Source organism: Lithobates pipiens, unplaced genomic scaffold (assembly GCF_037356315.1).
Source record: "Lithobates pipiens isolate NorthernLeopardFrog02 unplaced genomic scaffold, aLitPip1_a1.2 Scaffold_1, whole genome shotgun sequence".
Taxonomy (NCBI): domain Eukaryota; kingdom Metazoa; phylum Chordata; class Amphibia; order Anura; family Ranidae; genus Lithobates; species Lithobates pipiens.
In genome coordinates this window covers 75,342,340-75,414,428 of record NW_027507685.1, presented here as the reverse complement: position 1 = coordinate 75,414,428, position 72,089 = coordinate 75,342,340, and the positions used below count along the sequence as shown (strand labels likewise).

The 72,089-nt window shown below is 43.8% G+C and overlaps 1 protein-coding gene across 1 annotated transcript; it reads right to left on the bottom strand.

The window, feature by feature from the left end:
- Nucleotides 1-32,540: 32,540 nt before the first annotated feature.
- LOC143934574 (kunitz-type protease inhibitor 2-like) lies at nt 32,541-69,638 on the bottom strand. The gene is made up of 8 exons (XM_077458349.1): nt 68,988-69,638; nt 48,763-48,933; nt 43,172-43,231; nt 42,839-43,000; nt 40,191-40,244; nt 37,177-37,347; nt 35,229-35,279; nt 32,541-33,053 (listed from the first exon to the last, which is right to left on the bottom strand). The coding sequence occupies exons 1-8, from the start codon at nt 69,334-69,336 to the stop codon at nt 32,884-32,886; spliced, it is 1,188 nt and encodes a 395-aa protein (XP_077314475.1). The 5' UTR covers nt 69,337-69,638; the 3' UTR covers nt 32,541-32,883.
- Nucleotides 69,639-72,089: the final 2,451 nt, after the last annotated feature.

The window sequence follows — 72,089 nt, the reverse complement described above, 5'->3', positions numbered from 1 at the left end:
CCGGGCCACTGGCGGGAAGTCTGGGTTTCTTCCTCAGGATAGATGTTTAAAAGGCCAGAGAAGATTTTTTCCTAAGAAGCAATATCAAGAGCAGGCCAGGGAGGCCCGTAGCTATAGACCTGGTCGGGAATATTCCAGGTCATGGAAGTCAAGGCAGTCCTCCTTTAAGAAATCCGCCAAGAGCAGTGCGACAGGAGAGAGGGAACCAGCTAAATCTTTTTGAGATTGGGCCCGCTCAGATAGGCCAGGTGGGGGCTTGTCTTCTACATTTTCGGCATGTCTGGGCGGCCTCAATCCAGGACTTCTGGACCGTCAGAACGCTCTCTTCAGGCCATTCTTGGACCTTCAACAGGTCCCCAAGACTAAGGTATGTTCTCACCTCCCTTCCGGCCTCAGAAGAAAAAAGGGAGATCCTGTTGGCCTACGTGAAATCTTTATTGGCTCAAGGCGCTGCCGTTCCCATGCCAGACGATCAACGAGGGAGAGGAATTTATTCTCCTCTTTTTATGGTCCAAAAGAAAAACGGATCTTGCAGGCCAGTCATAGACCTTACACATTTGAATCGTTATATCAAAAGGGAAAGGTTCAAGGTGGAAACCTTGTCAACAATACAACAGTCAGTCCAGTCAGGCGATTGGATGATTTCAATAGATCTAAAGGACGCTTATTTTGCGATTTTCGGTGGGGAAACTACATCTTCAGTTCATATGTCTCCCGTTCGGGCTTTCAATGTCCCCCCGAGTTTTCTCAAAGGTGTTGTTAGCCATAGTGGCTCTATTGAGAACCAGAGGAATTCGTCTTCACCACTATTTGGACGATCTTCTGCTGCTAGCCCAGGACAGAGACCGTCTGTTATTACACAAGAATCAGGTTATCTCCACTCTTCAAGAATTCGGTTGGATCCTGAATCTAGAGAAGAGTCAGTTAGTCCCTTCTCAGTCTCTTGTATTCCTAGGAGCACCCTTCAACACAGTAAAGGGTACCATCTCATTACCCGAAGAGAAGGTATCGGTAATTCGGGACAGAATTCGTCCGGCCCTCTCAGCCTCCCATCTCCAGGCTCTTCAGTGTCTGAGGATTATCGGCACTATGGTGGCCATGATTCCAATGGTGAAGTGGGCCCAATGGAAGATGAGACCTTTCCAAAAAGTGTTTCTTCACCAATGGCTAGGCGACAAAACTCAGCTTATCCGGATCACATCCTCAATGAGAAACTCTCTGCCCTGGTGGCTTCAGAAGGAGAATCTGTTCAATTGTCATTCCATTCTCCCCATCTCATGGATAGCAATAACTTCGGATGCCAGCAACAGGGGCTGGGGCGCCCACTGTTTGACGGAAGTAGCGCAAGGCACCTGGGACTTCCCTTCCAACAGGATGGTGTCGAGCATTCTAGAATTAAGGGCAGCCTTCCGGGCGCTCCTAGCTTTTCGTCATCTGATCTCAGGAACCTCGGTTCTACTCAGACTAGACAACACGACGGCAGTGGCATATATAAGGAGACAAGGAGGTACTCGGAGTCTGTCCCTACTTCAGGAGGTAGAGCCAATTATGTCTTGGGCTCAGAAGAACCTGGTCAACATTACAGCAACTTATGCTCCAGGGACGCAGAACGTTCAGGCGGACTTCCTGTCTCGAGTCAGTCTGGACAACAACGAATGGTCCCTTCACGAGGAAGTTTTCAGTTGGATTCTAACGTTGTGGTTCTCCCCAGAGGTTGACCTGTTTGCCTCCCCTTGCAACAAGAAACTGGCAAGGTATTATTCCAGGTTTCGGGATCCTCAGGCTTACGGGGTGGATGCACTGACGGATTGATGGTGGTTCAACAGAGCTTACGCCTTTCCTCCAACTCCTATTATTCTACAGTTTCTGCGGAGACTCAGATCAGAAGCAGTAGAAGTGATAGCTGTAATACCTTATTGGCCCAACAGGCCATGGTTTCCAATACTAATGCTCCTCAGTGTCAGAGACCCGATTCCCTTACCCCTCAGACCCGATCTTCTATCCCAGGGCTCAAAGCTACATCCCTGTCCGGCCCATCTATGTCTGAGGGTCTGGTTTTTGAGAGGGGAAGGTTAGAGGCTCTGGGTTGCCCCAAGGAGGTCATTCCTACTCACATGAGTGCAAGGAGGAAAAGTACCAACCAGGTGTATGAGAGCATTTGGTCTAGATTCACAAGACACATGTCCTCCAGGTCTTGCTCTGACGGTAATCTGACGGTTCAGGATGTTTTGGGTTTCTTACAGTCCGGATTAGACATTTCCCTATCTGTCAGCGCTCTTCGTGTACAAGTCTCAGCAATTTCGGCTTTTTCTGGAGTTTCTTGGGCTAAACATCCCTTGGTTCAGCAATTCTTTAAATGAGCAATTAGACTTAGGCGGCGTACACACGGACGGACTGTCTGGCGAAACTAAGTTTGTCAAACAGTCCGCTCAAACTTTTGAATGAACGAACTTGCCCACACACGGCACTTTTTGAGCGGACAAATACGGCAAACTAAGTTCGTCGTACTAAGTCCGCGCAACTTTTGAAATGAACAGACTCGCCCACACACGAGTGAACAGTCCGCTCATTTCGAGCGCGTCTCCAGGTAGGCGGGGCCCGCGACGGAGACGTCGCGGGCTCCGCCGCCTGGAATGAACTTAAAGGGGAACCCCAACACCGAAAAAATCGGCGTGGGGGTCCCCCCAAAGTCCACAACAGACCCTTGTCCGAGCACGCTACCCGGCCGGCCAGGAAAGGGGGGCGAGCGAGCGCGCCCCCCCTCCTGAGCCGTACCAGGCCTCGTGCCCTCAACATGGGGGGTGCCTTGGGGAAGGGGGGGCCGCGCGGCCCCCCCCACCCCAAAGCACCTTGTCCCCATGTTGATGAGCCGCGCGGCCCCCCCTTCCCCAAGGCACCCCCCATGTTGAGGGCACGCGGCCTGGTACGGCTCAGGAGGGGGGGCGCGCTCGCTCGCCCCCCTTTCCTGGCCGGCCGGGTAGCGTGCTCGGACAAGGGTCTGTTGTGGACTTTGGGGGACCTCCACGCCGATTTTTTTCGGCGCTTGGGTTCCCCTTTAAGTCCATTCCAGGCGGCGGAGCCCGCGACGTCTCCGTCGCGGGCCCCGCCTACCTGGAGACGCGCTCGAAATGAGCAGACTTTTCTCCGGGCGGGAACAGTCCGCTCATTTCGAAAGTACAGCGGACTGGCCCACACACGGGCGGACTGTCCGCTCAAACCAAGTTTCAGCGGACAGTTTTTCGGAATTTACGAAAAACTTTGTTCGTCAAACTGTCCGCTGAAACTGTCTGCTGAAAGCCCACACACGAGCGGACTGTCCGCTGAAACACTGTTCAGCAGACAAAGTTGAGCGAACAGTCCCCGCGTGTGTACGTGGCCTTAGACCACAGAGGAAACCTAGATTCCCCAAGTGGGATTTACCGCTGGTTCTTGACTTCTTCTCACAACTGGACAGACCACTTTCAATCAAAGAATTGTCCCTAATGACATCTTTTTTGGTAGCCATATCTTCGGCAAAGAGAGTCTCTGAGATACAGTCTCTAGGGTCAAAGGAACATTTCCTCACGTTCTTCCCTGACAGAGTGGTCCTAATGCCAATGCTGGGGTTGAATCCTAAGGTCACTTCAGTTTTCCATGAAAATCAGGATATTACTCTTCCTACCTTTAATTCTGCTGGGAGTCAGGATCTTCATCCTCTCGACATGGGAGTTATTCTGAAACAATACTTGGAGGTGACAACTTCTTTTCGGCAATCGGATTATCTTTTTGTTCTTTTCCACGGTAAAAGCAAAGGCCTCAGGGCTTCGGTTAGATCCATCTCCATGTGAGTGGTTCAGGCGATCCAGTGGGCTTATAAAGAGGAGGGCTTAGCTCCTCCTGAGGCGGTTACAGCACATTCCACGAGAAGTCTCTCTACTTCTTGGGCAGCTTCACGTCATGTGGCTCCTGAGGTTATCTGCAAAGCTGCTTCTTGGTCATCCATTCATACATTTATGGCTCATTATTGTGTTGAACCTGCCAGTTTATCTTCCGTTGATTTTGGTGCTGTCGGTTGACAGTGTTAAATAAATTTTTGTTCAGCATTTTTGCCCACCCGAGTGTGTTTGGCGAGTTATTTCCCACACGTTGCTGCCATGGAGTCTGTCAGGAAAATGGAAAATTCCTATCAAAATACTTACCGTAATTTTCCTTTCCTGATGGACTCCATGGCAGTAGGAGTTCCCTCCCAAAATGGCTGGAGTAGGCTAGTTACCGAACACGGCCATGGGCAGGGAGCAAAGATTTATGGGCGTAGTGTCCTATAGGGTAGTGGAGGCGGGACTTAACCCACACGTTGCTGCCATGGAGTCCATCAGGAAAGGAAAAATACGGTAACTATTGTGATAGGAATTTTCCATTTTTTTTGCTACAAATTATTTTAAACACCCCATAAAAGTATATATTTTTTGAAAGTAGTGACCCTGGTGGATAAATCAGTGGTAGTTGCAATTTTTTATGTCAATATTTGTGCAGTTATTTATCTAACACATATTTTCAGGAAAAAATACATTAAAATTAATCTTAGTGCAAACAAATGCCCTAATACACCCATTTTTTTAGTAAAATATAAAAAACGGGGCTGTGTTGAGTACATAGATACCAAACATGTCAAGTCTTGAAGTTATATACCAAACTATAGAATGGCAACATTAATGCAAGTAAAACAATACAAATACATAAATGTGGAAAAAGTGAACTAGTGCAAAAGTCTTCATAAATTGTGCAATCTTGAGTGCCTGATTCCCAGGGTGCCCCTATGGTGAATGTTCCACCTTGTGCTGAATATTACACACCGCACTCACCAGATGTCTGTGACACCCCTTACTTTACAGCTAGGTCATTACAGAGACCTGTCCCGATATTCCTGGTGGTTTTCTGGTACAGATCCTTGCTTCTCCTCAGTATGATCCTGGTATTGCACCAATGAGATTAATGGACAGGCATAGGGTAAAAATAAAAATAGAGAAGGAGCCTCTCATAGTACAAAATCTCTTGGTACGTTTAATAAATTATTTAAAAAGCACCACAACTTTTATCATCCAAAAACGGCCCGCTATTACAGTAAGAAAAGATGGATACCGCCCATAGCCTGACGTGAATTCCACAAGCCGGAAGTGATGCACAGGAACAACCGCTTAATGAGTTTTGTCAGAGACATCTTCAGAATTGAATGCGATCTGAACAGGAATGCGGTGCCATACCTGTCCAAATCATATGTGGTTTCCAGCACTGCATCAGTATAAACCCAGGCAAAATAATTTCAACCTAGGTTCACACTGATGCGGTGCAGGAAACCAATGCCTATGATAAGCCTGGGTTTACACAGGAGTAGTGCAGGAACCCACCTGCGATTGGGACAGGAATCTCACCGCCTTTCTGGTCAAATCTTTGCAGTGCAATTTGAGCCCATTCCTTTTGTATGGGCTCAAATCACACCACAAGGCAATCGGTTTTGGGTATCGGAGCATTTTCATGATGACTCTATCAGCACCAACACCAGTATTGGTATCAGTGCAACCCTAGTACCCAAAATTGTCCATTGATGACACTTTAAACACCTTTTACAGGTCATCAGTTTAGAGTAAACCATGAATATTTCAGTGAAAGGAATATCCCTTTAGAATGATATTAGTCAAACGTGCAGTCCTCCTTCACCAAACCAAAAGTTCTGATCGCCAGTAAAAATGCACACTTACCAAAAGGAAGCGTATAAACGCTCACTAGGTATATAGATGGATCACACGAACCCCACCGATTCTAACCAGAACTTATCAAGGAAATTCTCATGTAGGCAGGTAGCAATTCAGATGGTAACTCATGAAACATAAATAGAGAAGCCTCCCATAGCATAAAACAGGCAGACAACTTTATTTGAATAAAAAACGTAATTATACTCACAAACAGAAATCAAAATACAGCATATATGCCGGCCAGCAAGCAAGCTCCCATTCACTCAGAGGTCACGTGACTGCGTCAGCACGTCTAAGCCACCCAATTGTGGCACAATTTATGTTTACATACACATTCTCGCCCTACACTGCACTTTTTATATGGAATGTGTATAGGGTGACAATGGTGCTTACATTTTTTTTTTGTTATTCCTATTGTTTTTTTACATTCTTTATTTTTTACACTTTTTTTTATTTATTTATGTATTACTTTATTACTATCACAATTAGGCTAACAAGCTCTCTATGTGATAGCATGAGCAGGTGGCAGGTCCTCTTTATGGAAACACTGGGAGCCTATGTCTCCCCTGCCCTCCAATACAGCTATTCCAGTAAAGAACATGCTGGAATAGTTTCATCCCTGGCTACACAAGCCAAGCAATGACAGATGAGACCCCAGAAGTGACACGGCTTTTGGGGTCATTAGTAGCAGGAGGGATCAGGGAACTGATGTAGGAAATATCTGTGGTCATTGTTGCAATGTCCTTTGTGTGCGGCTGGGTATTAAAGACCTTTACCTTTACCAAAAAATTGCCAATGAAAAGAGCTCCCCTACACTGGTGTCAGTTGGATGTAGAATGTCCCCCTTTTTATCGTCAGTGGGATGAAGAATGCCCCCTTCATTGGTGTTAGTGGGCTTAAGATTGCCCGCTCATTGGTGTCAGTGGGATGAAGTTTTCTCCGTTCAAATCCGTTCTCAATCCAACTGATTCTAATGAGAATTGGTATCAGTTGGATTGAGAATGGATTTCCATTGGTGTCGGTGGGATAAAGACCTCCCCCCTTCCTCATTGGTGTCAGTGGATAAAGGATGCAACCTATAGGTGTAAATGGGGTGAAGAATGCCTCCTTAATTTTTGTCATTGGAATGAAGAATGCCAACCCCCTCCTTTTGGTGTCATTGGGATCCACCTTTTTGTCCCTTGCAGATTCCTCTGAAATATCAGGTGTCTGCCATGAGAGTTGACAGCTCCGGGGACAGAATGGGAATGGTGGGGAAGCAGTGCTAAAGGAATATTGTAGCCATCAGAGGGTTAGCAATCAGTGGGAGGTTAGCTCTGGTCTTTAGTCTAAATCAGGGGTCTTCAAACTTTTCAGGAGGGCCACATCCCAAATTTGACATATATTCGCAGGCCAAAAAATCTATTATAAATGAATGAATGTGCCTCCCCACCCATCTATGTTTCCACCAGTCCTTCCTGCACATCTGTGCCCCCATAAGAGCCTCCCACACATCTGTGTTCCCATCAGAGTCTCCCCCATATCTGCAGTATCTGAGTGAGCTGCCGGATGGAGAAAACCTACAAGCAGACCGGCCTTTGGAGACCCCTGGACTAGACCATAGATGTGATAGGAGCCTGGGAAATACAGTGAGTAAAAAATTACTTCATGTTTAGACCAGTGGTTCGCAACCTGGTTTATATTCTAAAAGTACATGCCAAATATGTCTTGAGTTGCTGAAAAGCTCTGGATAGGGTTAGGTGTCCCTGTGAAGGCTGGGTGCAGTTGCTGGATGGGGTTAAGGGACTCCGTATCAAACTTGGTGGCCCTAGGGCAGTGATGGCGAACCTTGGCACCCCAGATGTTTGGGAACTACATTTCCCATGATTCTCAACTACACTGCAGAGTGCATGAGCATCATGGTAAATGTAGTTCCAAAACATCTGGGGTGCCAAGGTTCGCCATCACTGCCCTAGGGGATGAGTTCCTGAAGGGGTCCGTGGCTCTCTCCAGGAGGCTCGGGACTTTGCAGACTACTGTGGGAGACTGCAGGGGCTAGGTGACAATGTGGGAGGTTGAGGATCACTGAGACACTGTTGGAAGTTGGGGGATGTATGGGGGTGTTACCCTCTAAAGTAACGGCGTTAAGTAACGCTGTTTAATTTAAATCTGTTACTTACATCACTGGAAGTCTAATGATATCACAGGTGCCCGCCTCGGCTTGCCTCCGTATACGATCAACACTGAAGAAATGGCTGCACTTTAAGATCCATCAAAATTCTTATTTAATAACAAACATCCCAAGTGTTACAGACAGTTAAAATGGTAGACGCGTTTCACACACTAACAGGTGCACTTATTCATAATGAATATTTGATGGATCTTGGAGTGCAGCCATTTCTTCAGTGTTGAAGAAAAAATGGCATTAGATTTCACACTGTGAAAAGGTGCAACCCAGAACTCTGTTGAGGAGATCTTTTTTTTGTAAATAGTTTTTATTAAGAGATTTCCACAACATAATCACAATATAATCACAATATAATCTCCACATCTCCACAGTAGTTGTACAATACCAGAGATAAAGAGGGGAACAAGGAGTAAAGAGCGACACAAGCAATCTATGCCTAAGAACAGGCTTATGCGTTATACAAGTCAAGGTTGTACATTAGGCTACATATCAATATGCAAGTAAGATAGCGATCACAGTGAACTCCCATCCCCTCCCTTACAACCTCCGAACCCTACCCAACCCACCACACCGAAGAAGTATCGGCGTGGGCTGGGGGCAGGAGGTCAATACTCGAGTATTCCAGGTGTAGGTGTTAACATAACAAGTAGCCTGGGGGAGGAACAAGCAAACAATTGGGAGATGCATAGAATATTTTTAGGTAGAACATATTTTAAGCTAAAACTAAAACCTAACAAGTAACAGATAACTTTCAAGGACTGGTCCATCTTATGTACAAAAAGAACAGGAAAAAAAGAGGAAAAAAAAAAAAAAAGGAATGGGTATGGGTATGAATGAGAATGGTCCTGTGCGATCCCTACTCTCCACTAGGAGTAGATAGGTTCCAAGTCAAGGATTTACGTGACTTGAGTTCTTTTGTGCCATATTTCCCAAATTTGCCAATTGTTATCAAATGTTACTTTTGTTCGAAGCCTAAGAGCTAGGATTGATTCGTACGTGTAGTGTAAATGAGTGGTCGACAGTATCTCCAAGGTGCTTGATTATTTTTCCAAAACCTAGCTATCAGTGTTCTAGCCACCAGGAGAATGTGAGATACTACAACTCTAAAATTAGGTGGGTACTTTTCGATGCCTAGGTTAAGAATTGCCAGCCCCGGATCAGGAGTGGTGAGGAATCAAGTAATACTGGAGATAACACGAAATATGGTGTTCCAGAAGCTTGTTAGATGCTTACAAGACCAAAACATATGGAGAAGATTACCTACTTCCCCACAGTTCCTCCAGCACAGGGGAGAGGAATCGGAGATTCTGTATGGTGTAAGGTACCATCTCAAAGCAAGTTTTTGAGCTATCTCCCAGTGTCCCACACATTTCGAGGCTTTATAATTAGCTTTAAATGCATGGCTCCATTGTGTCTCTGAGCTGGTCCTCCCCAAGTCCCCCTCCCATCGCAGATAAGGACTATAGATTTTGGAAGAGGATGAATGGGGACTTTTGGGACTTTAAAGGCACCAGGTAAACTCAAAAGTGTAAAAAGTAATAGTTTTTTATATAAATTTATTCGAAATTTGAAAAGACATACATAGTTAAAAAATTTAAAACTTGACACAAGGAATGTATCCACACATATATGGATCTACCTCAGCATTCACATCACAGATCAAATAGTACAGTTCAAAATGTATACAGAGTTGTTGCATACATTTGATCAGAAATATAAAAGAGCAATATGCAAAAAGTAGAAAACAAAAATGCTTGTCAGAAAGGGATCACGCAGGTATAGGGCCCATATGTGCCAGTCATATATGGGACACTGTGGGGGCATGCACACTATTATAGGTATTTAATGTTCATTAGAAAATGGTAATGCATTTATATATATATATGTATAAATTATTTAGATGTCCTACCCCAAAACTTTCTGAAGATGGCGTTGGTGGTACAAGAAACAGGTTGTATTTATATGTAGTATAGTAAGATGTTTCATGTATATAATGCTAGGAATAGAAATAACATCAGTATAAATAATAGCATTCCGCAGATGTATGTATCAAGGTTAGAGCTGTATACATGTAGTATATAAGTATTCATATAGACACTCACCACGCTGGGGAGGTACACCCAAAAGAGCCAGAAAGATGGGGAATGCACTGATGTCTTTTTTATGCAGCAGATAAGACTGCACAAACCAGGTCTCTGGAGATTCAATATGTACAACAATATAATTATCTCAAGAGAGAAGAAGGGAGGGGAGAGTAAGGACTAAGGGTAATAGATGTATGGTTAAGGAAAACGCTTACCTTGTATGTGTGGTGGCGTAGATTATACTTCATAGACTAGATTTGTATGTGGCGGGTAAAGACATCTCAGAGAGACGCTGGTATTTCGTCTCTCTAAGTAGGTGCATGCCCCGCCCACCGCCATAGGGTCGGCAATCCGCCAATCAGTAAGATAAGGACTAGATTTAATAAAAGGTAAGCTTTTGCTGGAAGAAGTAAAATAAGGTGATTCTTTTGGGTAGAGTAGGATTGGCATCGTAGAAGCGCCAAAGGGCTTCAGCTATCGGAACATGAGTGACCTTAACATCTTTAAGTAAGTGGGAAATTTGATGGTATTAGTATATGTCTGTAGACTTTAGATGGAAGCGTGGCTGTAAAGAGTGGAATGGGATCAGGGAGGATCCCTGGAATAGGTCCTGCAGCCACAGTATTCCTTTCTCAATCCACTCTTTTATTGTGAAATTAGGAATTAGGAAGTCCAAGGCCTTTAAAGGTATAGGGAGTTCTACCAATTTAGTGGTCTGTGGAGTAGATCTAAGAAGCCCCCTCCAGACCTTCAAAGAGGCCTGGACAGTATCAGGGAGCTGATGTAGGGGCCATGGTCTGATCGCATCTATAAGAAGTAGGAGCTTTAAATTTCGGGTAGGGCAAAGGGCCTTTTCAATACAGCACCATTACGGTTCTTGGGAAGAGTTAAACCAATGTTTTAGTTGGACAAGCCTGGATGCTAGATAGTAATCTTTGAGGTCCACCATGCTCATACCACCCCGCTAATCTGTGTTTTAGCAACAAGGCTTTGAAACATCTAGGTCAGGGGTCTCAAACTGGCGGCCCTCCAGCTGTTGCGAAACTACAAGTCCCATCATGCCTCTGCCTTTGGGAGTCATGCTCTTAACTGTCAGCCTTGCAATGCCTCATGGGACTTGTCGTTTTGCAACAGCTGGAGGGCCGCCAGTTTGAGACTCCTGATCTAGGTCTTCTGGAACACCAAATGAATTTATTCATTAAAAAGTTAAGTCCTGAGAAATGTTTACCAGAAGGGGTGATAGGTAATGCTCTAAAAACATACAAGATTTTGGGGAGCATCAGCATCTTGAAGGATGCAAGACGCCCCGACCACGACAATTCAGACTTGGCCAATCTATTTGCTCCCTTAGTTAATTTATCTTTAAGTGGGGGGAAGTCAGCATCTGCCAGACTCTGAGCATTTTTGGTGAGCTTAAACCCCAGATATGAGATATTGGATTCACTCCAAGTGTATGGAAACGTGGAAGTCAGATGGGTTTGGAGGGAGGGTTCAATGTCTAAGTCTAGAATAACCGATTTTGAGAAGTTCACCTTATAGTAGGAAATCAGGCTAAACTCCTGAAGTACCTTGTGGGCCTGTGGTAATGACGAAGCGGGGAGGGTTAGAGGATAATATCATCCGCAAATAAATTAATTTTGTGGGGGCCATCCTGCATTGAGATACCTGTGATCTGTGGGTGGGATCTTATTTTTTCTGTTAATGGCTCAATCAGAAGGTTGAAGATTGTAGGGGAGAGGGGGCACCCTTGCCTGGTACCATTTGAAATAGAAAAAGGGGATGATAACATATTGGAAGTGAAAACCTGTGCTGAAGGGGCCGAATAGAGAGCAAGAATAGCCGAGAGGATCGGTCCACCGAAACTGAACTTCCGCAGGACCCGATCCTTATATCCCCAGTGAATCCTGTTGAACACCTTCTCCGCATCCAAAGAAAGGAGCAGAGAAGGCATTCGACAGATCCCTGCATATTGAATAACACCGATAACACGTCTGGTGGTGTCTGAGGCCTGCCGACCAGGCGTGAAACCTGCCTGATCTGGCTGGATCAATGTAGGGATAAAGGGAAGCAGCCTCTGAGCAAGGATTTTGGCATAGAGCTTGACGTCGGTATTTAATAGGGAGATTGGTCTGAAATTGGAAGGGGTAGTAGGTTATTTTCCTGGCTTGGGGATCGTGACCACATAGGCTCTAAGCATCTCTGGGGGGGAAGGAAGCTGAGGAGATTGCCTCGGTATAGGTCTCAGATAGTATTGGGGAAAGCAGGTCCGAGAAGGCACGGTAATAGTTGTTGGTCAGGCCATCAGGCCCCGGAGATTTGCCCAGGGGAAGAGATCTAATACACTTCACTATTTCTACTAGTGAAATAGGTGAATTAAGGGACACCAATTGATCCTCAGAGAGGGAGGGAAGATTAATGCTAGACAGAAAGGATTGTATGTTATCGTCTGTGGGTTGAGGAGTATCTACATCTAATTTTAAGTTGTATAATGAGGAATAATAATCAGCAAAGGCATCTGCTATTTCTTTCGGATTAATTTATTTTCTTTTTATCTATGGGGTGGTAAATGAAAGAAATTTTGGCCTTGATCCTGGCCGCCCTCACCCAGTTGGTGAGGTATTTTCCAGCACGATTACTGGAAGAGTAGTGCGATATCCTAAGTGAATGCACATATTTGTCGTACTTTTCAAGCAATAGACACCAGAGGTCAACACAGAGCTGAGTAAGCTTAGGAGCAGTGTTGAGGTAAAACTTAAGCTTGTTGGAGGATTCTAAGGTCCGAATGTCCGCTAAAATGCAGTCTAGTTTCCGGGTTCTAATTTTTTTTTCCCTGGAGCAAATTTGTAGCATAAATTCCCCTTATGAAAGCCTTATGGGCACACCAAAGGGTAGTAGGGCTTTGCACCGAGCGGACATTTAACTCAAAAAATTCTGACAAGTTCTTAGAGATAGCAGCAACATGCGAGGAGTTCTGAAATAACTGGGAGTTTGCTCTCCAAACATAAGCTGAGCACGGAGCGTGTCCCTCCACCACCTTGGTCCGACCAAGATATGTCATGGATGGTGGAGGAAGACACTGCCTGCAACAGCAACCTATCCACCAGAATAAAATCAATCCTGGAGTAAGTGTTGTGTCTAGCAGAGTGGAACGTGTAATCTTTCTCTCTCGCATGTTGGCACCTCCATACATCATAGAGATCCTCAGCAGCCAAAAGGGGTTGGAGTCTCGGTAGGGATCGATTAGTTCTGGATGTAGTGTCCAGTGTGTAATCAACCGTCATGTTGTAGTCTCCACAAACAACCAATGAGCCCTTACAATACTTATTAATCTTCAGAAAGTCTATTCAGAAACCGCAGTTGGTGCACATTGGGAGCGTAAAGATTAACAATTGTATAGGCCTTATTGTTCAGTTCAGCTAGTAAAATTAAGTACCTCCCTTCAGGATCAATCAGCACTTCAGACAGGGAAAAGGCCACTGTATCCTTAATAGCAATGACCACCCCTCTTCTTTTTACAGAAGCGGAGGCCTGAAATATGTGAGGAAAGTTCCTGTGCTGGAATCTAGGAGCGGCTGAGTTTGAAAAAAATGGGTCTCCTGGATACAGAGGACATCCGCCCCAAGATTCAAGGCCTCCTTCCACAAAGAGTTCCTCTTGACCGGGTGATTCAGGCCGTGCACGTTAAAGGAAACAAAATTAAGCGCCATTAAAAAGGGTAATCAAATGAAAATGAAGCAAGAGGAAGCCCCGCTCAAGGTGGGTACCTGGATCTCCTGGTGACTCAGGCTTCCAGGGATGAATGTGGCAGAGGAAAAAGCAGTTTGGACCCAAATAGGATTGAGCAGTTTGGACACTGACAGACCAGAACAGTACTGTAACACAGATGAAAAAAAAAAAAAGTAAAAATAACACATAACAAAAGTTCAAAACAAGGATTAGTAAAAAAAAGAATATCTCCGATGGGATCCGAAGACACTATGGATGCCCATTTATTTGGGGGGGAACTAATGGTGAGCGCTGGAATATATCCAGCGACTGGGAACCAGCAGTCAGTAAAGAGGTTGCAACAAACTGCATCAGGGAACCCTTTTTTTTGTTTTTTTTTCTTCCTTCTCCGAGATACTGTCTGCCAACCCTCCCGTGTATCCAATTTTGTAGGTGGGGATAGGGCCAGTGGTACAGCAGGCTCTTCGGGAAGAATGTCAAGGGTGCAAAGCAGATCAAGCCCTTCTTGGAGGGTAGAAATCACAGAAGATTTTCCTTCCTAGGTGATAAACAATTTCAGGGGGTACCCCCACCGATAGGGGACCCCGTGATTCCGTAGGCTTTAGTAATAGGCAGGAGTGCTTTCCGTCTCTGCATGGTAAATTGGGAGAGGTCTGCATACATTTGCATGTGAGAGAATTTGTCTGGGAGCTGGGTCTCTCTTCTGAACGCTAACAGTAGCTGCTCCTTTACATGAAAGAAATTAATCCGCATCAAGACATCACGCAGAATATTGTCCGGCAGGTGAGGAGGTTTAGGGAGCCAGTGAATGCGATCAATAATCAATTCCTGATCTGACAAGGGGGGCAGCAGGGTTCTCATGAGGTCCTGAACATGTTGGGTAAGCTGTGCAGGCAGAACAGACTCAGAGATCCCCCTTAATTTAACATTATTGCGTTTGGATCTTTCTTCCAGGTCCACCATTGTGGATTTAAGCCACTCAATGTCCTCAGATTGATCGTTATGTGCATCTACTAGTGTGTTGTGGGCAACAGCGAAATCCCCCATTTTCTGTTCCACATGATCCACTCTCCCACTTAGTGCACCTACTTCAGCTTTAAAATTGCTAATACACTGGATAAAGTCTCTGTGTAGTGAGGCACGCAGGGAGACAAGCATATCCTTGAGAGTGGATTCAGAGACAGGTTTGTTGGTGGTGGGGAAATCAGAGATGCAGTCAGTAATTTCTCTGGTAGCAGCAGAGGAGTTCTGCTCAGCACTCACCTGCAGCACTTCCTCCGATAGTCGCGGCCTGGATTTTACAGGGCTGCTGCTCAGCGGAGTTGATGTCCCTGGTGATCTCCTCCCCTGTCTGTCGCTGGGTGCAGGGCTCCCTAAGGAGGACGGGGAAGATCCAGGGGAGGAGTGCGTGCTGCCACCGGCGCCATTTTGGCTGGACTCACGGGCCGCCGGCGCAAAGAAATCCAGCAGTTTTTTAGGCTGCACAGGACCCCTCCTCTTCGGTGACATCTCCGGAGGGTGGCAGACTCCCCATGTTGCTGTAGGCTCCAGGGTCCCCTAACGGTGCAGGATTCCCGTCGCTGGAGCAGAGCTCTGTCCTCAAGTGGCCATCCACCAGCGCATGGTAGCCACGCCCCCCTTGTTGAGGAGATCTTATTGGGACATTTCACAATTGATACAAGAATATAGTTGGATGTTCAATCTACATACATTTACTAACTGAACTACCAGTTTTAACGCTCGCTTCACACTGGTGCGCTGTCCGACATTGAATGTGATTCGCCCCACACTGCACATGCGATGTCTGTGCGATGAAAATACAGGATTGTATGGCTGAATTTGCATCGCATTTGGACCAAACTCACACAGTACCCTTTTTTTGGTCCACACCAGAATCCAATCGCATGGGTATTCACACCCTTGTGATCTGATTCCTGTCCAAATTGACACCGATTTGTCATTAGCTTTCTACTGACACTCCCAGCAGTTCGCATATGGCAGTGGGAACTGTCTGCGAGTTGGGGTGCAATGTGGGAGCCCGCAGTGGATTCACAGGGTTCTCGCATTGCACCAATGTGAACCACGCCTAAGTGGACAAACCCTTGAAAAGGTCCTTATGGTGAGAAGATAAGGATCACACTTCTGCCTCAGAAACCAGGGCTTGACACTCCTTTTCCATCACTCCTCAGAATACGAGGAACTTGTGGTTAAGGCCTGGGTGGCAGTGAAGTCTGTTTTCTTTTCTTACATCAGGGGACACATTGCCACAGTACTTACTATGTGGGATGGCCCATAGCAAAGGCAACTGAACAGGGAGACGCAACAGAAAAAGTAGGGCAAAAAGGAGGCCAGATCACTCATACTGCAGCCTCCAGTATACTGCACCCAAAGGCAATATCCTCGACCTTTAATATCGATTTTATAAAATCGGATAATTGTATGAACCGAAGACCAAGTGGCGGCCTTACAGATCTGAGCCATAGAGGCCTGATGATGCACCACCCAAGAGGCACTAAGTGCCCTGGATGAGTGTGCTCTAACATGAGAAGGAAGAATTTTCTTCTTTAAGTCGGAGCTTGAACAATCACTTGACGAATCCATTTGGAAAATAGTAGATTTTGACGCTGCCTGTCCACATTTTGAACCCTCTGGCAGTACAAACAAAACATGCGTTTTGTGAACCTGAGCAGTCGCTTTTAAATACACTCTGACCGCTCTTACTACATCAAGGGAATGTAGTGCCTTCTTTTCCCTAGACTGAGGCTCTGGGGAGAAAGGAGGAATAATAATATCTTGGTTTAAATGAAAACCTGTTACCACTTTTGGTAGGAATTCAGAATGAGGACATAAAACCACCTCATCCTTATGCATGATCAAACATGGCTCTTTACAAGACAGAGATGCTAGTTCCGATTCTCTTCTAGCAGAAGAAATTGCAACCAGAAAGATTATCTTTCTTGTCAAAAGAACCAAGGGAATTTCTCATAAAGGCTCAAACGGCTGATTCAGCAAAGCTGATAAAACCACATTTAAATCGCAAGGATTTAGGAGGTGCCTTGATAGGGGGAATAATCTGCGTTACCCCCTAAGTTATGCACCAAGATTGGGAAGCAAGAGGCCATTGAAAAAAAACACTGCCAAGGCCAGGCTCTGGCCCTGGATAGAAGTCAAGGCCAGCTTCATTTCAGATCCCATTTGCAGGAAATAAGGGAACCTGCCTATGACATACTTCCTGGGGTGCTAACTCCTGGATCCACACCAAGAAACATATGCCTTCTAGACTGTATACTAAATGATTAGGGAAGCCGGCTTCCTAGCATTAATCAAAGTAGACATTACCGAAGGAGATCACCCACGATGCTTTATAAAAGTGGGATTCAACTGTCAAACCTGGTACATTTTTCGTCCATAAGGTAGGATGGAATACCAGACGTTGTGTGAGAAGGTCTGGCTATAATGGCAGAGTCTGAAGGACTCTTACTGCCATCTTTATGATCTCGTTAATTCAAGATCTTCTGGGCCCCGCTGGGGCCACCAGAATCACCTCCTTTTGTTCCTGTGGAGAAAGCGTGGAAGTAGCAGAACTGGAGGAAACGCAAAGATCAGTATAAAAAACAAAAAACAAAAACAAACTGATCCCATGGGAAGACTAATGCATCTTTTCCGCCTGCTAGCGGATCCCTTGTTCTCGACACAAAGTTGTCAACTTTGTTGTTGTATCTGGACGCGAATAGGTCCATGTACGGAATACCCCCTTTCTGACTTCCAGGAAGATGTCGGGGTGAAGAGACCATTCTCCCGGAAAAAAATTGTTGGCGACTCTAGTCCACCTGCCAATTCTCTATTCCTGGAATGAAAATTGCCGATAGGCAAGGAATGTTGTGTTTTGCCCAAGCTAGAACATGATTCACCTCTTTTTGGGCTGCACGACTTCTCATGCGCCTCTGATGATTGATGTTAGCCACAGCCGTGGCATTGTCAGACTGAATCCTGACAGGTCAGTCCCGTAGTCGAACCATCCAAGATTCTAGGGCCAGACGTACTGCCCGAATCTTCCAAAAAGTTGATAGGCAAGGTCCTCTAACTTGGATCGTCTCTCCTGTACAAAATCTTCTTAAGGGGCTGCTCCCCAGCCTAGCAGGCTGACATCTGTTGTTAACACTTTCCAGGATACAGGTAGAAAAGATTTACCCTTTTGCTGTATAACAACCACCAATTTAGGCTCTGGACTTACGTCAGGAGCCAAGCATATTGGAAAAATCCAAGGCCTGAATTTTTTTTATTCCAGACTGACAGGATGGCGTTTTGAAGCAGTCTCCAGTGAAAACTGTGCTTAAGGGATGGCCTCGAAGGAGGCTACCATTTCCCCTAACAATCTCATGTACAGCCGAATGGAAGGATTTTTCTTTGTTTTGATAAGTTGAATTAGTTCTACAATGGAACCGATTCTTGTCTGGGGTAAGAATACCTTCTTCTGTACGGTATCTATAACCAGCCCCAAGTACTGTAATCTCTTTGATGGTTTTAAGGAGGATTTTTCTAGGTTGAGTATCCAACCCAGAGATTCCAGGTAGTTTACAGCTGTGATCAGACTCTGGTTTAGACCTGAGACTGAATGACCTAATAAAAAGGTAGATCGTCTAAATAGGCTAGGACCGTTATGCCTTGAGCCCTTAATCTGGCTAAAGGAGGTGCCAGAATCTTTCAGAACACCCGTGGTGCTGTGGCTAAACCGAATGGCATGGCCATAACTGAAAATTATGATTTTATATTTCAAATATTGGCACATGGAGATATGCATCTTTGATATCGAAGCCAAAAAACCTCCCTCCTTGCAGGATGGACACACCCGGATTGACTCCATGCGAAAGGATCACATGTTTAAGTGCCGATTCAGATCTTTGGGATCTAGAATAGGTCTTACCTCTCCGTTTGGTTCTGGAACCGTGAAAGATTTAAATCAAAACCTGTGCCCTGTTCCACTAAGGGAACCTCTGATATCACCGACTGGGATAGTAGATGATCCAGAGCCAGAAAGAGACTTCTTTTTCTCTGGATCCTTGGGAACATTTGACCTTAGAAAAATAGAGGAGACGGAAACCCTCAGATCTTTGAGAAATGCAGGAGCCTTCCCCCCCACCCGAGCGAGCAGGGTGCCCCTTCATGAGGCTTTAGTATCCTGCTTTGAGGGCTTTCTGCCCAAAGATCTCCTCTGACCCTGGTCCTGCCCTTGGGGTCTTCCCCTTGAACCTGACGGTTGAGGCCATTGAGACTGTCTAGAGCAGGGGTCTCAAACTGGCGGCCCTCCAGCTGTTGCTAAACTACAAGTCCCATGAGGCATTGCAAGGCTGACAGTTACAAGCATGGCTCCCACAGGCAGAGGCATGATGGGACTTGTAGTTTTGCAACAGCTGGAGGGCCGCCAGTTTGAGACCCCTGGTCTAGAGGCTGATGCCCCTGGCACAGGAGAGGCAGCACACTTAAAAGGAGAAAATATTTATTTTTATTTTCAAATGTTTTTATTGAGATTTTTAGCAGAGTTAGTTACAACAAGGGTTACAAAACAAAAAAAAATAATATATAGTAATAAAAGTAACATAACACAGTATAATGTAGTGACAGGGTTTTCTCAGCACAATATAGCATATAAACAAATAATCCACAATAAAGAATAAAGTAGTATTCCCAAGTATCTAATATTCATAGTCATAAAGGGACTCGAACAAGAGTAAGTCTCTTAGAATTTGTATAATAAAGTCCGTAATATAATTATTGTAAGATTTATAAATAGCGATATGGATAATGGCCACTTCTGGACCCCAAGACATCCCTCACAGGGATCCATCTGTGTCTTGGAGTACCTAGTCCAACATCCTAAAGGAAATTCAAACACAGTAGTTATCTTTTATGAAGGAAAATAAAGATCTATTCTTACTCCGCAGCTCAATTCAGATAAACAAACATGTGATATATTTGTCACTTTGTTATGAAATTATTTTTAAAGCCATCCAAAAGAAAAAAATTAAAACGCACAGGCGTTCTTTCTTCTATATGATTAAAGAATCAGCATTATCTAAATTGTGGAAGTATAATTTTTGTACCATGTACTCCAAGGTTCCCATAGTTGTTGTTCCTTAATATATAGGGATTTGTCATTAGGAAATAACAATTCGTAGGTGTGGTGGAGTTGGGTTAATTCTATAACTTCTGTCATAGTAGGAAGAGAGTCAGTTTTCCATTTTCTAGTTATGGATAGTCTCGCAGCTAAAAGTATATGTGTTACTACGGTACTTTACGATATTGTTTGGGAATCGTATGTAAATTCATATTCAGAATGGCTAGTTCTGGTGAAAGTTGAAGGACAATACCTGTTACGGAAGTGAGTAAATGGGAGATTGCCTGCCAGTAGTTATGTAAGCTTGGGCAGTCCCACATAATATGAAATAGGGTCCCCAATTGGGTACAATTTCTCCAGCAATTAGGTGACGAGTTCCCCTTGAATTTTGCTAGGATATGTGGAGTCAGGTATTGTCTTTGAACAATTTTTTGTGCCAGTTCCCATAGTGTAACACATGCAGTGGCCTTATATATGCTTCGTAGGGAAGCCATCCATTGTTTAATTGAAAAGTCTTGCCCCAAATCTTGTTCCCATTTAAGAAAGGAAGGTAGTTTGCTGGGTATGTTTTTTTCCCCTAGAATTGGGTATAGTGTAGCTACTCCTTTCTGTGAGGTGGCATGGTTATTGAGGAAAGACCATATTTTAACCGGGATTGAAGCTCTGAGTTGTGGATTGTGTAGCAGACACTTTTCTATTTGAATATATGTAGATCGCTCAGAATTCGGAAGCTGTAATTCATTACTTAACTGAGAAAAATACTTTAATGAGCCCTGCTGGAAGAAGGAACCAAGTTTGATATCCCGACCCAAATTCCAGTCGTGTATTTGTACGCCAGGAATTAATGTTGGTATAATTGTTAGAGGAGGGTTTAACACCGTTATTGGAGTTTTATCCCATTTGTATGTGATGATTCTCTGCCAAGAGTGTAGCGTCGCTTTCACCGTTGGTGGGTATTGAGCTGTAATTGTGGACTTAATTTTCCTACTAAGTAACCAGAATTGCATATTAGGCTGTCGTGCGATGTCTTTCTCAATTTGTCCCCATAAAGTTTTAGGAGTAGGCAAGAACCATTCTTGCAATTGGGTCAAAAGAGTTGCGTCATAATAATCCTGTAGATCAGGTACGGTCGCACCACCTATATTTCTATGTTTAATTAGTATATGGTATGCGCAACGGGATTTTTTGCCATTCCATAGATATTTTCCCAAACTGCTTTGTAAGGATTTAAAGTAGTATTTAGGGATACATATTGGAAGGGACCTGAGTTGATATAATAATTTTGGTAAGGTCATCATTTTGAAAGCTGCCAGGCGACCAGCCCATGTAAATTCGAATTTACTAAGTGTTGTCAGATCTGTTTCAAAATGTTTCTTAAATGGTAAAAAGTTTGTTTTAAATAACTGTTTTGTTAGTGAGAGTGATTCCTAAGTAAGAAATCCCCTCGCCTTTCCAGTGGTAGGGGTATTTATTAGACAATAACTGCCTGGTTGTGTTATCTAATCTTAGGTCTAAAATATTGGACTTAGTTTCATTGATTTTATAATATGATGCTGCTCCAAATGTCGTTGGTATATTTTGGAGATTCGGGAGAGATGAAATAGGATCAGACACTATAAGCACTATGTCATCTGCGAACAGACTTATTTTATTATCTATTTGCCCAATTTTTATACCAGATAGTTTTGTGTCAGATCGTATACGTTCTGCTAGAGGTTCGATGGCTAAATTAAATATTAAAGGAGATAAGGGGCAACCTTGTCGTGTTCCATTCGAGATGCCAAAGGGCCTAGACATCATATCATTTGTGTATACTCTCGCTGAGGGGCCCTTATACAGTGCAAAAATTGCCGATAAAATATTTCCATGAAAGCAGAATTTTAAAAGCACTGACTGTAAATAGCCCCAATGGACCCTATCAAACGCCTTCTCTGCATCCAAAGAAAGGAGCAGAGAAGGCGTTTGATGTCTCTCAGTGAAGTGTATAATATCAATCAGACGTCTTGTTGCATCTGAAGATTGTCGACCTTTAGTAAAGCCAGATTGATCTTTGTGAATGAGGTCTGGTATGTAGTTCATCAGTCGATTCGCTATTGCTTTGGCGTATATTTTGATGTCAATGTTCAATAATGAAATCTGTCTGAAATTTTGGGGAGCATTGGGATCTTTGCCTGGTTTCGGCAGTGTTATGATCAAGGCCTGAAGCATCTAAGCCGGAAATTCTGATTTGATCCGCTTCGTTAAAAAGTGAGCATAAGTGGGGAGCCAGTATATCTTGAAGTAATTTATAGTATTCTCCTATCATTCCGTCTGGGCCCGGAGATTTATTGTTGGGCAGGGAGTCTATAGTTCTAGCAATTTCTTCCACTGAAAATGGGACGTTAAGATCAGAGATTTGATCAGTAGTTAATGATGGGAGACTAATAGTATCTAAGAAATCACTTATTATCTTTGGGGTAGGTGTGGAAGTTTGAGAATCATCTTTAAGATTGTAAAGGGAGCTATAATAACAGCTAAATGCATTCGCTATGTCTTGGGGGGTCTTGCAATTTTTCTCTAGTAATAGGGTGGTATAGATATGGAATCTTTGATTTGGAATATCTGCCTTTGATCCGTAGTGCCATGTTTTTTCCTGCTTTGTTGCTAGTATGGTAATATTTAGCTTTAAGTTTTCTAGTATGTTTTTCAAATGTATCCAATAAAGTCGTTCTGAGTTCCTGTTGTAATATTTGTAGTTTAGTTTTCAGTTGTTGTGATGGGTGAGATTGGTTTTGGGAATCTAATGTTTTAATGTCAGCAGTAAGTTTCTCAATGAGTTTAGTTTTATTTTTCCTGAATTGAGCATTCAGTTGCATTAGGATTCCCCTACTAAATGCTTTATGAGCACCCCATAGGGTGGCGGAGTCTGACACCGATCCCACATTATATTTAAAGAATTCAGTTATCTAGTTTTGTATAGCTGTAGCATAGGTATGCATTTGTTCTCCATAGAAAATGGGTCGTTTGAGAGTGTTTAGGTAGAATAGTCATACTAATTGGGGCATGATCAGTCCAAGTGATGGGTGCAATGTCAGACTCTCTCACCCGCTGCAATAACCACTTATCCGTAAAAATATAATCGATACGAGTATAGGTATTATGTACCAGGGAATGATATGTGTATTCACGATCTCCAGGATGATGGCATCTCCATACATCATAGAGATCGCTTTTATTCCAAAAAAATTTAAGTGCACAGTTGGTTCTGGTTTTGGGATTAGAAGTGTCTAGTTCTTGTTCATGTATTGTGTTGAAGTCTCCACAAATTATTAAGGCACCTTTTCGGCATTTACCTATTTTTCTCATCAGGCCATTCAGAAAATGGGATTGCCTTTTATTAGGCGCATACACATTTACCAATGTAGTAAGTGTATTATCAATGGTACATATTAATATGAGGTATCGTCCATTGGTATCTACAATAGATTCATGCAATTGAAAATTAACTGAATGATGTATGGCAGGGGTGGCCAACCCGCGGCTCTCGAGCCGCATATGGCTCTTTGGTCGGTTTCCTGCGGCTCTTCGGGCTGTGTCGATCGGTTTCCTTTCGGCTCTTTGGGCTGTGTCGATCGGTTTCCTTCGGCTCTTCGGGCTGTGTCGATCGGTTTCCTTCGGCTCTTCGGGCTGGTTCGGGCTGTTTCATTGCGGTGACAGGCAGCCCGAGTCTCTGCACTCCTCCGCTCCTCCCACACATCAACAGCTTCGGCTCTTCGTGCTGGTTCGGGCTGTTTCATTGCGGTGACAGGCAGCCCGAGTCTCTGCACTCCTCCGCTCCTCCCACACATCAACAGCCAATCAGCGTGTAGTGTCCCCCAGCCCGCCACATTTGAATACATAGGCGCTGGAGTGAGGCTGAAGGGGGGCAGAGGAAGGAGAAACACGCTGTATCTGAAGCCGATGAGATACAAAAAGGTATGGCCACAAGTGTGCAGGTTACTGATCTGTCCTCCCTTCTCCCTCTGTCTTGCTCTGTACTTTTTTTTATTTTTTTTATAACGTTTCACCTGAACACTGATAAGATCTGCTCAGCACATTCTCGGTCTGTTGATAGTGTGACACACTGCTGGCTGTTAACCATTTCAGCTTCTTTTCACTTATTTATCCAGCATGCGTATGATGTGGCTCTTTGCGGTAACTCGGTAAAAAAATGTGGCTCTTGGTCTTCGTCTGGTTGGCCACCCCTGATGTATGGCAATAAGTACTCCTCTTTTTTTTCTGTTGGCCTGATGCTGTAAATATGTGAGGAAAGTTCTTATGGGTGCAAGTGGGAATAGCGCCTGTTTTGAAATGGGTTTCTTGTATACACAATATTTGACATCGCTGGGTGTTAGCCATTTGCCACATCAACGCTCTTTTTGCTGGATGGTTAAGACCATTAGTATTTAAAGATATTAACTTTATACTCATAAAAGGATATTAATAATATGGAAAAAGTAAGTACATACTAGCCTGATAATAGCTTTGAATTCTACTTCCATGTGAACAATCTGTAGTCTGAAATGACTATGAATGTCCAAAAATTTAGTGACTGAAAAGTTTTGATTAAAATTTTGTAGGTTCACAACATACCTGTCCCTTTGAATGCTATGAGTTGTGTATAGGATACTGTGAAGAAAAAAATAAAAGTAAAAGCACAAACAAAAATATAACCAAACATTAAACTTAACTTGCAGTGGTAAACATTTCAATGTATACTGCAACATTAGAATGGGGAATTAGTTCAAAGGTCAGCTGTTCCAAAGATTTAGTATCGCACGGCACGGCGGGCAAGCTGATAGATCGGTTTCCTATAGATAGGATTGTATTTTGACCGGATCTAGTCAATGAAAGCTAATGCCATTGTGGCGTAAGTTTCTCCGGATTCTTCTTAGCTCCGATAGGTGGAGTTGGTTCGGGGATAATACCCCATGCGTGAAGTAACTTAATGCCTTGTTCCACAGAAGTGATTGTATGGTAGGTGTCGTTCTTCTGTATCAGTAGTTTAGATGGTTGTTTCCAACGGTATTCAATTTTATGATTACGCAGAGCTTTTGTAATCGTGGAAAGTTGTCTTCTCATATCTAGAGTATGTTTAGACAAGTCAGCATAAATCTGGATTGTATTATATGGTTGTGGAAGTTGTCCTAGATGTCGCACTTTATATAGGATTTGTTCTTTGTTTCGGAATCCGATGGATACGATCAATTGTGAGCTCTAAGGCTGTTATAGCTGGCAGCAAGTTGGAGAATAAGTCAGTGGCATATTTTTTAAGATCAGACTGCTGTATATTTTCAGGAATACCCCTGATTTTGAGATTGTTCTTCCTTGAGCGGTCTTCTAAATCTGCGATTTTAAATTTAAGCCACTCTTTTTCAGCTTTATTTTCTTCATGAGCATCTATTAAATCATTAATAGTATTGGTCATGTCTCCCATAGAGTTCTCAATAGTGTGTACTCTTTCACCTAAGGAGTTCACTGCTTTGGAGAATTGATTTGTGAGTTGTAAAATATCCGTATGAAGCGAAGTATGTAAAGTTAATAGCATTTCTTTTAATTGGGTGTCCAGAATAGGCTGGTTATTAGTGGGGAATGCGGCTATAGGTGAAGCTATAGGAGTTATGACTGTTATCTTGACTAATGAGGTATTTTATAGCTTACCTCCTGGCCTGTGAAATCCAGTTTGATACGAGTTTTAGCCGGGCTGCGACATGTAGGGCTGAGGTAATCTTCCTCATGAGGAGATTCCAGATGTGTTTTCTGAGGTGATTCTTCTAGAGCAGCATCAGGCCTGTCAGTGTATTGCGCTCTCCCTGAGGAGGCTGTTGCTGGTACAGCAGCTGTGAGGATCTGTGCCATCTTTTTTTTTCTCCCTCCCGCTGACTGAGAGGAGAATGTCGTTAGTTTTTTCAATTTTCCGTTCGTCTTTCCGCTTTTTTGACATCACCTTCGGATTCAGGAACTCTTCCGCCGTCTGTTCGTATCTTTTTTTTTACCAATATTCGCTGTGAATTGTCGCTAATATGCCCGTTCGTGTCACGGAGCTCTCTCACAGAGCTTCCATTCAGCTCATGCGCTCAAGGAGAAAATATTTAAACTTCTTCTTTACTGGTAAAAGAGAGCTTTTCCCATTAGAGATCCTTTGGATGTATTTTATCCAGATCGTCTCCAAATAGCCATTCACCATGAAAAGGTGAAACTGGTTAGGAGCTTTTTTTTACAGGGTGCTTCAGCTGACCAATTTTTTCAGCCATAGAACTCTGAGAATGCACTAGTCCAAGCATAAGCTGTGAGGCTTCAATGATAGAATCTTTCATAGCATCTACTGTGAAACATAGTGTGTCTAATACATCAGCTCATTGCTGGGCCTGATGATCAGGCAGAATTTTAAGCATCTCAAACTGTTCCTTAATGGACTGGGATACCCCAAGTGCAGCAAGAACCAGCTGCACCACTGAACTTGCTAAAGACATATTGCTTTTAGAAAGAAGTTCCAACTTTTTATCTGTGGGATCTCTTGTTCACTGAGGCAATTACAGAATCAATTGCTGGAACCCGCCAGTTTTTTTTTTTTTTTTATAGAAATCCTCATCCGTAGGATAAAGTGTGGAGAATTGCTTAGGAGAATATGGTTTATCCGGATGTTCCCATTCAGAATACATAAGCTTTTTTAACCCTGCATGAATAGGAAAAACATCGCCAGATGGGGGAGGTTCTAATGAACCCAAATTCGATGTGGGCTCCTCAAAAGCCTGCGCTTTTGGAGCAGACAGCAAAAAGGTTGAATGAGTCAATTTAGTAAGGGAGTGCACAAGCAACTGGTCTTGTGATGCTACTCCTATATTAGGAGCCTCGGAAGAGGATAAATAAGTATCTTCCAAATCTTTGGGAAGACCTACCTGATCCATAGCCTCCTGCAACTCAATAAGAGGGTCCTGAGCACTAGATGTGAATCTACTATGTTTGGCCCCACTATGGAGAGATATAGCATCAATCTTCTTTCCAAATGGTAGAAGACAAAAAAAACCTCTTGTGTGATATATACAGGGACTGAAGTGTCTAGTGCAGCTGCAACAACAGTTTTCCCTGATGGCTCAATCTGACCAGCCACATCACTCTCAGAGGAAGATGACATTCTTTTGGAAACGGACTTAGCTTATTGTGAAACCATTGACCCTTTAGAATCCTTAGAGGAGTTCCTGGTCCCATTACCACTCATAGCCTGAAGCACAAAGCAGAGGCACTAACAGCAAAAGAATGTACAGTGCTAGGTTATAGTCCAGCACTAATAGCGGCTATTAAAGAGGAAGTAAACTCTCCCACTCTGATGCTTCTTTTCATTTAGTCCCTTATAATAAGTAATTATCAAACTATAGCCACTGTAATCCAGCCCAAATCACATTTTACTTACGGTTTAAAGACACTTTAAAAAAAAAAAAAAAAAAAACTTGTTTCCAGGGGTAAGGCAGCACCATCTTAAGTATTGTTTTCTGAGTCCACAGTGGAGTTTATTTCCGCCCTTACATTGAGTAATTCCTGTACTGTTATCCAAGCCTCCTTCTCAATCCAACGTTTCTATGGCAACCCCGATTCCCTGTTCATAGCCGTTTTATTTGATAGTATTTACTTGTGCTGATTTCCTATAAAAAAAAAAAAAAGGGGGAAAGAAACTGCTTTTGGCATATCAAACCCCCCCCCCCCCCGAAGGGGAAAAACCATCAGGGGCACAGGAGGAGAAGCGGACCCCCCCCTTTCTTACCAGAAGATCTGCTTGTGGCCAGAGGAGAGGAGACATGAAGGCTTCTGCGCTGTTTTCCAGCATCAGGCAGTGAGTGCTCAATACAGCCCCCAGTGGTGACACATAGGAATTTCTCCTGTGTATAATGCTGTCATGCCTAAGAAAATCTCTTACCTTTCCTCGCCGCAGGGTTATCCGAGATGAACCCAATCTTCATCCTTCATGGTGGGCTTCAAACAGGGGAACCTCAGGTTACCCACAATCCTGGACCTGCAACAGCACCCTGCCAGTAAAAACTTTATGGCCTTGCTACCAAAAAGTACTGGAGTCCAGCTCTCTAAAAAGACAAGTGTTCGCAAGCAAAACCTTGTTTCTTCAGGACACAAGGCCAGGGTACCATTCCTTTAGCCCATGAAAGGACATCAGAACAGATACGGTCAGCATGGCTGGCCCCAGCAGGGAAGCTTCTAGTGGAGCTCAGCACAGCATATCTTTACTTGTGACCAACACCTTAGACACTGGCAAAAAAAAAAACCTGAGGACTCCCAGTAGTGGGAGGGGTTATATAGGAAGTACACGTCTTGCCTTAGGGCGTGCCAGTGTCCATCACCTATCAGTGGCCCTATAGCCCACATAGTAAGTACTATGGCTCCGTGTGCCCTGATGTAAGAAAAATAAATATTAAATCAGTGCCAGGGCTGTGGGAGCCATCCACTGGTGAAGTGTAGGTTTACTAGCAGCCCACAGATAGACCCATAGTGCTGTGGTCTCATTCAAGATAGTAAATGATCAGTCAGCGCTCTAGGGTTGTGTGAGCTGTAAAGCCTACAGAATGTTTCAGAACAGGACAAAGTGCTACATGCACTTGTTTCCTTTCATAAAGCTTTCAAAGATCTGGTGATATCTCAAGGTAAGACTCCAGCCAAAATAGTGTTTTCAAGCTTTGGATAGAGTAAGGAAGTATTAGTACCTTTGTCAAATTGTTGCTGCTTGAGTCATCATTGGGGAGATTTCCCCCTCACACTGATGATTCAGAGCAGTAGACACTTTATCCAGGAAAAAAAGGGTCAGAGCATCTGTCAGATTTTTACTGATCTATGTACGAGTTGAGTCAGGAAGCAGGGAAGTCTTCCCAAGTAATAAAGTACTACTTGTTCATATCCTGTTGGGAGACCAAAACACAGACTGTATACCAATTTAAAAACAGCAGAAAGCATGTTTAGTATCCAATTTTTTTTAATTTAAGGCTCATTACAAAGACTCAGTAAGACAACTGATTTTTATTGCAAATAAAATAGCATACATATGGCGACATCTGAAGAATCTCATGAAAATATGCTCCAGGGTTTTGCTCCAGCGGTGACTTGTCACAACTGCCAATGGCAGGACTATAATAGATGTTTGTTGAGTGATGGTTTAAAAAAAAAAAAAAAAAAAGTGGCAGCCAGGATATACAATTAAAAAAAAAAAAAAAAAAAAATATGGGGACCGCTACACATACACAATAGTAAGGCATGTACCTTACTATCATGTATGTGTAGTAGTCTTATTTTTTATTTATCCTGGCTGCCACCTTTAACATCACTCTGTAGTGGTAGCAGCAATTAGATTGTTCTGACCATCACAGGTTACATAACCCATGTAGCAACAGACAACTGTTATAGTTCACATGAACTTGTTACGGAATACTTTGCCTTCCGCTGCAGTGGAGGAATCCAACTTCAATTTAAAAAGGAAGTAGCTGTGAAGTATTTAATGTTGAATTAAACTGCATTGTACACTACCTGGTTGAATTATATTCACTCACTCACTCACCAGAAGCCAGGTCGTTAAGACTGGCTTCTGTTGAACCATCATCACAGAGCAAAATTAGTCTGCTTCCCGCTGAACCAGACTATTTTCAGTGCGTATATACCCTGCTTTAGCCCACGTTCACACTAGTGTGAACAGACATCGCATGTGATTCGCACCCGCGCTGCCAATCGCATGCCATGTCTGTGCAATGCAAGTTCAGCTACACATTTGCATGGCTGAACTTGCATTGGATGCGAACAAAAATAGTGCAGGGACCTTGTCCTGTACTGGAATTAGATCACTGTGCAAACTGAACTGATCTGGGGATGCCATTAACAATGTATTGACACCCGCAGCGGTTCGCTGAGGGCTATGTGACCTGCCTGTGGGAGAGATGCGATGCGGGAAACTGCTGGTTCCCACATCGCACATATGTGAACCTAGGGCTCAGTGTGTCTTCCACCCCACCCCTCATGCACCTCTGCCACAATTCAATATCAGGCAATTTACAGTCTTCATTCTGCTAGCTTCACTGTGTACAAATGTCCAGCTAGTATTCTTAATTGCACAAAAAGGTCAGCAAATAAGTCACCGCTATAGCAAAGCCCTAAAGCCATCAAGACTGGCTACAAAACAGATAGACATCAGATAGACAATGGAGTGTGATAGTCTCTATAGCACTTCAAGTTAAATGAATAGGGACTCAAGAAAAAGGTGAAAACGTAACTGACCAACAAGTATATTTAAAGAACAGATATACAGAAACATTAGATCAGAAACAAATGCTTTATAACCCTATATTACCAGTGTAATTTCTATACAGATTATTCCTAATTCTGAAGCTATGTACACCCTTTTCCAAAATGTATAATATACAGTTAAAGATAGATTTTCTACTAAAATTTTAATTTTAAAAACAAAATCAGCGACGATAAGAGACCAGATACAGACAGAGTGCCCATTGACTAATAATGAAAACATCCAGCAACAACTTCTGCACTCCTGTGATTCTTTTTCAGCCATCAGCAAGCTAAAGTATGCTGTCGGCTGACGTAATTCAGCCGGTCCAGACTCTGGGCAGATCCCAACATTAAAGTCGGGATCTCTCCAGATTCCTGACTGGCACCTGGCTCAGCCTCTTAAGTGCACTGCTGAGAGCCTGAGTCAGCGCCTTCCACCCCCTCCACAGCCCAGCCCTCCAGTGCATGCTGAAGGGACAAAGCAGAGAGCCAATGTTTTACAGTCATCAGATCTCAGAACACTGAGAACCAAGCAATCAGTGGTCTTTGAGGCAGCAGGGGACAGATGCAGCATCCACCTTGGAGAGTATGTGCTTTTGTTGTTTTTACCCATGCTTCTTTGAATATTGGTTTTAGCACCAGCATGGCTGCCTACTCCATTTAGAAAATGCAGTAAGCCTAATAGTGAACTTGGTTCTAATTAATGCAGTTCATCCTTACGGTAAAAAAGGAGATCTGGAAGCTTAGCATTAAAGTGGAAGTCTGGTCAAAACCCAAGCTTAAACCTACTCCTACTCTAACCACCCTGTAGAGGAAAGGTGTGTATATCTAAACTAGATGTCCTCTGGTCATGCGATTGACTCCCAGGACCAGCTTCAGGAGAGAAGGACAGTGTATGCCCCATAGTAAGTCTATGGGTGACGTCACCACCAAGGCTCTGCAGCCATTGTAGTTGCCCTCTACTTTCCTGAAGCCAGCCTCTGGAATATCACATGACTGGATTTGAGTGCCCTCAGATTAGGCAAGTGTACATGTCTTTTCTTTACAGGAGTTGTAGTTAGTATAGGGCTTAGAATGGGGATGGGAGTTGGTTTACACTTAGTTAGGTTTTGATCAGACTTCCATCTTAAGTCCAGGGAAATGCTTTTATACAGATAGAATCCTTAAAGCGGTTGTATACCCATTATGATAATTTTTCAATAAATTAAACAGGCTATAGTATCATTTGCCATTTTTTTATTCTTCTCTTACCTGCTTCCTTACCGAGTAATCACCGGTTTTCTTTTAAATGACATCTGTGCAAGCACCGCAAGAACAGATTTTCTGGTAAGCAACAGGCCCTGCCAGAAAAATGCTGGGTCTATGCCGGGTGCGTCACTTTCTACTGTTGGCATCAGCCCCGAAATCCCGCGAGACTCCTTCCCCTTCAGGAAAAAGGCAGAAACAGGGTCGGCTCCTATTCACTACAGGTTTCCGTAGCGACCGGAAACAAAAACGAGGCGTGGATTCGGCGAATAATGCGCATGCGCGGAATTATGCCCAGGGAAACCTACTGAGGGCAGAAATAAAACACCGCACAAATACGGAAGGACCATAGTTGTGATGGCAGTGGCTAGACACATACAAGTCTCCATTTCTAAAAGAAAGAACACTTTTGGAGCATATCATTAGTAGCATTGTAATGGAAAATAACAAAATTGACTGATATATTGCTTAAAATGGGGTATCATTGTCAGAGTTTACTACCGCTTTAAGATTCAATTGTCAGGAAACCAAAAATATGCAAATTATGATCCCACATGCACACACTTGTGCCAATCCCATGAATGCAATAGGCTAACTGGCACATAATTGGAGTCCATTTGAATTCTCATCGCCCAGCAGTATAAGATGGCAGCCATCTGGACCTGGTGGATGAGCATTGTCATATTCATCAATTGGATTGGCCACAAGCAGCATAAGGAATCAGTCTGCTGCAGCTCATCCATTACAAAACCAAATCACTTAATTGCTGGCACATTGGTAACTTCTAGGCAATGTCAGCTAGGCTTACGCAGTAGAAAACCGATTCCAACATGACAATCGTGCCACAGAAGTGGACAAAATGTGCCACATGAATGAGTCTCGCTACAGATGTGAACAAAATGCAGATATAAAATGTCTACGCGCTAAGGGGCAGGCACATTGGATTTCAGCTGGCCAGTCTAACATTACCCTCACCATAAGAAAAGGTTTGCCAATAGACAACACAAATAGTATCTTAAGCAACATACCTAGGTGGTGCAATAAAACGTATTTCTGCAGTTTTTTCACCTGTGGCTTACTGTTATGAAAGGCCATCCCACCACTGATTAGACCCAGGTACAGCATTCAAAAGCCATGATTAGAAGCTGGATGATCTTTTATCAAAAAAAAAAAAAAAACACACACCATCAGAAAGTACTTTTAATAGGCCACACAATCTGATTTAAAACAGTTTAATACAGTTGCAAAATTGAAACATAAAAAAAACTTTCTGGAATAAAAGTACCCACAGGAAAACGCCCTGTTTGATAAAATAAAAGCCGTTTACAAATGGCAAAAACAACCCACAGAAGGGAGACCTCTTTCTAGTAATATTTATTTTCTGACTAAATGACAGTGTCCTCTCATCTATTGTAGAATGTTAGAAACACGTCTTTGGAGTGACACACAAATGTTAAGATACAATAACCTTGTGCTAAAATCTGTGTTTGAGGCACGGAGTGTTACAGCCCTTTGGAATGGCTTCATCTACAGAGTGTAGGCATTGTTCATCAGACATTCTTTGTCATCAATGGGGTTCCACATTGCTCGCATGTCAGCGTTGTGCTGATTCTTTTTGGACATCTTCACAAAGAATGTGATCATAACGCCCAACAGGGTGGCGGCCATTACTGCAAGGAGGATTGGCAATACCACAGCTGTAGAAGAAATGTACAGTGTTAGTAAATGAACCAGTAGCGAATACATGCTTTGACTGAGTTAAAGAGGACCTGACATTTTAACAGAAAAAAATAAATAAAATAAAATCACAGCGCTTTGTATTCTGGTGAAGTCATGCAGTTCTCGTCATTCCATTTATATTTTTATCCTTCTCTGGCCTTGTCAGTTTTTAAATGTACGCATAAAAACCACAAAGTACAGATGACAAGAATTAAAAAAGCTGAAATGCATTACTTTCTTCATACCAATAAATACACACACACTCTAATTTAAGATAAAACGCTTTGCTCCTGAATGGTATTCCAAGATATTGTATATCAGTACCAAGTAGCCACATATTCTGAAGTGGATTTAGTACATAAACAAGGGTGCTTAAACATAGTGGTATGTTTACCGCCAAGCATATCTAGCGTCTTGAATCCATAGACAGTCATGTGTATAATATATATATATATATATATATATATATATATATATATATATATATATATATATATATATGTATATATGTATATATGTGTGTGTGTGTGTGTGTGTGTGTGTGTGTGTGTGTGTGTGTGTGTGTGTGTGTGTGTGTGTGTGTGTGTGTGTGTGTGTGTGTGTGTGTGTGTGTGTATATACACACATATACATACACACACACATATATACATACATACATACATACACACACTATGAAGCAGGGAAATCAGGTCTGGAATTACTCCTGGCCTACTGTATGTTAGATGCTAAATAAAATGTGCATACAATATCCAAACATGCACAGAGGCTGTATTATGACATTGAAAGATTATATCCTATAATATAAATTCAGTGAAAATTCATATTTGAGCCATGGAAAACTATAAATGCAAAAAGTCCAAGGACATGTATAAAGACATAGAAAATAATCCAATCCCGTGTCTTCAGGAAGCTTGAAGCATTATTGGATGCGAAAACACTAAGAGGCTTCTGGGTAATGCCGACGCCATGTCCCGGACCTGCACGAGGCTTGCAACGCACGCTGGTTTCCATAGACGGAATGGTGAGATACAAGCCCTAAAAACAGATCACTGGAGGGACTCAGTGCTGGTCTAAAGGCACCATCTCATGTGAGTGCAATACTTTTTAAACATTTTTACTGAATAAGAGTACAAGAATGTTGCGCAATGATGGCCGTTTGTTTCCCAAGATTCTCTTAAAGTCGAAACGCCAAAGAGTGATCACTGACTTACCGGCTGGGAAACCCCAGGCATACGCCAATATACTGTGATGAGGAGTGGCTTATCCAAGCTTAAACAAGGCTTTTTTGATATTGATCTCTAGCGAGTGTCCATTTTGAAAGGTGGTGGTGTAGCACGGATTAGTGGAAGTTACACAGTATCGTAGTTTACCGGAAGGCTCTGATCACCCTAATCTTTGATAAAAGCACAGGAACTTTTATTTCTTTATACATGTCCTTGGGACTTCTTGCATTTATAGTTCCCATGGCTTAAATATATGAATTTTCACTGAATTTATTATAGCATGTAACCTTTCACCGACACAGGAATATATTTTTTGGTAGTAATTTGGTTAAAGGTTGGCACAGTCATCCACTAAAACACATTGTACATCCCTTACCGTTGGTGGGGAATTTGAGATTGCAGCAGACCCAATATTTAACATAACACATTTAGTTAAATCAATGAAATATATTTATTTTGCGCCGTTGACACAATTTCACATATATTAAGACATTTACTAGTGAACTCATGCATACACACCCTTAGCATCTGACTCTGGGAATGAACTTGGAGAAACTTATTTTTTTTATTTTTATTTTTTTTTAAATAAAGAGTCAGAAATATGATAGCAAGTCCTCAGCCTCAAACTTGCACACTGGTCAAAAAGAAAAACCCCACAATAACGGCAATGGCTGTATACCTGTGCTAGATCAGTAACCACCAAGCGGTAGAGCATGGATAGTAAAAAACTAGAGGCCACCGCTTTCAAAACCAAATCCACAATGAGATTTCCAACAATTCTATCCTGACAGGTTTCCCTTAATGAGGGTTCAATGGTTTTTAAAAGGTCAAGGCAAACCACAGATCAGCAGAAGCCTGGTGTGCATCAACTGTACATGTCTGAGTTGGTTAATAATCAAAAAAAAAAAAAAAACCCCACACACTTACAGGTTAATGGGCGATGGAAGAAATGATGATCTACGGCGCTGTCATCTTCTTCTGCAATACACAAGACAAGCAGTTGTATTACTCTCAGCTATAGACATGAAGTGTCTATACACACACACACACACACATATTTGGAAATGTTCCTTCTTCCCAGAAGGCTACGGAACCACCTAGGTGGCTCGAATGGAAGTTCTACTCTCCCCCTCCCTCCTTGCAATCTTCTGGTATACGTCACAGAATATTGCCTGACTAATGAGGAGGTGCTGCGCAACTCATGCATGTGCACCCTGCTGTGAAGCCATAAGCTGTCACAGCCTGGTGCCCACACTCACAATGCTGGCTCTTTGGAGAGGCGAGGGAGAGAAGTGAGGGCTCAGACAGCCGCATCTCTGAACTGTGGGACAGGTGAGTGTGTTTATTAAAAGTCAACAGCTACACATTGTAGCTGCTGACTTTTAATAAACACAAACATTATTGGAACGCCACTTTAACTCAGCATACTACTTGAAGATACATTAGTAAGGCTGAGAAAGCCATAATTTCCAGGTCATTGGACCTAGAAAAGCCTCATAGTTAGTCTAATAGAGAGAAAAAGTCATGCTTGGTTCCTTTAAATTATGTGGATGCGTAGTTTACGAGGGGCGTCCAAGTCAAACTTTTTGAAAATGCGAATGTTCATGAATGATTGCATTTACTGTTCCCACAGAAAGATTTGACTCGTGTGCCGCTGATCAGCAATAGGACACACTTGCCACTTACTACTACATGTAGTATTTCCACACTAGCATTTTTTCTTATACCTGTAAAATTAAAAAGTCCCGGTTTGACTTGAATAACCCACGTATAAACAATGGTATATTAGTGGTCCTGGGCCTCAAGGAGGTCAAGCTGCTGGTCTTCTGTTAAAAATGTAAGTCACATTATAATGTATAAAATTTTTAACACATTTGCATTACAGGATGCAGCTTTGACAAGAAAAATTTAGCACTGCGAGTATGGTTGATGGCAGGATGTTACTAATGAGAATTATTCCCATTTTTTTTTTGTAGAACAAAAAGGGAGGAGAAGTGGGAGCAACAATTCTATTAGTTCATTTAGTTGTCTATTTTTGGCCCTGCATATGTAAGAATCTTCAGAACACAGAGCTTGCCACCTTTGAAATAAGCATTAAACATATGGTAATCAGGGGCGGACTGACCATTCGGGCACTGCCCGAGGGCCCCATAGGGGTTGGCAGCCTCAATAAAACCAGGGACAGCATGTAAAAATCAGTTTTTTTTTAAATCCAAAGATTATAGCTACCCTGCCTCTCCAGTACCTTTTCAGTGCATTTATGTATGCATGTATTGTGGGGCCCCATAAGCTATTGCCCGGGGGCCCCATGAGTTGTCAGTCCGCCCCTGACGGTAATAAAAATATCTTTAACATTCCCTTGCATCGCTTATGCTATTACAGCCTCTAAGGCTCTATGTACACTGAAGCTCAAAAAAGATTTTTCTGGACGCCAGATTGCTGGCAGAAAATGCTGGTTGAAAAACGTGCTTTTAACAGCGTTTTGTACTAGCGTTTATGGGCGTTTTCAATAAAAATACACAGAGGACACTCCAAAAATCCCACAGTGCATTCCAAACTCCCACAATGCATTGAAAAAATAGAATGCTGAACACTAATTAACGCGTGTTTATAAGTGTTTATCGGTGAAAAATGGCACTTTGAACGCAAATTTCTGGCGTTCAGAAAAAAGCCCATAAACTCCACTGCTCATTAAAGCTAAAAAACGTCCATGTGTGCATGGACACATAGGATAACAGAGTGGAGTTTATGGGCTTTAAAACACGCCCAAACTCCAATAAACTGCAGTTTATGAGCTCCAGTGTGCATGGAGCCTTATGGGTAGCAGGCGATCCTACAGAGGGCCCAGCCAAGCTGACACAACTGATAAATTTACCTGATCGTCCACCACACATCTTCATGCAATCAGCCTCTGTGAGGTAGTTATTCTCTTTGGGTTTGCAGCCTCCATAGATAAATGTTTTACAAGCCATATGTTCGGGGTCATAGTAGTATCTCGTGAAGGAAGCACGACAATTGCCAGTTGAAGGAGGTGCAGCACAGTAATCTGTGGGTAGGTAAAAAGTTTATTAGGGTCAGGACAAGGGCAATTTCTTCCTCCAATATCATTGATTAAAAGGGGGTTGTGACCTGACACACACACACACACACACACTAGAATTTTGGATGGGACTTTAAATGAGGCATATCAAGGAGATGATAGTAATTGTTTATTAGGACATAAATTGGATTTATTTTGATATGGAATAAAAATATCAAATCAGTGGTCCATAGTATTAAAAATATCAATATGCAATAATATAGACTGAATAGTGTAATCACAAAGGATTTACATAATATTCATATAAAAATATTTAATATGATTAAAGTGGGGTGCCCCCTAATTTAAAAAAGTCAGCAGCTACAAATACTGCAGCTGCTGACTTTTAATAAATCGGACACTTACCTGTGCCTGGGTCCAGCGATGTGGGGGAACGAAGCTCCCCTTCTTTCCCCCCCTCCGCTCGCGGCACCGTCATTCCTACTGTGGGCACCCAGCTATGGCTTCACAGCCGGGCACCCACTGCACATGCACGATGGGGTGCAGGGCACAGTGATACGCCGCACAGTCATCTGGGACACGTGACAGGTCCCAGATGACTGTGCGGCGTGAGGGGAAGTGATGTCACCAGCCCGGGCAATGAAGAAGGCAGACTACGAGGGACCCCCTAGCAACAGGCATTTAGAGGCGAGTAAAACTTCCCCCATCCCCCGCCCCCCCAATTTTTTTTTATTTTAAGAATTTTAAACTATTTCTTATTTTTTGGTGGCAACACCACTTTAAACATTGGACATGTACAGTTTGTATCAACTGTACCAATCATGTTTATCTGATTTATTCTGTACAAAGGTCAGCATATAGACAAATTAATGTATACAGATTAATTGAGGCATCCATTAGTTGGAAACTCAACACGTTTCCTGGGTTTCAACCAATCAGAAGTCAGATGCATATATACCGTAACTAAAAAAAAAAAAAAAAAAAAAAAAAAAAAATACCTTGATAGATGTTCCATTATCACATGTGGCCCTCTGTATAGGTAAGAGGTAAGTAAACAACAAACACCTGTTTAAATACTACTTACGGCACACCGCAGATATAACCTGCCCTGGGAGTGGTGATCAGTGGACTGGGTTACACCTTTTTGGGGGGGGGGGGGGATGTTCTCTGCCTCAACCCTGGAAAAGACTGTGTAACCCAGTCCACCGATATAATCAACTAATGGATGCCCGAACAAATCTGTACTATACTATGGACCACTGATGATATTTTTATTCTATATTAAAATTAATTCAATTTATGTCCCAATAAACAATTGCCATCATCTCCTTGAGATGCCTCATTTAAAGTCCCATCCAAAAATTATATTCCTCTTTTTTTATACCTCCAATAGTTTTAGCCCAACACAGAAATTATGCACAATGCCTGATGAGAATGGGAAAACAAACAAACAAACACACGAACAAACAAACAACACACCTCTTTAATAAATCCTTCCATCGGTGCTGCAGTCCCCGTTTTATTCAAAAAGGTGGCTCCATACTTTTATTCCAAATTGAGTGCACAGTTGTTCATAGCAAACAGACTTTGTTATGAATGTGTAGCAGCACTGGGCCCAGCAAGCACTATTCCGGAGAAAAGCTGTGCACACCATGAATGGGATAGATTGTAGTTTTCACGGAAAGGTAACTTCTGCTTTTAAAAAGGACAGGTTGAAGTAAACCTTTGCTTTGCTTGTCCAGTTGCATGTACTCTCCTACCTTTTCTTTCCCCAACCACTTTGGTCAATGTGTGCCAAGAGAGAAAGCACCATGTTATCTATAAATTGAGACTTGGACCTAGTCCTGTATACAATACAGCTAAAACATTAAATAAGTCTCCTCAGAGCCGCTATCATGCACAAGTCTGATTTTGATCAAGCAATGAAAGTGGGTGGGACTCCTTGGTGAAAAGGCATCTTTAAAGTGGTTCTCCACCCTAAAGTGGAAGTTCCGCTCATGTGATCCCTCCCCCCCCCTCCGGTGCAACAATTGGCACCTTTCAGGGGGGAGTGCATAATCCAGGTATCTGCACCCACTTCCGGGACAGACCGCCACAGATGCTCCGCCCCCCCCGTTGTGTTCTGGGGAATACACAGTTCCCAGGACACAGCGGGAACCAGCAGAGACACGCAGCGCAACTCGCGAATGCGCAGTAGGGAACGGGGCAGTGAAGCCGCAACGCTTCACTTCCCGATTCCCTGACAGGATGGCGGCGGGGACAGCAGAGAGACGAGCGATCGCTCGTCATCTGCCGCCGACATCGCTGGACCCTAGACAGGTAAGTGTGAATTTATTAAAAGTCAGCAGCTGCAATATTTGTAGCTGCTGGCTTTTAATATTTTTTATTTATTTTTTTTAAAGGTGCAGAACCGCTTTAAGTATTCATGTTACATTTTCTAATATTACATTTGTTATTTAATTAAAATGTTACACCGACAAAGTGTTTGTGTGATCTCTCAGAGCACATCTTGAATAAAACCCCACAGAAACGTAAACCATCTTGTGACCATAATGCATGTTCAAAATACAGTTTCACTTTATACAGACAAACTGGTAAAAAAAAAAAAAACACACAAGATAATATAGAAGAAGAAAAAAAAAAAAATAAAAATAAATAAAAAAAGGGAGAGAAGGAGTAACACTGAATAACCTTAAAATGTAAAGCCAACCACAAGATGTTGGGCACCACAAGTACTTTCAATTATACCAACAACTTATTTCCTGCATTTCCATAAATCCTGCCCAAAATACACCAAGTATAATATCCCTGTCAGTGCAACATGCCCTCAAGCAGCAGAAATAACAAACCTTTGAAGTTTCCAACTTTGGGGGCCTTTGCTGCAGCAGGTTCTGGCTTTTTACCTGCAAATAGGAAGAATGGGTATTAAGTGGGTGGGCAATGGTTAATAGCACAGACCAGTAGAAGCACTATGGTGCCTTGTGAAAGTATTAACCCCTTTGGTGTTTTGTTACATTATAACCTGAAATCTTTTTTTCCTCGTTCAAATGTTATTAGAAGATGCAGATTACAGTACAAATTCAATATAATTTGCAATAAAGAGATGGTTACAAAAAAAATAAAAAGTCTACAATCTTCCTTGTATGTAAAACTAGCATAGTACAACCTTCAGGATTGCATAGTAATACAAAATATCTTAAGAGGCAAGCCTTAGGCAGAGAAGGTTGTAATCTATGAAAATGTAAGGTAAACAGTATAGTACAACTTCATATAAACTGTACAAAAGGAACAGTCTGAGTCACAAAAGGTTTGGGATATTAGTGTATTATACAAGCTTTTCCCCAGTGCCAAGCTAAAATAATGCATCATGGAAATATCCCAAGTGATGATCATAGGACCATTCTGTCACAGGGTTCCCACAAGAAAGTGAAATAAGAAGCAGGGGGTTCATGGTCCTGGTGTTCTCAAGCTAAGCAAGTCAGGGGACCAATTAGGACACAGAGAAGGCAAGAAACAAAAGTGAAGAGTGAGCAAGGTGGGTTAAAAGAGGAGCAAAAGAGGGTGGATAGTAAGGGAAAGTCAGAGGGGAAGGGAGTCACTAGAGAGGACTTTAGGCAGGAGAACCAGTACTGACAGGTTATTTAGGATTGAGGGTGTAGTTACACCCTTAAAAAAAAAAAAAAAAAAAAAAGGTAGTAAAAATATTATCGAGGCCTGGAGGTAGGCAATGACTGATCCATGGTGCAGGCTGTGAGGCACTCCCACCAAAATGTGTACATGTGCCTGGTGTGTTACAGCTTCGGAAGCAGTGTGAGGGGTATTGGGGGAAGAATTTAGAGATCCTGGCGGGGACCCAGGTACCACCTGGGGAGCGCCTTATGGTTTCAAGGGCCATGATGTTTGAGGAGGTGGCTTATGTTGCCTGCCAGATTTGTGCTTAACCAGCTGGGTTGGAGATAAGTCTGCGTCTGAGGATCAGATTTACATGCAAGTTCAAAGGTAGAAAAACCTGGGTTTGCAGAGTCAGGTGCCATGTTTTGGGCCAGGAAATGTTTGATCTGAAGATATCTAGAAGGTTTTTGTTGCTGGAAGATTATGTGATTCGCGAAGTGTGAGTATGGAAAGGATATGGAGGTGAAGTAGTGATGGGCACATAAGAATCCTGCATTTGACCAAAGCAGAGAAGGCGGTCAAAGAGGACCAGGCTCAGTAAAAAGAGGAACTGCAGAGGAAGGAGAGCAGGGTATTGGAGGCCAAAGCACATTTTAAGCCTGTCCTATTTGGATAGGCCATGTTTAGCGAGGGGATTGGTGACCAGCTGACACTGCAGGTGCTAGCCATTGGAGATTTGCTGTGGAGAGAGGGTCACAGTCGATTTATTCTAGCGCTACCCATAGTGATGCAATACTTGGGCAGATGCACGACATAGTAATATTTTGTAAATTTGGATACACTAAGCCCGCCACGGTTGCAAGGCGTGTATAAGGTGGGTTTAGGCAGACAGGCTTTGAGTTTGCCGCAAATGAATTGTGAGGCCCTGGTTGTAGAACACGCAAGTAGTAGGATGGAACCTGTATTGGGAGAACCCTAAAGAGATATAGAAAGGGCAGACATTTTGATCACCAATTCTGCCCATCCATGCCAAAGGTAGAGAAGACCAGTTTGTCATGAGGTTGGTAAGCTGTGTTAGCATTTGTGGGCACCGTTTTTTTTTTTTTTTTTTTTACTATTGAAATCAGGGCACTGATGATCAGTGCCCTGATTACATTTCTAAATGTTCCCGTGAGGAGATGCTGCTGATCGGCTCTCCTCGCCACACACTGTCAGTGTGAGGCTAGGAGCGCAGATTACCAGCACTTCCTTGTTTACATGTGACCGGCTGTGATTGGACACAGCCGATTACATATTTAAAGAGCCCAGGAATATGCTCTTTCCACAGATCGGGGTTGCGCCGTGTCCAAGCAACACAGAGAGGCCACAATCGCCGCACTACACGCCCCCGCAGGGTGGCCGTTCTGGGCTGCACCGCTCCGCCATCATGACGGTGGGCGAGCGGAAAGCAGTAGAGACATCCCCAAGACAGTGGTTCTCAACCATGTCCTCAATACCCCCAATAGTCCATGTTTGCAGGTCTTCCTTTATCTTGCACAAGTGCTTTAAATCTGACAATCGCTTGGTATTTTAAACAGCCATTTTATCTAAGAGAAATTACCAAAACATAGCCTGTTGAGGGTACTTGAGGACAGGGTTGAAAACCACTGCTCTAAGAGACTTGCAGCAAATAGTAGCTCTAAAAAGGGTTAATTTTGGAAGGGGGAGGAAGGAATACTTATGCACATTCAGGATTTCTGTATTTTGGTCTTAAATTTTGAGTTACAATAAAAAATATTTAGCATTTTAAATTCAGGCTGTAATGGCACAAAAAGGAAGAAACTAAGGGGTGAATACCTTCACAAGGTACTGTATTCTCATTTTAGAAAACTATAACTTGACTCACCAGCACATTTGTCAGCACATTCCTTTTCAGACCTGTAGTTGTTCTTACTGCCTCCACAACCACCGTAGATAAATTTGCGACAAGACTGCAAGTCAGAGTCAAAGTACCATCGGGGAAAGGCAGCTCGACAGTTGCCAGTTACAGAGGGGCCTGAACACATTTCTACAGGGAAAGAAAAACTACATTCATAAGGGGTCTCAAAAATGAGAAATGAATGAAAAAATTAAATATGAAAATACCACCCAATTGACATTATTATGTATAACGAAAGTATTGTGTGACTTATCAGAACAGCATGACTGAACAAATGTGAGGAGACCGCATTGGACTAACCTGAAAAAGGAGCGTCGGCCACCAAGCGTTCAGGAGTGGGATTGATCTCAGCCTTGGTTGCTAAACAGAAGGGAAAAAAAAAAATATATACATTTTTCAATATTACAAAACATGATTAAGATTAAAAATTGATTTCAAGGATAGGTCTAAATATGAAGCTGAAATTCCCATATGGGAGTAGATTTACCGTCAAAGTATCTTAACAGTAGTAGAGTATTGTAAGGTGGCAGCCATCAAGCAATGCAGTATTTCAGGGGTTAAAGCAAGCTTACAGCTATGAGCCCATTGTGGATTTTTAGAGCCTTCAGGTGATCACATTCACGGCGCTCTGTAGACAAAAGTTAAAGCAGAGCTCCACCCAAAAGAGGAAATTCCACTGGTTTGCACCCTTCTCCCTTCATATTTTGCTTTTTGGCGGGGCGGGTTACCAGGTTTTGACAGGTACCTGCCCCCACTTCCGGCTCAGATCACCACGGGCCCCCTTTCCCCGCAGTCTTCTGGGACACATCACAGGCCCCAGAAGACTACAGGACCATTCACAAGTTGCAGTACAATTTGTGCAGTCGCAGTAGGAAACCAGCTGAAAATCTGCAAGGCTTCAAGTGGTTGTAAAGACAAGTTTTTTTTTTTCTAAATAAACACACATGTTGTACTTACCTCCACTGTGCAGCTCATTTTGCACAAAGTGGCCCGAACCTGGTCTACTGGGGTCCCTTGGCGGCTGTTTCAGCTCCTCCCGCAAGAACTAACCACCTTCATGCGAGCTCTCTCGCATGGAGGTTAGTTCTTGCAGGTGCGCTTCCGTGATATGGCCGGCGGCTATAGCTGCTCACTGTATCACTCAGTCCTGCCCCCGGAGCACCGCATCATTGGATGTGATTGACAGCAGCGCAAGTCAATGGCTGCGCTGCTTTCAAGCCATTCACTCTATCCAATCGATGACCAGGCTGGGCGGCAAAGAGGGCATCGGGGGCGAGCGCAGCAGGTGAACGGGCTCTGGTAAGTAAAACGGGGGGGGGGGGGGGTCGTTATTGTCGGATGTCATTTTTACCTTAATGCATTAAGGTGAAAAACGCAAACCTTTACAACCCCTTTCACTTCCCGTTTGTTTCCCTTAGACCCCTCTTACACTGAGGGAGTTTTGCAGGCGCTAGAGCGTTAAAAATAGCACCTGCAATCTGCCCTCAAACAGCTGCTCCATTCACTCCAGTGTGAAAGCCAAAGGGCTTTCACACTGGAGTGGTTGCGCTGGCAGGGCATCAGGAAAAGTCCTGCCAGCAGCTTCTTTGAAGCATTGTGTTTACCGCTCCTCCCCATTGAACTCAATGGGGCAGCGTGGCTATAGCGCCGGCAAAACACCAATATTGCGGCGCGTTGCGGGTGGTTTTAACCCCCGCTAGCAGCTGAAATGCGCTGCAAATCCGAAAACAGCGGCCGACACTATGAGCCAACTATAGGCAAATTATATAACCCTTGTCACTTTTCCATATGTGTCCCACTGGGGAAATGTCCCTTCATTCCCTGTCCCACAGCCCAAACAGGAAGAAATCTCTGCAAATTAAGCCCCCCCCCCCCCATATCACCAGAACTTGTGTCCCCATTGGACCATGTCCTCTATTATGGTTCTGTGGACAAACCAAAAATTTGTTTGTTTTTTAGGAAAACAAACCCCACAGATGAAGTACATCTCTAAAATAAACACAAAATTCCACGTTTAGTCTATTTAAAAGCCATTACAGGAAAAAAGGATTTTTATAATGGCTTACCTGTAAAAATCCTATTTTCTTTAATTGTACATCACCGGACACAGAGCCATAGTAATTACTGTGTGGGATGTCCTAGAGCAATGCCAACTGAGGGAAGGGAGACACAACCAATGAGATCAGAGGATTTATACTGCTGCCTGCAGTACACTGCGCCCAAAGGAGACATCCTCATGTATTTTTACATCCACCAGATAGAATCTGGTAAATGTATGGATTGAAGATGAAGATGCAGCCTTGCAGAATTAAGCCATGGAGGCTTGGTGATGCACTGCCCACGAAGCACTAACAACCCTAGAGGAGTGCGCTTTGATTTCAGAGGGTAGAACTACCTCTTTAAACCAAGAGCTTGAACGATTACTTGTCAAATCCATTTAGAAAAATAGTAGATTTTGATGCGGCCTGTCCTCTTTTGGAACCTTCAGACAACACAAACTAAACATCCGTTTTCCGAATCTGAGCATTGGCCTTTAAGTAGACTGCTCTCACCACATCATGAGAATGTAGTGCTGATTTTTTCCCCCATAAAACAGGGTTCTGGAAAAATGCAAGGTAGAACATCCTAGTTTAGATAAAAACCTAATATTACCTTCGGCAAAAAGTCAGGATGAGGATGCAATACTACTATATACTTGTGAACAACAATATGGCTCTTTAAAAAGAAAGGTTATCATAATTGGCTGCTGTTTGCAGAATGCTAGCAGAGCCTTTGTTCTTGACAAAAAGTTGTCCATTTCTTTGTTGAACCTGAATGCAAACAGATCTATGTCTGGGATCCCCCATTTTTGACATGGATAGGAAGATATCAGGGTGAAGGAACCATTCTCATGGGAACAACTACTGGCAACTCAAGTAGTCCACCTGTCAATTTTCAATTCCTAGAATGAAGGCTGCAGATAGGCAAAGTACAAAAAAAAAAAAAAAAAAAAAAAAAGGTGAAGAAGAGGTTTGAATCCTAACCCAACCTCTGTTCTTACATGGGGACCCCCATGATCACTTAAATTTTTCTCTGGATCTTTAGAAATGTTTGATCTCAGAAAAAGAGGAGACAGGAACTCTTGGAAATCCAGTTTGTACCCGGGACCTATTGAAGAAGTCCCCCATTTGTCTCAACACTCTTCCTGCCAGATTCTTGAGAACTGCAGAAGAATTCACCCTATTAGATTGAACCTGACGGTGGAAGCCATCGTGACAGCTTGGAGGCTGATGCTTCTGGCACAGGAGAAGGAGCTTTAAAACAAAAATACATTTACTCCTTTTCTTAAATGGCAAAAGGGGTGCTTTCCACTAGAATTTCTTTGGAGGCATTATCCAAAACATCCCCAAATAGCCGTTTCGCTGTAAAAAGGAAGACTAGCCAGGAGCTTCTTACAAGGCGCAAGGCCTGAAGGATAGAACCTCTCATAGCAACAATTGCAAACAAAGCTACCTCCTGGGCCTGCTGAGCAGGATAACCTTGGACACCCGTTTAAACTGGTCTCTCAATGATTAAGCAGTTACTGTCAGCGCAGACACTCAATCTGCCAGAGGAAAAAAAAAAAAAAAAAAAGTTCAATAGGAATTCAACCTTTTTATTCATTGGATCCCTAAGCATTTGAGCATTGTCTATCTGGACAAGTCAAACTTATTCACAGAGGATAGAGCAGCATTAGTTGCTGGTATACCCTACATTGAATTTCCTCCACCATAGGATAAAAAGTGTGAAATCTTTTTACGAGGGAAGAGAAAAAAAAATAAAAAAAAAAAGCCCATCTGGGTGGTCTTCTCGGATACAAAAAAAATAAAAAAGCTTTTCCAGCAATGAATGGACAGGAAAAGTCATGCACAGCTTGAGGAGGCTTTAGTGAACCCAAACAAGGGTACATAAATGTGGAGCGATTATTCAGCAAGAAATTGCACCATAAAGACAGTTGCAGACATTTCATGGCCCCGGTGCTCACTCTGACCAGCCACCCCCTCTCAGGGGAGGATGGCATTTTGTAGAGATGAGTAGGCTTTCCAGAGCTTGAGGGAGACCCTTTGCTATTAATGCTCAGCCTGATGCAAATAGTAAATGCCTGCGTCACCAAACCTCTTTCATGCTCTTATGTGTCTGACAATTTCGCAGCCAGCATAAAGGGAGGTGTTTAAAAAAAAAAAAAAAAAAAAAAAAAAAACACTCCCACACCAAGCCCCACCATTGCATCACTGCCCCCCCCCCCTCCTTCAAAAACAGCTTTCCCACTCAAGCATGGGCCTCGGATCCAACGGGATCGGCTGAGGGAAGGAGGGATGGCATGGAGGAGACCTGGAAGCCACCGCCGTGTAGGGGCAGTGAAAGAAAACAGCATTGCCGATAGTTTTTAGCTCTCCCTTATAATCAGTCTCTTGAAGAGGGGAAGAGTTCAGCTCAGGTGAGGGTGTCCGGAGGAAGCAAACCCCCCCCCCCCCCCCCCCCAAACTTACCAGAGGTCTGCCTGCTAGCTGGGGGAGGAAAAAAAAAAAAGTCTGCTGCTTCTGTGACAGCGTGATCTGAGGAAAGAATGAGAAGGTACGTGCTCTATACAGCCCCCAGTGGTGACACTTAGACATGACAACATAGACAACAAGAAAAACGCCACTTGCCTTTCCCGCCACAGGGTTTTCTGTGGTAAAACCAACAGACCCAATCTTCACCCTTCACAGTGGGTTCCGTTAAACATTCAGGAACAGGGGACCCTTGGGGAACCCACAATCCTGGACCTGTAAAAATCACCCCGCCAGTAAAACTTTATGGCCTTAATACCAAAAGTACTGTATCCCGGGGTCCAGCTCTATTTAAAAAATAAATAAATAAATAAATAAAAAAAAAGTTAATCTGCTAGAAATGCACTCCTGTTACTAAAGCAAAATCCACTTTGCACTGAAAGTGCACTTGAAAGTGCAGTCGCTCTAAATCTAAAACGAGGGGAAGTTCTGCTGATTTTATCATCCAATCATGTGCAAGCTAAAGTGCTGTTTTTTTATTTTCCTTGCATGTCCCCCTCAGATCTACAGTGACTGCACTTCCAGGTTCACTTTCAGTGCAAAGTGGATTTTCGTTTAGTAAATAATCCCCAGTGTCTGTTGAATGACATCCCATAACAGTGTGAGCTGCGGCACAGTGGTGTGGTGGTTAGCACTCTCACCTAGCAGTAAGAAGGGTCACTGGTTCGAATCCCAACCATGACACTACCTGCCTTGAGTTTGCATGTTCTCCATGTGCCCGTGTGGGTTTCCTCTGGGTACTCCGGTTTCCCCCCACAATCCAACGACATGCAGGTAGGTTAATTGGCTTCTGTCCAAAATTGGCCCTAGTATATGAATGGGGACCTTAGATTGTGGGCTCCTTGAGGGTAGGGACCAAATGTGAGTGTGCAATGTACAGGGACAATTGTAGACACTCATTCACTCATGAACTGGATGGACTGGCATCTTTATTCAACCTTAGAAACTATGAGAGCTGTGCAGTGCTGTGAGCAAACAAGAGGTTAGGAGCTCATTAGATTTCTGGCAGGATCAGCAGGTACTTGCAATTTTAGTGAAAGAATACATGAGGAAATGTGAATATTTTTTTTGCCCATGAGTGCACTTTAAAACAGATAAACAGGTTCTAAATGCCTCTGAAACCACCTTATAGTCAACAGTAAAACCAGAACGGTTTATAGTATAGATAAAATCAAAAGTTTCAGATGCCTTTATTCTAACTTGCATACAGCCTTCGTTTGCACCAGTGTACGATACAGTTCTGGCACATAAGTATTACCGGTACTTCAACTACATTACAAGCACATGAATGGTTCACAGGCGGACTAAAAACACAATCCTCACCTTTTACACCTTTGCATTTTTCCATACACTCCTCCTCTCCTACATGGTTGTTCAGGTTTACTGGGCAGCCTCCATAAGTAAAGCTTGTACAGGTCTCAGTCTCTGCGTCATACCACCATCTTTTAAAATATGCCCGACATGGTCCGGTTTCACCTTTTGCAAGGCAGAAATCTGTAGTGTAGAATAAAAAAAAAAAAAAAAAAGTATATCATAAGATGCAATGCCAACCATTACAGGTGTACATCATGAGTGCACAAAACCAGCATTTCACTTCACTTGGTAGGCGTTTGCTCGAGGGCTGCATTACACACTGGCTTCATATAAATGGCATTAACCCTGGTTCACAATGATGCGGTGCAGGAGTCGCAGCAATTCCTGTGAGTTTCCTGTGCCGCATCATAATCGCTCTGTTCATGTGAACCACTGGGGGGGGTGTCATATTAACAAAATGCAGTGAGATTAGCAGAATTGAATCGCGTTGATGTGAACGCCAATGCAGTCTGAATCCAGTGCAGCAAGAAAGAAAAAAAAAAAAAAAAAATGCACCCTTTTTCCTTCTCCCCTGCCCATCCCCCCCCCCCCCCCCCCCATTACGGACCCGGACTGGCCACCCCCTTCCAGGTTTGAACTGGCCCATGTCAATGTTATGGATACTAAGACAATTGCATGCCTGCCTCACACTATGTTATTGCAGCGGGCTCGGACCCAACATGGCACCCCGGGTGGATACAGGACCTCCATTTGACTATCTGTTGCTGTACCCGGGGGCCGCTCTCCTTACGTTTGTTTGTTTCTCAGAGATTAATCGTCACACTAGTTTTGTTCCACAATGGGATCTTAGCTTGGTCCCGCAAGCCGTGTAGCTTTTGTTTTATTATTCAAGCTTGGTTTCCCTGGGCCGGTCGGCGTTGGTTCACCTACTCAGCTGCTTGGCTGGGGCGGGACCGCAACGGACGGCCTGGTGTATGTTCTACAGCATGCTTTTTAGTTCACAGTTGGACTATTGTTTTAAAAACACTGGGGTTTGTTGTGTCAGACAATGAGAGACGTATGGTGGCTTATTCACATGTGCAGAAGAGGGATGGGTTTTAGATTAATGTTTTCTATGCTGTGGGAGGTGGGAGGGGGCATTGGTTATCCAAATTATGTAGATCTTTGTTTATCTTGCAATGGGTAGTTTGAAATGCCTTACCTGGAATGTCAGGGGGATTAGGGCAAAACAGAAACACAGCGCAGTCCTGACTTATCTTAAAGCTCAGAGAGATATAGTAGTGCTGGTAGAGACACATCTTACTGGTCAACTTATGCTAATGCTTAAGAAACCCTGGGTGGACTGGGTGTATCAGGCCCCATTTTCTGCCAATTCCAGGGGGGTGGCGCTTCTGGTGTCCAAATCAGTACAGTTTTTACTCCTGTTGCTCAAATCGGACCCCCAGGGGGGGTATCTCTTCCTACATTCCAAGATCAATAGCCAAGACATCCTTCTCCTGGCTATACATGTACCCCCCCCCCCTTCCAGTTTTCTGTCCTGAATGAGGGCCTGGCATTTATGTCCCAATTCCCCACTGTTCCGGCAGTGTGGATGGGGGACTTTAATAACGTCGCACATAGGGACCTAGACAGACTTACATGAACCCATCCACCCACACAGAACCCTGGGCTCACGAGGTTTGGCAGATTCTTCCTGGAGCTTGCTCTAGTGGACTCCTGGAGGCATAGATTTCCCACAGACAGGCAATACTCCTGTTTTTCGGCATCGCATCCCACTATGTCTCGGATCGACTTTATATTCATTTCCCGCTCCCTCCTCTCTAATTTAGGTGAGGACTTGATTTCTGACCCCGACGCGGTGGCTGAGGAGTTTAGGACATTTTATGCCTCTCTGTATTCCTCAATGGCCACCGATGCCGGGGACGGAGTCGACAAACTTCTTCGAAATCTAGAGACTTACCCACGCTTGCACCGACCCAGGTAGCGCTACTGGAGGCCCCCCATTACAACTGACCACATTGCAGAGGCTATGTCCCAGCTAAATCCGTCCAAGGCCCCCGGTTCAGATGGGCTCCCTCTAGAATTTTATGCCAAATATGCTGACACCCTGACACCTAGGCTACAAGAGCTTTTCCACCATATATTTGAATCGGAAACCCTGCCCCCCTCAATGTGTGAAGTAGGGCTGCAACTAACGATTCTTTTCATAATCGATTAATTGGCCGATTATTTTTTCGATTAAATCGGATAAAAAAAAAAAAAAAAGGGGGGGGGGGGGGATATATATACGCGCGCGCGCACACACACGCACACACACACACACACACACACACACGTCCCCCCCCCCCCCAGTATAGATGACACATTCCTCCCCTCTCACATGGTGTCACTGCCCCACCTCCTCTCAGTGCTCCGCTCCCCCCTCCGGTGTCTCGGGTTTTCTCACCCCTTTATGGTGACAGCGGCTCCTCCTCGGTGTGCCGGGGTGGTGTGAGGCGGAGTCTCAGTCCGGACCCGCCACACGTGACTCGGCCGACTCCTCCAAATGGAGCGAAGGGCACCCCGAAGCCGGGAGATGGATGCACGCATGTGCAGAGCCCAACCTCCAATCACAGCAGCGCTGGAAAGCGGGGACAGAAGAAGAGGACGGGGGGGGGGGGGGGGGGGGGATGTGCGGGGACAGAAGAAGTCAGGACTTTTTAGGAAAGTTGGAGGGAAGGTGTGAAGTCTCTGAGGGCTGAACTTTATTCAATCTGCTACTTGACAAGGCAGGCTGTATGGAAAGGGTTAATGTTAGAGTAATCCCCCTCCCCCCATACACAGACCCCAGCAATGTGAGGACTGAGGAACTCATCCTGCACTATACAATAACGCTGACAGACAGCAGGGAGAACCTACCGGTAGTCCAGCCACGGGGGATGTGCTGGGACAGAAGAACTCCGTGACTCCTCCAGAATTCATTCACTTGGGCTGACAGGCTGAACGCCGCGCTGGGGGTGACGTCAGCGCGCAGCTCGCCGCCAGCTCCGAAGCTAGGCCGAAGCCGCGGTCTTTCCTAAGGCCACGGCCCGCGGATCACATGGTGCGGACCAACTAATCGATAATGAAAATCGTTGACACCGATTTTCATTATCGATAAATCGTTTCAGCCCTAGTGTGAAGTATGTATGTATATATATATATATATATATATATATATATATATATATATATATATATATATATATATATATATATATATATATATATATATATATTCCTTATCCCCAAACCTGGGAAGAATTTGGAACTCCCTGAGTCTTACAGACCAATTTCCCTACTCCAGACATCAAGATCCTGGCCAAGGTCCTGGCTATCCGCTTAAACACGGTTATTCTTGACCTCATCCACCCCGACCAGACGGGGTTCATGCCTTCCAAAAACACAGCCTACAACGAGGAGGCTCCACATGAATCTGCCGGCACAACACAATCTGATGGGATCTAGAGCGGTGGTATCTCTGGATGCGGCCAAAGCGTTTGATTCGGTGGAATGGCAAGATTTATGGAGCTGCCTACAACGCTTTGGCTTCGGGCCCCACTTTATTAAGTGGATCCGTCTTCTGTATAGCAGCCCCTGTGCCAGGATGTTGGTTAATGGGCGGGCTTCAACCCCTTTCCCTCTCTCATGGGGCACCAGGCAGGGCTGCCCCTGTCACCATTGTTGTATGCCATAGCTGTAGAACCACTCGCTGCGGCTCTCAGGGGACATCCGGGTATCAATGGACTGAAATGTGGCAACCTGGAGGAGAGGATCAGCCTGTATGCGGCGGATACAGGCCCCTCCCTCTGGGCAGCTCTTGAGACGATCCAGACATTTGGAGAGTACTCTGGGCTTAAAATTAACTGGGAGAAATCCCAGATACTGCCCATTGATATAGGTGCTCCCTCGGAAAGCGAGGCCTCTACTTCCCTTCTAAGGGTTAGCGCGATAAAGTACTTAGGCATCACAGTCACTCGTTCCCCGGAGGACTACGTCAAACTGAATATAGATCCCCAGTAACAACTATGAAAGCCAGGATTAGGACATGGGCTAAACTTCCATTGGGTGTCATGGGCCGTATAAATTTGGTAAAAATGATTATTCTCCCCGGCTTCTTGTATGTATTCTGGCATGCCCTTGTATACCTACCCCTGCGGCTGTTCAAGTCTATCGAGGCCCTGCTCAATTTCTTTGTTTGGGGCTCACATCGCCACAAAATTTCGTGGCAGGCATTAAAGGGCCCTGTCGGATTTTGCCCTGTACTATCTGGCAGCCCAAGTATCTCACCTTTACCATTTAGACAAACATGACAAGGACAGGTACCTGACACTTCTTTGCTCCCGGCGAGGCCATACGCTCACCCATCCATTTCAATTAATATTTAGGGACCATGCCTCGACGGGGTTCCAGGGCAATCGCAAGGGGCTGATTTACACTCACTGTAGAATTTGGGAGGTACTTAGGAAAAAGCTGAAACTTCCTGAGACCCATTCACATACCCCACTCTGGGATAACCCCGGTCTACGCGAATTGCGGCTACTCCCTGACTATTCAGTATGGTCCCCACACGGGATTGTATATCTTTCTGATATATACCGAGGACAGGTGCTAAAATAGTTTCAGGAGCTTAAGGAAGAGTTTGCCCTCCCGAACACAATGCACTATCGATACCTCCAGCTTCCACATGCTCTCCAGGCACAATTTACGCAGTCCCCACCTAGTGTACAGAATCTTGCCGTAGTGGATATACTACTGGGACAGGATCCACATAAACTGATTTCCAGCCTCTATACCCTCTTTAATCAGACCCCCAGCGATAGCTTTGACGGCGGATCTCAGGGGGCGTTGGGTTGGGGACGTGGGGGAGCTGGAGGACGCTCTAGAAACTGGTAAAAAGGCCTCACCTAAAAACTCTCAGACCAGTTTACACAACTGAATATTCTGCACAGAACCTACTTGACTCCAAAAACGCATAGCCAAATACAAACCCGACTACATCCCCCTTTGTCCCAGGTGTGGTAGCTCACAAAGCACCTTTTTCCATATCCTGTGGTCCTGTCCGATGATCCAACTCTACTGGTCTCACATAATACGATTCATCCATGATGAAATGGGATCACCCCTGACGTTGTGCCCTAAAAAAGGTCTATTGGGAATTTTTCCTGATCCGGACTCGGACAAGTACCATAAGATATTTTTGCACGAATCTCTTTTCATAGCTAGGCTGTTGGTAGCAAGAAAGTGGTTGCAGGCCCAGCCCCCCACACTCCAGGAGTGGATAGCTGCGATCAACAATGTGCTCCCATATAAAAAAATAACTTTATGCCCACAGGGGCTGTCAGCCCAAATATAATAAGATCTGGGATGCATGGTTGAACAATGCCGCCACGTGCAATGAGATCCCCACATAGAGGCTGAGGGGCCCCGTATATATGGCCCGGAGACTGTCAGGACCACGCTGCGAAACAATACCAAGGCAGTTTGTATTTATTCTGTATATTTAGACTTCCCCCGTTAATATGATGTCTAAAGCTTGGGAATGTAGGTTTACCCTAAAAGTTCTTAACATTAATAACTTAATAACTAATGGCTTGTTATGTTGGTAACATCTGTTCCCCCTGCCATGTACCATCTATTACCCCTGTAATACTGAATGTTACAATACTGTCTGCTGAATATTGTTTGTACGTATTGTTTTGCACCTTTTTCATGTGTGTGCAGTGCGATTTGAGCCCTACAAAATAAATGGGCTCAAATCGCATTGGCAAAGGATTGCATGTGATTTAAATAGGAATGCAGTGAGATTCCTGACCGAATCACACCAACGGGAACCTAGGGAATTTTCCCAATGAGGCCTTATATAGCATATAAGCTGCCGATTAGATACACAGTGAGGACAATGAAGTGTAGCATGTAGTAGCCGATAATTGCAATGTGCGCCAAGTTTGTTAAATCCTCAAAGCTACATGCAGTGGTCACTATTTTTTTTTTTTTTTTTTTTTTAAGAAGAGTTACACATCTTGCAAGTTAAACAGAGTGAGGTCAGAGAGGGGAGACAATCGTGATCGTCTAACCGGTCTACTGTAGCCACTCATTTTCCTCCAAAACTGGCCAACAGCATTGGCATGCACATAATCTGGCAGAAAATGGATGAAAACGAGCACCTGTCATCCTACGTCTAGGAGTACTTAAGGCAGAAGTTTTTTTTTTTTTAATCTTAATGCATTCTATGCACCAAGATATAAAAAAAAATAAAAAATAAAAAAAAATAAAACACACGCGTGTAGCAGCCCCCCCCCCCCAAAATTACTTACCTGGGTCTCTCTTCAGAAGGGTCACGAGTGTCTTAGGAGTGTCCTGGACTGCTGACAGACACCAGCAGCGTCATTGGCTCCCACGGCTGTCAGTTAGCCAATCAGGGAAGAGGGACGGGGCAAGGGCTCTGTGTCTAAATGGAGCTGTGACTCATTGGGGGCATTCAACAAGAGGGAAGAGGGACACGAAGAGGAGGATCCAGGCTGCTCTGTGCAAAACCATCTGCACAGAGGTGGTAAGTATAAGTGGTTAAAGTGTGACTAAACCCTGGGATTCACTATAACTGGCCTCCCACAGAACATGGAAATACAATTTTAGCAAATATAAAATGCTAAATACCTTTTCTCATCAACAGTATATAGCAGTCCTGTGACGAGGAAAGGGGGGGGGAGAGAAAGGAGGGGACCACACACACCAAACTTAGAACATCTGGGGGCACTCAGCACATGCCATCAGATGGATTGGGGACAGTGGAAGGGGAGCATCAGAGAAGACAGGATATTTTTTTTACACAATACGGAGGATTAACCCTGTGGGAAGTTTAAAGTGGTTGTAAACCCTTGTTTACAACTTTATGTTACAGGTGAGCCTATATTAAGGCTGATCTGTAGCCAACAAGGATATCTCCTAAACCTGCACGGTTTAGGAGATATCCCTGTATTTGCATGTGCCGATGTCATGCGGCACATGCGCACTTAAGAAAACTGAATCAATGGCGCTATATGCCGTTTGCTTCAGTTGCACTGTGCCGTTCCCGCGCACATGCGCGGAGTGACGTCATTGTGGCTCCGGCTAATCACAGCACCGGAGCCAGGATACCCGGAAGTCACTCTGGAACAGCATGTCAGTGGTCAGAGTGGGAGACGTGGACCGATGCAGGGGCTTCGATCTGAGGGAACCAATACATAATTAGCTAGTATGCTATGCATACTAGCCAATTATGCCTTTGTTTTGCAGGGTTTTTTGTTTTCATGCCGAGTGTTTTCTGTAAAGCATGCTTGTTAAAGAGGAAGTATTTTACTGTTGTGGGTTTAGAAACACTTTAAAACCTCAAAATTATCGGACAAAGGTTTTAGAGACTGTTCTTTAGGGTAAAGTATGGCACGGCAAAAACTTAGATGGGAAATTGTGTCATACTTTCAAATATACATTATGAACCTAAAATAAGCACCAGACAATACATGACAGTTTTCATCTAAAATGCCAAAGAAAAAAGGACCTTGGTATTTATGATGCAAATAAATGTTCTGCTTCACTAGAGCCTGGAATGTATACAGTACGTCGTTTAGTGTAATCAAATAAGGAACTAACTATAAAGTGGCTACAAGTAACAGCAACACCACAGCAACTGTAGATTACTGTAAATTGCACACAAACAGGCCTGACAGGTTTACACTCTTGTCCTAAAGAGATCATTACACTCATGCTGGGAAAAGCCAAGAAATTAATGCATTTGGGTCAGGAGGAGGTTAAACTTTTATCCCCAGCACTTTCTGCTCCAGAAACGCTTTAAGATGGGGTTCCATTTATGCGCTACAACTTTCCAAACAAAAGTTTTGGTTGCCATTTTGTTTTAATGGCACAAGGTTAGCTCACTTCTGACTAATTAATGAAGAAGGTAAAACTGTATGTACGGCTGGCAAGAGAACAGCAGATGATACCTCTGAGGCTTTGAGAAGGGATGGAAAGACAGTGACACCTGCTCATCCTTGAACAATGCAGTGCAATTAACAGACTAGCAACCACTTCCTTGTCTTCTCTAGAAATGTAGATCGGACGTGTAAAGCCGACTTTCCAGTTTGTCATATAGTCTTCGTGATAAACAGTAGATTGGTCCCAAGGCTGGGCTCACACTGGCACAACATACGCTCAGACACTGGGAGCACATGTCACATGACGTGTGCAAATCAATGTTTACCTATGAGAGCTGTCTTACCTGGTCCGACACAAGTCAGACGGACTTTGGAACCTACTTAAGCCCAAAGTAGGATCCTTGTCCTAACCATCAGACATGATTACAGCAGCAGCAAAAGGAATTTATGTCACACTGGAATGGTTTTGATTTGTCATTTGATCAGTCGTACTATCTCAAAGTCAGAGCAAAATCTTATGTTGTTCATTCAAGTCGGATGAAAGGAGGATCGATGTAGGACTGATGTCACAGGGCAAAGTAGGATGACAGTCATACAACAGTCATGTCGTACCAGTGTGAACCCAGCCTAAATGACTTATGCCGGCTCACCCATGATTCCTGCTGAACCGATGGAAATTTGATTCACCTGTGGCCCTGTTGGGACAATCAGAGTTGACTTCAAACCTACAAGGCCCCTTTCACACATGCAGACACTATGTCCGTATTTCATCCATCCGTTTGCAGATGACATACGGACATACATGCATTCCTATGGGATAGCGGGTGTCTGCGGATAAACATCCGCTATCGTCCGCCTCCGCTATTGTCCGATTCTGCAGACGGAGGAAAATCCTATTTTTCCATCCGTCTGCAGAGCAGATCAGATGAACATCCGATCCCCCATAGAGGAGAGCAGAGAGCTGACAGGGCGGTCCCTGCACAGTGTGCAGAGACCGCCCTGTCCACCGCTGGCTCAGCGGGTACAACGGAGCGATGCCCGCTGAGCAAGCGGATCATTACTGATCCGTCCCGTGTGAAAGGGGCCTAACTCAGGAGCTGGATGAAAAAAAAAACAAAAAAAAAAAACAGTCAGCTGAACAGTGACTGCAGCCAATCAGATGTAGTCATTGTTCAGGCATTCTGGCAGCTGTGGGAGCAGCAGCTGTCCAACTACAATAGCCAGCAAGAGAGATTCCTCCATCTATAAAGTTATTGATCCTAAGGTGTATGGACGGTATTTCCTCATCCATGCATTTGAAGGCTGAATAGTAAAAGAATCAGACTGCTTGCAGCACCCTGTGGATGAGTTGTACAACCTAGAGAAAGAGAGCAGAACTATGGCTGTTGCCCGCTGCAAACAGAACTTTTCATTCACACACCAAAACTAAACAGTTTCTTTGGAGACAATCCCAGTTTTGAAAGTTAAGACTTACGTTAAAGTGACTGTCAAGAATAGGGTTGCACCGATACCACTTCAAAACCAAGTATTTTTTTCCATAAGTACTTGCCAATACCAATACTTTTGTTTTTAATGTCATGCAACAGTGGCACAAATGACTTGTGGACAGGGACTAAGGACAGATTCCCCAGTCCCTTTCTCAGAAGCCTTAGCTGCAGTGAAGATGAACTGAGAAATTGAGAGGAGCCGCTGTCTCAGTTAACAATGCTCAGTTATGAATGGACAGAGACAGTGCTCACCGACTGTCAATGAAAAAAAAGGAAGGAGCCAGTAAATTACAGATTTACCAGCTCCATCCTGAAAGATGAAAGATGGGGGGGGGGGGGGGGGAGATAAAATAAATAAAAATGGGTGCAGCGGATGGGGGCAGGGGTGTTAAAAATCCCTGATCTCCCTTTATAGATTTCAATAAAGCAGCTGAAAGAAACAAAGAAAGAAAGGGGGGGGGGGGGGGTGTAGAGTAGAGGTTGACCGATATGGGTTTTTCTCTGGCCGATACCGATATTTAGAAATCATGGCGGCCGATGGCCGATATATGATGCCGATTTTTTTGGGCCGATATGCAAGGCCGATTTTTTATTTTATTTTTTATTTTTTTTATCCCCCTTCATCTCATAAAACCTAACAGACACCTTTCCCACTGGGGCGTTTTTTTTAAGGCGCTTTTGGGCTAAAAATAGCGCCTGTAAAGTGCCTGCAAAACGGCTCCCCTGCAGTCTGTGTGAAAGACAGAGTGCTTTCACACTGAGGCGATGCAAGCAGCACATTTGGAGTGGTGTATACCGCTTCTCCACCACTCCTGCCCATTGATATTAATGGGCAACACTGCCCAAGCGCATGCAATGCGATTTGGCAGCGGTGCTTCACGGGCGCATTTAACCTCTTCAGCCGCTAGCTAGGATTATATGCGCCCCACTAGCAGCCGAATAGCACCGCTAAAATGATGGTAAAGCACTGCTAAAACTAGCAACATTTTACCATCAACGTCTGCCCGCTCCAGTGTGCAAGCAGCCTATAAAATAAAAACAAGTACTCAAAACTTTTGGACGGGAAAAAAAATGGACTAACTTTACTGTTTTTTTTTTTTTTTTTTAATCATTTAGTGTATTTTTTCTCCCCCCCCCCCCCCCCAAAAATGCATTTGAAAGACCTCTGCGCAAATGCCGTGTGACATAAAATGTTGCAACAACCGCTATTTTATTCCCTAGGATCTCTGCTAAAAAATATATATACTTTTTGGGGGGTCTAAGTGATTTTCTGGCAGAAAATACTGGATTTTTACTTGTAAGCAACAAGTGTCAGAAAAGATTTAGTCTTTAAATGGTTAAACTGAGAACTTCTACACACAGAGATGACTTCATTCATTCAAGTGTAAACATTGTATCTTTCTGTTCTTTTCTTGGCAGGCTGCCCAGAGAGGAGGAAAGACGTTTCTATGACGACTCAGGCAACTTACACTGTCATTTCCAAGTCCCGCTGTTCTAAATCAGCCTTTTTATCAGCTCAATCGGCCGATGCCGATTAATTAAAAAATGGCAAATATCGGTCGACCTCTAGTGTAGAGAAAGAAGCAGTCAGCTGCTTTACTGAAATCTATAGGAGGAAGATTGGTGCTTGTAACCCCCCCACCACCACACAGATCATCCCTGATCTTCCAGGCATCAGATCAGATTAGGCATCGGAGCATGTAAATACAAATGCTTGGTATCAGTACAACCCTAGTCGAGAATAAATGAATGCTAGTAAAGACATAATACCACCCATTAGTGCTATTCACATTCCCAAATGAAATCGGTGGAATTAAAGAGATCTAGGATCGCTGTGTCCTGACAGCTGATCACAGATTAGGGTAAAAAGCCAATCACAGTGGCTCTTTACCATGTGATCAGCTGTGCCTAAATCGAACAGGATCAGTGTAAACAGGATTTACCTGTGAGGAGAGCTGGTAAGTGGCAATCCAAACAGGGCACATCTACACCGATTATCGGGACACTGATCAGTGCTGCCTCATTACTACATTGGTGGACCTTTGTTTAGCAAAAAACAAAACCCAGTCATGATTAAATACCACCAAAAGAAAGCTCTGTCTATGATAAAAATATTGTTGCATGACCGCGCAGTTGCCAAAGTGTGACACTACTGAAAGCTGAAAATTGGCCTGAGTGGGAACTAGGAAGGGGGTGAAAGTGGCCAGTAGGTAAACCAAACACTTCATATTTCTGATGTGGCTTCTGTACCATGTACTTTTATAGAAAAGTATCCTGTTCTTTGTATTGCTTCCTTTGTAAACCGGCCAGTCCCTCTGCTTTCCCATTAAAAACTGACCACGCGAAACAGATCACACCATGGTCAATTCTCTGGCTATGCTTGGAGCTCAACCTGCTCTCCTCCAATGATCAGACTTGTCCTGACACCCTTTCCTGCAAAGCCATTCACTGGGAAGATCAGTGTACTGCTGCTTCTTCCCCCAGCTTTTATGCAGAGGGGAAAAAAATAAAATATAAAAAAACAAAAAAAAAACACATTCTAAAATACATTATATCTATACACAATTGTTTTGCCTTTCATTTCTATTTAAAAGAAAATGGGTTGTTTTAGGCTCCATTTACACCTAGGCAATTTGAATTGCAGGCAAAATCATTGAGATGCTGCCACAATTCCAAATCACGGGACGCGTTTACGATGTCATTACCAATGTGATTTTGGCACTATGAAACTCACTGCAATCATGGAAAAATCACTACACTGTCGCCCAAAAGAAGCTCCTGTTCCTTTTTGAGCAACAAGCTTTGCGTATGTCCATTTATCACGGCAAAAATAAAACAAATGCACTACGATTGGGGTGCTATTAAGAAGTAACGGCATCGCAAACGTGTTCTGCAATTTGGAATCGTGGGCAGAAAGACGATTCCACCTATGAGTGAATAAAGCCTTACAGGATGATGGTTTACAATTACTTTAATCCTGACCCCACATACATACTGCATTATATAATAAAGTGTTGTGTCTTTTCCTGACTTTATTGGTCCACTTAACTCTTATGGTTGACTCTTCTAGCCTTATGACATTTCCATGTTTGTTTTTTCACCTGTGCAGGCGTTTTGTTTAGTTCAGTTTGTTGCCCTGCCTACGGTACATAATAACCCATTATACACCAACACACCCAGCACCTTTTCTACTGAAAGAATTTATACACCTGAGTTTTATGGATTTATAGACCTTGGGTATTCACCATTTACACATGCCCACACCAGTACCTGAACATATCAGCTAAAGTTCGAATCGCAAAAAACAAACACACACACACACACACACACACACACACACACCTTACAGAAAAATATAAAAGTTGTAGGACAGGCCTATACGGATCTTCCTAAAATCTAGTATGGACAAGGCCTGCAGGAAAGTGCAAGTAAAATGTTGAAGCTGATGTTTAACCATTAAAAAACTCCCTTTTGCACATCTTATCAAGTGATAAATTACAAGCCTTACTCTGCCCAGGGCCTCACAGTGTTTAAAAGGGATTGTAAAGTCTTGTTTTAAGAAAAAAAAAAAAAAAAAAAAAAAAAAAAAACACGGGAAACAAACATGTTATACTTACCTTCTCTGTGTAGTTGGTTTTGCACAGAGCAGCCCAGAGCCACCTCTTCTCGGGTCCCTCCTTCCTGTCGGGTACCCCCACAGCAAGCAGCTTGCTATAGGGGCACTAGAGCAGAGTCACAGCTCTGTGTGTTCATTCAGACATGGAGCTGCAGCACGACCCCGCCCCCTCTCTTCCAAATAGTTGATAGCAGCAGGAGCAAATGGCGGCGTTACCGTGTCTCAGCCAATCAGGGAGGAGAGTCCCGGACAGCTAACACACTTGTGTGAACATCGCTGGAGAGAGATGGGGCTGTCCACACCAAGCAGGAGAACACATGGTATAGTCAGTTCTCTAGCCATTTGTTTACAAACTCTATTTGGTACAAAGAAATAAAGATTTGTGTTTAACATTCCCAAACTGGAGCTGAAAAATACTTTAACGAACCAGCTCCAAGGTTGGCTGTATACACTGCTCTATTTATAGAAGCGCACAAGGTGCATTGTTCCGTTAAGCAAACGCATGGAATTCAGTAATGGAAAATAAACCAATACATAGTATAAAGCCTAATTAGGCTACCCAAAACCTTTGGCATCCGTAAGCCCCATACACACTATCAGATTTTCTGATGAGTTTTTCCTTCAGATTTACCAAAACCATATAATATGGGAGGTCAAACCTTAGGAGTTTCAATATGTATGTAATCAGGCAGGCCCTTGCACTACATGGTTTTGGTAAATCTGAAGGAAAAACTCAACAGAAAAACTGATAGTGTGTATGGGGCATAAGAAGCACACGGCTCCCTAAACCACTGTGATCTCAGACTTGGTAAATCAGTGGTTATGCTCTATAGCAAACATCCAAAAATACCCACACAGCCATTTTTTCACTGTTCCAGGAGCTGCCACACCATTCCATCAATGACCAAAATTGTCCTGCCTTTCTCATCTCTCCATTGGTCAGTGAGGCTGCCCATCACACTTGGCAGTCAATCAGCAGACACCAAGGTGAGACCAAACATGAAATCTCTGGTTGAACATACAAGCTCGCACTTGGATGTGCCCACTATGCAGTCTGCTGGCTAATTTCATAAAACATGTATTCAATCTATTGAATAAGTATTGGTTTTGGTAAAAGGTCATCAAAGTCTGCTTGTCCTCAGTCTAAAACAAAGGGAACAGAAACTGACAATTCCTGCTAGGATTATCTACATCACAATCTCAGGTGAGGAAGAAGCAGCACATGGATTTCACCAAAACTCAGTTCCAGCTGAAATAAAATTCTGATCCCATGGTACAGATAAATAAATTCACAGTGTAGGACACATCTACAAAGCATGGAGGAATATTATACTATAGGGATTCATAAAAAATAATGGGAAATACTACTGTAAATCGAGTGTAGCATTTTACACTGCATACATTCCATTTCCCATATCTCTCAATGCAACACAGATTGCAAAAAGGGGAGTTATAACCCCTCTTTACTCCATCCAAAAAGAAAGGAGAAATAAAAAGAAAAACAAAATCTGCCTTTGGCTAACAGCATGGCATGTCCCTGTTCACCGAACCAGGTCCGAATTTTTACCCGAATTGGAACCAAATACGTACCAGACCCTTTACAAATGTGGACCACGGTCGCTCCCGAGCTGTGTGAATCAGCTCCATTGAGAGACGGGGGCACACACTCCTGTCATGCGAATTGGATGCGGGAAAATCCACATCCAATTCACATATATTGGAACCCAGCCTTAGTTCATAGGCTCCTTCAGATGTAGGAGGATTAGAAAACAGCAGCAAGCAAAATCTCTCTTCATAACCACTTGACCTCCGGAAGATTTACGGTCATGAAAGGCTGTACCCAAATAAAAAATTATGTCATTTTCTCAGGGTGGATTTTATTTAAATCAAGTAGATTTAAATCACTAGTAAAAAGGCTTGATTTAAATTAAGGTTGCACAGATTTTTTTATTTTTTATTTCTCCCCCCCCCAAATGAAAAGGGTGGAGGTTTGAGATATGAGGAACATCAAAACGGACCAGACAACTCTGGGTACTATTACAGCAGTCTGCCAACAATGGCATGTGTATTTGTGGTTGGACATTGTCTTCCCCAATTATGGTATATAGAAAATATCATTCCATCGATTCCAGTTACATTCTTCACATACAGGTTTTTGTAAGTTGCGGCTGGAATTGCCTTGTGTAATATAAAGCTTGCTATACATTTCTAATTATCAGATGAATTATTGTCAGATACATACAACACAACATTACAGCCTATAAATGCATAGCAAACTTTTTTAGCCAATCAGCATCCGCTTAATATATCTACACGAAAGCAAAGGATGCACAGTTGCAGTAAGTGTGTGGTCATTGTGCAACCATGTCTATTGTTCCCACATGATTCAGAGGTTCGGCAGGGACATGGAATATCTGCACCAAATATCTAGTTATTGGAAATGGAGCTGTTGGTAGCCAGGCTCAACCCATAGGTATTCTGTCATGTTGGAATAACTTTGCTATTACGGTACTTCTAAATACACAACAGGAGTCATGCTGTAAACCTGCAGTTATCACACTTCCTCCTCCGGGGTCACCACATTTCCTGGATCTGGCTTAAAGCAAATATGTCAATATCCAACACAGTTCCTCTCATCCTTAGTACTGGTGTTATATTCCTCAATGCTTCCCACTGCATTCATGTAGCCCTCTGATCTTGGCCTTCCACTATGACCCTCCAAGAAAACTTCAAACCAAGTAGGGTGCATTAAAACTGTATCCAAAAGTCCTTTTTTGGTTTTGGATAGTGTGGTGAGGAGTTGACATGCAAACGTTTTTTTTTATTGCATTACATCCATGCCGGGTGGATTCACCCACATTGTTCTGGAAACCACTGTCATCAGGACTGAAGAAAGAGGGAAGAGAGAAAGCGGAGTATGCTTGTTCAGGGACAAGCATATTAAACTCACTGGGGAGATTTTCATTCATTTCCTGTTGTGCCTACAGAACGGGAAGTGAAGGGAGATCCCTTACAATGGCATACAGATGGCAAAAAAATAAAAATAAATAAAAAGGCAGCACAGTTGTGTAGTGGTTAGCGCACTCACCTAGCAGTAAGAAGGTCGCTGGTTCAAATCCCAACCACGACACTACCTGCCTGGAGTTTGCATGTTCTCCCTGTGCAGGTTTCCTCTGGGTACTCCGGTTTCCTCCCACACGCCAAAGACATGCAGGTAGATTAATTGGCTTCTGTCCAAAAATAGGCCCTAGTATATGAATGGGGACCTTGGATTGTGGGCTCCTTGAGGGTAGGGACTGATGTGAGTGTGCAATGTACAGGGATAGGGACAATTGTAGACACTCAGGTTGAATAGACACCAGTCCATCCAGTTCAACCTAACTATGAAACACACACACAAAAAACAGACATGGGTTTCTAACCATTCCCTATTCCTATATTTTTTAAATAAACATGGGGGGGGGGGGGAATTGTGCAATTAGTGACCTCCTAAAAAATGCTAGTCATCTGGCTGTGCCCCCCCAATGACTTCATTACTCTGGCTTTCCTAATCCGTTGCTTGCTCTGGGTCAGGGACTCCGTAGTACTGAAGCAAAAGTAAATGCATGACAGACAGAAAAGAAGCATTTTCAGAAAAAGCAGCCAGCATCATCAGTCTTCATTTTCACTTTTAGGAATGATTTCAACGAATGGCTAACAATAGAACTCTCCCCAGCTTGTAGGCAGTGTGGATCCAAAGCTCTCCAACACACAGAAATCAAGATCTGTAGGATCAGGCTCTACCCTGACAAAACTGGAAGGATCTGGCCAGTAACAATTGTGATTGTGCTAAGGTTTTATTGAATTAGAATGGAAATCTTACAACTGGGGACACTGGAAGGTGATATTGCCTCCTCACTTCCTGTTTTAACCCTAAAAGCACAGCATTGCTGCATTTGGCAGCGTTTCTGCCCACTGAACGCAACAGGGGGTATAATTTTTGCTGCCACCACAAAGTATTTAATCTGTGGCACGTGTAAAGTCCCTCTCTAGCCACTGTGTTATTAGGTTAAGAGGATGGTAACACCTTACCTGCCAGTATGAATGTGTTTTTTCTTCCTTTGCCTAGGGCCAGTTCACACCACATGCTGTCCTGTGCATTTTTTTTCTGCAGTAAATGCATGGAAAGTAGGTTACATGGTTTCCAATGGCACAGTTCACACCAGTACAGTCAGTTCCAGAAATAAAAACTGACATGGCGCAGATCGCTGTGGATACTGCAGCGATCTTTCATCAGAAAGTGGGAGCAAATACCTGTATTAGACAGGTATCCCCTCCCCCCTGAAAAGTGCCAAATGTGACATCGGAAGTTCCATTTTTGGGTGGAACTCCACTTTAAAACCACCTCCCTACTGCCATATTGTTAAAAAAAAAAAAAAAAAAAAAAAAAAAAAAATGTAAAAAACGACCATACCCTTCTCCTATAAAACATAGCAAATAAAAATGCCAGGGCAGTACGCACCCACCTCCAAATAACCCTTTTCAGAAAGTAAACACTCCAAGGTGATCTCATTGGTTGGCACAATGTTTTAGAAGTGAAGAAACATGCTGGTATTGAGGTGGATCTGATCATGGAGTCTGGTAATGGTGCGCCAGGTACAGCGCAGCATTGAATAGGCTGTACACAGTGGGGTAATGGAGATGAAGGGGTTAGTGTTTGGATGTGCAGGATAAGGGGAGGCCAAGGGTTAACATACAGGTCACATATAGACAGGATACAGATCTACATTAAACATGACAATTCAGTTCACTTCTATGAACGGCACATCAGCCGCCCAAGGGCAATTTCTTTACAAGTTACACTTCAGAAATTGGTGACCATCTCTGCAAGTTTTTTTTTTTTTTTTTTTTTTTTTAATTGTGGTCTCTTGTATAGTAAAAATATAAAATCCAGTGGTATTTAAAAGAATTAGAGGATTTTTTCCCTTGAGATCAATACTTACCTAGCTGGATGCAGCATCGGTGCAATGCATCTGATCCCTGGAGCCTCTACACTGAGAAATGAGCGAACACCGCCGATCACTCGGTTTTTAGAGCTCTGTGAGCAGAGAGCTGCAGACTATCAGTCACAGCTCATCCTCCTCGCTCATTGGAGCACTGGGCTGTGGAGGGGGCAGGGAGCAGCCTGCTCAGGCTGTCAGCGGCTCGCTGAGAGCAGGAGCCGGGTATGAGTCCAGGCACCTGGCAAATCCAGACTTAATTGTCGGGACGACACTGTGCCTGGACTGATACCTGTGATGTCAGCAGAGAGCGGACTTCAGCCCACACTGTGGAAAACGGGTCACAGGAGTGCAGAACGAACTGCACTCCTGTGATCCATAGAGGTACAGCCAAACCAGCTTTGGCTGGACTTCTTCTTTGAATAGCACCAAAAGAAAGCCCTGTTAAAATAAATATTATAATATATGTATTTGGGGTACAGTACTGCAGAGTAATTGTCACTATCAGAGCACTGAAAAATGTCCTGGTAATAAATGGGTATAGACAGGATGTTACTCGAGTGATATAACACACAAACAACGTTACATTTCGGAATTTTAGAACGAAACCATGTATCATGCAACATCACTGTGTTGAGAGGCCCAGGCCTCAGATTCAGGGATGAGGGAGGATGGGCGCTATACTCTGGCCTGCATAACACTCATTTTTAGTCGGGTTGGCACCTTTAGGCCTGTGGGCAATATGGATTACTGAACAGAAAAAAAATGTAATATATATATATATATATATATATATATATATATATATATATATATATATATATATATATATATATATATATATATATATATATATATCACGGGAGGAGGTTGGTTTCTGTCTAGCGCGCACCCCCCCCCACATCTAGGTTGACTGATCGGTGTAAACAATATCTATATACTTATTTCAGCCTGCTGCAGTCCAGCCAGCTCTCCTGCGTCAGAGCGCCAACAATGGATGGACATTGAAGCCTATAGGTGATGTCACCGCTCCAGGCATTCCCAACTGTTGAGCGCTTCCTCCTCTCCCCTGCAGATGCCGCTGACTGACACAGGGAATGAAGTGACCGGACTGGCTCAGGGTAAAAATAAGTATATACAACTTTTTTAAACAGGTTAGCATAGGTGTTAGGAGGGAGCATTTTTTGACTAGTTAGAATTCCAAGCTAAACCTACTTCAATGCAATCTGATTTCCCTGTCAGTTCTTCAGGGAGATCTGAATGGAAGCTCAATTTTAGTATATGGGCAGGTGAATGAAATGGACATGTGCCTGTCAAGTCATTTATGTCCGAAAAGGGGGAAAAAGAAAAAAAAAAAAAAAAAAAAAGGGAAAGGGGGGAAATGGAAAAGAAAAGTTTTGCTTTTAAGTTTGTTTTTGTTTTTTTTTGGGGGGGGGGGGGGGATCTAAAATGTGACAGAGTGGAGGTGGGTTAAAAAGAAAAAAAAAAGTTTCTCCCCATAGACCTAACATGGGGGTCCAGATTCAGGCTGGAGAGAAAACCCAAATGGTCAATTAGCTCCGTTGTCCTCCGATTCAGTGAGGAATCTGTTCATGGATCCCCTGCTGACCAGAACAGCCACCAGCCATGTGAAGAGGACCATCAATACAGACTACGAAGTGGTCTGAGCCATTAGGCTTAGCCAAGTCACACATTAATCAATTTTCTTGGGTAGCAGGAAAGAAAAAAGTCACTCCATGCCCTCATCACAGTCAGTAGGAATGCCTCCCTGCTATTGTATTCTGGGGGGCACAGGGACCCTTTCTGATCCACCACAATACAATGATTACTGATAGTGGCTGTAGCCACTGGTGGCAATTGCACGCAGAAAAATCAAACAGGCTGGTTGTACCCAAGTCAATCAATGGATGGTACAATCAGCCTGCCCATAGATGGATCAATATTTGGCAGGTCCCTACTGAACCAGCTGAATTTCGAACCATTGTATGGCCGGCTTTAAAGTGTATTTAAAGTTAATGTGGATGGGTATTGTGGTGGATCTAAGAGGGGAGTTCCCTCATTCCAGGGAGATTTCTGCTCATTTCCTGTTGTGTCAGCAGGGCAGGAAGTAAAATCTCACATGGGAACCCAGAAAAAAAAAAAAGGGGGGGGTGTACAGGTTTAACCAATCCCTAGGCTATCCACATTTTTTTACATCTCTTTTGCCTCTCTCTGGCGTCATTACCTTCCTGCCTGGGCTGGGCCCCCGCGTCCACTCTGCGGTAGGACCTGGTCCCCTCCTGGGCGGTCAGTTCGCACATGTTGAACCCTTTGACGCTGCAGCGGATGAGATGACACGTCCCATTGGACAGCACGGCCAGGTCACAGGTGGACATCCCGCAGCACTGCCTCCAGCAGGCATCGTCAGACTCCACATTCTCCGCTTGTACAACTTTCACCCCGAAGGCAGCGGGGGCCTCCACATCCACCAGACCGAAGCCTTCCACCACCTCAAAGCCCTCACATGGCAAGTCTGGGTCTGCCAGGGCCAAGGGGAGCAGGAAGAGGAGGAACCCGCGGAGCCAGGCCGCCATTGCTGAGATATCCGCGTAGGCGGTGATTAGTCGGTGACGTCACTCGCTGGGCACGCTGCTGTAAAGCGGACGCTCCCCTCGCTGTGCTGACTCTGGGGGACTATACCGTGCGCTACTTGCCACTCGGCTGAGTCTCTCACCCCCTCTACGGTTCTACGTATTACAGAACAGGTAACCCGCTCTTCTGTCCTCACAGTCACCTCGTTCGTGTCACTAGCGAGTCTGCAAGTAACTCGACCAGACTTCTGTGTTTCCTCAATAAGTACCGCCCCCTTTACGTCACCACAGGTAAATGAACAACGGGTGCGCCCTTCTGTCCCGCCTCCTTCATGTCGTCCCACAGGTAAATAAAGAGCGGACACGCCTTTCTCTCCTTCCTATCCCGACCCACCCCGTACGTCAACACAGGTAACCTAGTTAGCGGGCACCGCCTTTCTCGCCTCCCACTCCCCGCCCAGCTGCTGTGCAGGTAAGGTGGGCGGGGTCACCGCATTGTTTTCCTGTTTATCTCACACTCTTCAGCCTTCTCCCCCCTCCCCCGCTTCCGGTCTGAGAACAGGTTTCAGGAGGTTGGAGGGGGGTGTTGGTTTCAGTGTCCTAGCAGGGATGTCATTAGTCATCAGGCGGCACACAATGGTGTTCTCTCACCCGGGGCTTCCTGTCCACTATTCATTATCTGTGTATTGGAGGCTCATTACTGATGATTTGTATTGTATGAAGAGGTGGAGGGGATCCAATCATTTGTGTATTGTGGGGACACAGGAATGAGGGCTTTACTGACAGTGTCAGCCATTGATGAACCTTCCCAATTAAAGTCACGGCCCGCCCAAGACATTGTGCTACCTGGGTCTAAGAATGAAATGCTGCCCCCCACAAAAAAAGCAAGCCCCCCAAAAGGCCCCCACAATCATTATTTTGTATCATGGTCACTAAAAGAAAATTGATCATAAAATCTGATTAAAAATGCCATAAATCTATTCCCTATTCCCATAACTTTTATGCAAACAAACCAATATACGCTTGTGATTTATTTTTAACCAAAATATGTAGAAGAATACATATTGACCCAAACTGATGAAGACACTTTTTTTTTTTGTTTTTTTTTTAGGGGGATCATTATTATAGTCAAAAGTAAAAAATAGTGTGTGTTTTATTTTTTCAAAATTGTTGTTTTTTTGTTTATAGCACAAAAAATAAAACCCATAGAGGTGATCAAATACCACCAAAAGAAAGCTCTATTTGTGAGTAAAAAAAGGACATCAATTTTATTTGGCTACAATGTCAGTTAAAGTAACGCAGTGCCATAATGCAAAAAATGGCCTGGTCATTAAAGTGGTTGTAAACCCTTACAAACCACTTTGACCTACAGGTAAGCCTAGATTGAGGATTACCTGTAGGTCCAAGAAATATCTCCCAAACCTATACGGTTTAGGAGATATTTGCCCGAAGACAGGCACCGCTGTCTACGGCGCACTGAGAGCGGCATCGTCGATGACGAAGCTGCCGCACGTCTCGGCTCCCGTGCGCATGCGCGGGAGTGACGTCATCGCTGCTTCAGCGAATCACAGCGCCGGAGCAGCGAGACCCACCAAGAAGATGGACGCTCGGAACTACAGGGGACAGCGGTGCCTTCCCTGGCTCCTGTGTCAGGTAAGTGACACATAATGGGCTACTATGCGATGCATAGTAGTCCATTATGCTTTGCCTTTGCTGGGAATGAAAGAGGAAGTAAACTCATTAGGGTTTACTTCCTCTTTAAGGGGGCAAATCTTCTGGGGAGGAAGTGGTTAATCAGGGCTGGGCAAGGCAAGTCCCTCTCCGGTTCTCATGTCCCATATAAACTTGTGATGTGTGACAGTGTACTTACTCGGATTTGGACTCCTGCAGACAATGCTGCTATGGGGAACTCACTGGTGGCAGAATGGACAGGTCAATGCAGAGCCTCCAGAACACAATGACAGGCAGGCTGACACACCTCAGGCAGGTGCTGTGCAGGGGGACTGTGGACAGCTGCTCAGCCCACACTCAGTCACAGACAGCGCTCTTCAGATGTGCTCCTTTCCCACAGGCTCTGAGCCACACTGAAGAAGATGGAAGAGGTGGGTGGAGGCGGAGCTAATTGACTAGGCGCAGAGGCTGTGCACTCTGAATGGTGGGGCAGCCGCGGCCTCTGACGTCACTGGCTGATAGACGCCAGGCAGCAGGTGATTCTAGAAACCAGTGCAGCGCACAGCCAACCAGGATTGGCTGGCTCCTGTTGACTGATCCGACCTCCTCCTGACACGTAGGGTACGGCCGAGCGGCTACTAAGGTACAGGCATAGGTGTGCGCAGCCTATTGCATTAGGGTGTGCACCCCATAGCACAAACATGCTTGTGTGTGTGTGTGTGTATATATATATATATATATATATATATATATATATATTTACTATATTGTCAAAAGGATTGGGACATCTGCCTTTACATGCACGTGAACTTTAATGGCATCCCAGTCTTGGTGCGTAGGTTCAATATTGAGTTGGCCCAACCTTTGTAGCTATAACAGTTTCAACTCTTCTGGGAAGGCTGCCCACAAGGTTTAGGAGTGTGTCTATGGAAATGTTTGACCATTCTTCCAGAAGCGCATTTGTGAAGTCAGGACGTTGGACGAAAAGGCCTGGCTCACAGGCTGCACTGTAATTCATCCCAAAGGTGTTCTATCGGGTTGAAGTCAGGACAGTCAAGTTCCTCCACCCCAAAGTCGCTCTTCCA

What these genes read in the sequence shown, in the direction of transcription:
- LOC143934574 (XM_077458349.1), bottom strand. Translation starts at nt 69,336, where the DNA reads ATGGCGGCCTGGCTCCGCGGGTTCCTCCTCTTCCTGCTCCCCTTGGCC. An exon ending in ATGTGCTGACAAATGTGCTG is followed by an intron (nt 40,245 to 42,838) that starts GTGAGTCAAGTT and finishes TCCTATTTGCAG; the next exon opens with GTAAAAAGCCAGAACCTGCT. An exon ending in CTTCCATCGCCCATTAACCT is followed by an intron (nt 33,054 to 35,228) that starts GTAAGTGTGTGG and finishes TTTCTTCTACAG; the next exon opens with CTGTGGTATTGCCAATCCTC.